At 49.2% G+C, this 71,696-nt stretch overlaps 1 protein-coding gene across 1 annotated transcript; it reads right to left on the bottom strand.

The window, feature by feature from the left end:
• Positions 1-12,222: 12,222 nt before the first annotated feature.
• Positions 12,223-65,161, bottom strand: LOC306815275 (nucleotide exchange factor SIL1-like). The gene is made up of 4 exons (XM_079331864.1): positions 65,055-65,161; positions 43,668-43,773; positions 39,321-39,456; positions 12,223-12,464 (listed from the first exon to the last, which is right to left on the bottom strand). Exons 2-4 carry the CDS (start codon positions 43,761-43,763, stop codon positions 12,238-12,240), a joined length of 459 nt encoding a protein of 152 aa, XP_079187990.1. The 5' UTR covers positions 43,764-43,773; positions 65,055-65,161; the 3' UTR covers positions 12,223-12,237.
• Between the last annotated feature and the right edge of the window lie 6,535 nt (positions 65,162-71,696).

The raw sequence follows: 71,696 nt of genomic DNA, 5'->3' as shown, positions 1-71,696 counted from the left end.
TGTGGGAAGAGCTTCTCACAGAGGTCTAACTTGACCCAACACCAACGTCGTCTCCACTAAGAGAAGCCCTGTGAGTGCCCCAGTGCGGGAAAAGCTTCGTGCTGGCTCCCGTGACCTGGATTTTTCTTTCCATTTTTCTTTGTCCTTCCCATGACACCCAGTACCAGGGTTAAAAATGAAGACATTGAACTAAGACATTCCTGCAGACACAGGGGGGATCTTTCCGAGAGGATTGGGGGAACCCTGTGTTCCAGGGACTTCAGGTTTCCCTTGGGGCTGTCAGGGCTTTGGGGCACCCCAGGCCCAGCGGGCTCTGGCTGCACTGGAGATCTGACGGAGGTCTGCTGGGCAGCTTGATCAAGGACCCCCTGCCCTGAACGACCCTCCCCCCGTTTCCCCCTGACCCGGCTCCCAGCTGTCCCCTGTCCAGGATCCTCCTCTCCCCACTGTCCACTGCCCTTGCCCCCGGCCCATTCTGTCTCACACCACTCCTGCCCCCTGCCCAGTTCAGATCCCATTCCCAGTATCATTCCCTGTCCTGTATCTCTGCCTGGTTACTGTTCACATATTCCAGTCCCATATGCCCTGTCCTGTTCCCCATCTAGTATTCCTGATCCCAGTCCCATTCCATATTCCATTTCTATATTATTTCCAGTCCCCTTCCCATATTCCCATTCCCAATCCTGTTGTCCTATCCCCACGTCTGTTCCCTGTCCCATATTCTAAATCCCCATCCCAGTTTCTTTCCAATTTCTATTTCCATATTTCCTGTTCTATTCCCATATTACCATTCCCTGTTCCTGTTTTCATTTGCCTTCCAATTTCCCTTTCCCAGTCCCCACTCTGTCCTGTCCCCATTCCTGGTTGCTGGAGAGTGGAACAGAGAAGCCTCTCTGACCTTCCCTTTGAGAGAGAACAGTATGCAAGAATTAATTAAAAATATTTGAGAAATTAAAATACAGGAAACCACACAGATATTAAGTAGAATTCTAAGTTTTAGTATAGGAATTAGAAATATTAAGTAGCATAGTATTTAAGTAGAAGTAAGAAACTTATGTGAAGTACATAGAAATATGTTTTAAATGCCTAAGAAATAAAAGCCATACGAATCCCATGTAAAATAAGCAAGCTGTCATTGAGAGCAAAAAACTTAGTTCTTGCAGAAAAATAAATAGAGTAGGATATTTTTTATATTCTTCACATAGAACAGATAGGCCATATGCACAGTTACTATGTAAACATTTCAGTAGTACAGAATTCTAATAGGTTTAGGAGAATGCAGGTTAATGATTTTGGTTTCATTGGGTTATTTCTCAATAAAAAATCCGTGTGTTTGGACCAGAGCTCTCTCTCCTCCTCTCCCATCCTCTCTCTCCTCCACCACCACTCACCACTACCAGCAAGTGAGAGGAGAAGAGGAAGATGAAGAAGAAAAGAACAGAAGAAGAAAGGCCAGGGAGCATCTGCCTCTGGAGACTCTGCACCAGCCGCAGCTTCGACCTCTTGCAGCAGAGAGCTGCTCCTGCTTCCATCGGGACTTTATGGCAGAGAGATTGAACAGGGACTGGAGAGCCTTGGGCTCTTTGCCTTTGGAGCCTGACGTGCCTTGACAAGAAACAACTTTACAGCAGCCAGCAGCTGCTCTGCTCTGGGAAGATCTAAAGCCACAACCAATCCCCACAGCCGGTGCCAGTCCCGGTGCCGTTCCTGAGGGCGCCTCTGCCACGGGGGCCTGAGGGCTCCACAGCTCGGGCTGCCTGTGCCACACGAACCCTTCAGCCCTGCTGCTGCCCTTGGCCAGCTGCAGAGAGCACAAGGCTTTGGGCATTGCTCAGGGCCCCCAGCTGGCCACAGCAGCCCATCCTGCCAGCAGCCCTGGGCTCAGAGCCCTCCCTCCTGCTGGGGCCGTGCAGGGGCCATGGGCCTGCCCCAGGCTCCTGTTCTGCCCCAGGAGCAAGGCTGCAGCTCCAGCCTTTGTGCCCTGGGCCGCAGCAGCCCAGGGCAGGCCCAGCTGCAGAGCTCCCAGCCCCGATGGGTTCCACTGCAGCACTGCTGAACACTGATCCCCATCCCAGATTTGCTCTCCGCTTGCTGCTTCCACATTCCCTCTCCTGTTCCCATATTTCCATCCCCAGTCCCATTTCCATCCCCAGTCCCATTTCCAGTCCCTGTCCCCATTCCCATTCCCTTTCCCCTCTCACTGGACGCTGTCGCCATCGCTCTCTTGCCCCTCACGGCTCTCACGTGACCGCAAAAACCCCGCGCTGCTCCTGCCCACCAATCCCAGCACGCGATCGCTCCTGGATTTGCATAACCACGCCCTCTGGCCACGCCCACAACTCTGGTCTCAGCTACCGCCGGCTGCAGCCGCCTCTGGGCGCTCTTTGCTCCCAGTTCCATCCCAGTGCTCCCAGTAAGAGCGGCACTGTCAGGGAAAGCGGTCCCAGTTCCTTCCCAGGGCTCTCAGCATCGCTGCCACTGCTCTCGCTGTCATTCCCAGTGCTCCCAGTATCACTCCCAGCGTCGCGTGGCCTTCACCCCCTCTAGCACCCCCCACGGCAGGGCACGGCTGCCTCTGGGTGTTGGCACCTGCCCGGGCCGGGCTGGGAGGGGTGCAGCAGAGGGAAGAGAAGCAAGAGAAGCAGCAGGAGGAAGAGGAGGAACACAAGAGGAGCAGCAGGAAGAGGAGGAGTGTTTTTGGAACCAGTCCCTTCTTCATCCCGACCACTCAGGCCGCAGCTCCCCCGAGTCTGGCCCCATCATCAGTGACCCCTGGTGGGCAGAGCCCCGCTGAGCCCTGTTGGGAATGGATCCCAGCTGGACACTGATCTGGATGGACACCAGACCATGGATCCCAACTGGACACTGGTCTGGATGGACACCAAGCCATGGATCCTAAATGGACACTGGTCTGGATGGACACTCTGCTGCCTCTGATCCGTGTTGGGAAGATCTGGCTGTGGTTCCACATCCTCCTGGCTCCTCTTGGGCACTTGGACACATCCACAGACCAACATCAGAAATCCATTGTGGAGTGCACATTTGTCGTCTTCTGACCCGAGAAAAATCTCACTTTTTGCATCTTGTCATGGCATCAAACAACGCTGAATAACTTTGGAGATCTTCTCCAGCCTAAATTCTCCATTTTAATTGTCTCTGGCCCACGGGCCTCTTCCACGACTGAATGGGGAGGGATTAGATGAAAACCCCATGATTCTGGAGACACTGGGTGGAAATCCCTTCACAAAAGGTTCTTCACATGGATGCTCTGCCTGCTGGGACATGTAAATCCTTTTGTTCTGATCTTGAAATGTCAAGGTATCTGTTTAAAAAACTTTGAAAGTTCTGAAAGTGTGGTAAAAATAAAGATGTTGAACTAAGGCATGGATCGGGACGTGTGGGGGGACAGTGACAATGGTGGGGACATGGGTGGGGACATGGGGGACATAGATGGAGACATGGGGGACATAGGGACATGGCTGGGGACATGGGGGACATAGGGACATGGATGGGGACATGGCATGCATGTGGATATGGTTGGACATGGGTGGGGACATGGCAGGACATGGATGGGCATGGATGGGGACATGAGGGAACATGGATGGGACATGAGGGACATGGGTGGGGACATGGCAGTACATGGATGAACATAGATGGGGACACGGGAGACATGGATGGGGACATGGATGGGGACATAGTAGGACATGGGGACATGGCCATGGATAGGGACATGAGAGACATGGATGGGGACATGGATGGACATGGATGGAACATGGGGGACATGGGTGGTGACATGGGGGACATGAATGGCAACATGGGGGAAATGGCCGTGGATGGGGACATGGCAGGACATGGATGGGGACATGGCAGGACATGAATTGGACATGGATGGGGATATGGGGGACATGGTGGGACATGGACATGGATGGGGACGTGGGCGTGTAAGAATCGGTCTGAAGTTTTCTCTGATCTGCCTCAGAAACCATCATCAGACACTGGGCCCTGAGATTGCACCACTTGCCCTGACCCGGAGCTCCGGCCTGGCCCAGGTGGATGCTGGTGGGCCAAGGGCTGTTTGTAGCTGTGCCTGGTGCTTGTCATGGTGCTGCAGGGTGCTGGTTATCACACCCTGTCCCCCCTGCATCATGGGGCTACGATCTCCACACACAATAGTCCATAAATCTCCCCACCTTTTGGCCAGAGGCCACTCGCTTTGGAAAAAGACTATAAAAAGTGACTTTCCCCGAACTGGCTTTGAGATCTCTTTCTCCCCAATGGATTGAAGATGCGTCTCGTCTCATCTTGTCTCATCGGAGGCCACGAGGATGCGTCCCGTCTGTTGGTAGCTATATCCCATCCTTTCTCCCTCTCTCTCCCCATTTTACTTCATCCCTCTCTATCTCCCTCTCTCAAAACTTGATTGTTAGCACACAATAAACTGCATTACTGCTTTCTGCTAAACAAACCTGAGTCTCTTGCTTTTGTCTTTTGCACCCTGGGGTTGAACGAACCATCACGACTCCCGCTCGGTTTGAGCGGATCGTGACACTCCTGGGCCAAGGCCCCCTGAGCTGGCCAGGAGCCCAGACCTGCACTCCCAATGACGGGGCTCTGCACAAAAGTGTCCATGCCAAACAGGTCAGCGAGTTTCCCTGGGAACAGAGGCACCCAGGCTGGGTGGCACTGTTGATATGCTGGGGGGTAGAAAGTGTCTGCAGAGATACCTGGACAGGCTGGACCATGGGCTTGATACCGAAATAATGAGAAAAAGAACTAATGTAGATATAGCAATAGCAGTAGTTATGCTAAGGCTTAGAAAGCAGCAGTTCACAAGCAGGCCCTGGGAAACAGGCCCGGGAATGTACTAAGAACTACAAACTAATAATTAAAGGATCTAGTAGAGCATGCAGAACACGATGAAATAATAAACGATAAAGGTTATGTATAATCAATGATAAAGGGTTCTGGTGGTGGGAAGACAAGCAAGGGGGATTAAAGGGGGGTAGCCTACAGTTTTGAGTAGACAAGCATGTAGAATTTATGACTTTTAGGAATAATATCTACAAGATTTATGTAGCTGTATTGTCTTGAAGAATGTGTACTTCTGTACTTAGAGCACTTTGTAAAAGGATATAAAAACCTGACGAAAAAGGGGAACTGCGGGCTCTGACTTTGGACGCTAGTCCTCAGACCCCAGGGCCCTCAATAAAGCACCGCACTAAACAACTCTGTTGTTTCGTGTCTCTTCTTCACTGTCGGGCAACAGGCTGAGGTCACCTGTACAAGGTTCAACAAGGTGAAGTGCCCCATGCTGCACTTCGGCCACAACAGCCATGGGAGGCTCCAGGCTGGGGGCAGAGTGGCTGGAAAGCCACCCAGCTGAAAAGGTCATGGGGTGCTGTTTGGCAGTGGATGAACATGAGCCAGCGAGTGCTCAGGTGGCCAAGAAGGCCAAGAGCATCCTGTTTTGGGATATGCTTTAGTGGTGGCCTTGGCTGTGTTAACGGCCTCAGGTTATTAGAGAGATTCTCTGGTCTTGAAAGGGTTTTCCAATGGAAACAGTTCTGCAGCTCTAAACCTCCATTCCTTGTTTTCAAGGATGCAGTCCTAAATAGACCTGCATTTGTGTTTTTAAGGAATTTAGCATCTCCCTTTCCTTGAAAGTAAAGGGAACCAGGCTTTAAATGCTCTTAAAATAATTTCATTCCTTGATCTTCAGCTGTGCATTTGAATTGAGGTGCTTTTGTGCAGAAAGTTTGGACCATGAGATAAATGCAGGAAATTTAGCTGCGATGGCACTTGTTCTATCTTATTTTCTGCTTCCTTTCCCCATGGGTAGCAAATTTGGGAGTATTTGTCTTGTGCTTTGAGTTCTGGCTCAGACTTGCTCACAGAAGTGTTGTAAAATCTTATCTGTTGATGCTTGGCTAGCAAGTAACAGACATGGCTCAGCTGAGGCCCTATTAGCAGGCCATGAAAATGGCTCGTCTGAGGATTCAGGGCAAGAATCTAGCTGCTAAACTGCACGTATTAGCAAGGTCAGACAATAGAAGCCTATTAATAAAGTTGATACTACTACAGCTAAAGGATGTGAGAGAAGGAAGAGATGGTTAGTTTGTTGCTATATAGAGAATAGATGCAGTTAGGCTTGCTGCTAAAAAGCACGTATACAGACTTAGCTAAAAATGCAGAAGGAGTGGTCATCTCACACTTAAAAGAGCCAATAGTAGGAGAGGCGTATGTACCTAAAACCAATGAAATTATGCCAAATATGCCTAAGTCATTATATTTTGGATTATAAATATAGATGGTGCCTTTAATAAATCGAACTATGCTTTATCAATCACACTGATTGGTTGTGTATTTCCCTCGCTGAACTTCCTCCACACTTATCTACTCCTTTCTCCAGAAAAAATCTTGCCGACTGGTAGGAACTGCTAGAGACAAGGCTTTCAAACCAGTTCCCCAGTACTGATTAACCCAATGTCCCTGCTTAAATCCATGTATGCTTGTATTAGAAGGAGTGAACTATTCTAACTCCCCTGCCCCCTCCCTTTTTTTTTTTTTTTTTTAGCTCTTTGGGCAAGTCCTGTATGCCATTCCAAGTCTTTGTTATCAAATGTGTGGAGTGATGTTGCTGCTGTAGCAGCACCCTGAGTTCAGTGGGAACAACTCCAGAGCACTGGGTGCCACAGCAGTGGGCACGGTGAGAGACTCGCCTCCACTGCCATGGCCATCCAGCCATGGGGAGAGCAGCTGCTGGGGCTGCCCCCATTCTGCCAACAGCAGTCTGCCCCCAACATGTGGACTGTGTGGCCATGATTTTGGCAGAATGTGGAAAATGCATTGTTTGAAGGTATTTTCATGTTTTCTAACATCACCTGACCTGGAGCAGCTTGGTAGGCAGGATGCCCTGTGGGCAGGGCCATGGCAGGGATGGGTGGCTGTCACTTGCACTGGCAGTGTCATTTTTCCAGGCAGGCTCCTGATACAGCTGTGAGGGAAGGCACCAGCTGCTGAATCAGGCCCAGGGAGGAGCAGCAGCAGCAGCAGCACATTGAGGAGACCCTCATCTGCAAAGAGCCCCTCACCCCCTTTGCTCCCCCATGGCAGCACAAGGTGATTCCACTGCAGGTGCAGGGCTGCAGCAGACTGGAGACTCCTTCAGGCAGGGCTTGCTGCAATCTCATTCCTGCAGCTGTGCTGGGAGGATGTTGGCTGCAGCAGGGGTGTCCATGCCCAGGAATGCTGCTCGGCTCAGGGAGGCAGAGTGTGCACAAAAGCTGCATTCAAAGCACTGATCGTGAGCCCCCTGAGCCACTGGCAAATGCAGCAGCTCTTCTTCAATCTGAGCAAGTGAGAGCTCAGCCTTGGAGCCTGTCCCTGGGAACAGGGAAACACTCTGAGTATTGTTCTGAATTTTCAGGGACAGTCAGAATGAGAATTGTTTTGAGCTGGTGTTGCAGTGTTGGGTTTGGGTGTGTCTGCAGGAAAGAAAGCAGGAATAAACCCCTGCCACAATGAAGGAGAACCTTTGAATGGCCAGTTTCCACCCTACAGATACACTGATTATATTTGCCCACTAAATACTGGGGGCAGTGAATGAAGAGTGAAAAGCTTCTTTGAGGAGGTAGGAGAGATGAGACTTGAAGAAATAATTTTGCTGATGCAGGAAAAGGGATCAGACCCACTGGTCCCTTGGCTCATGCTCAGTTCTACCAAATCAAGCATGATTCGTTTTAACCCCTCTGTTGGAGATTATTTCAGAAAAACCTGTTCCGTGCTATTTCCATTAAGAAAATTTTGAATTGTCAGGAAGCACTAAGATCAGAAATATTTTGAGGCAAATCCTGTTTATGTTGTGCTTCACTGTCTCTGCAATAAAGAAAGCAGGGAATAAACCCCTGAAGCAATGAAGCAGAGCAAAGGTGGAACATTTGGATGGTCAGTTTGTTTCCTAGTGATATTGGCCAACTAAATTCAGGGGTCATATCCTGGGGGGGGTGCAATGCTTCTTTTACTGCCAACACCTGGATGTGTCCCAGCACTTTATTTGTTGTGAAGAGAAATAAACAAAATCCCCAGCCAACAAGCTGCAGCCCAGAACTGTGTTACATAGTATAGGCTATGAAGATTGCTATAGTATAGGCTCTGAAGATTGTTATAGTATAGGCTCTGAAGATTGTTATAGTATAGGCTCTGAAGATTGTTTTAGTATAGGCTATGAAGATTGTTGTAGTATAGGCTATGAAGATTGTTGTAGTATAGGCTCTGAAGATTGTTATAGTATAGGTTATGAAGATTGTTATAGTATAGGCTATGAAGATTGTTATAGTATAGGCTCTGAAGATTGTTATAGTATAGACTTCGAAGATTGCTTTGGCATAGGCTCCAAAGATTGTTACTGTAAACACTCTGAAGATTGGAAGTGAATAGACTTCCATGTAAATACCTTCTATAGATTGTTTCATTATAAGGATTATTCTAAATAAACATGTTCTGAAAATGTTTTTATGGTCTTTATTAAATAAATACTATTTCTTTTTAAAACCCCACTTCTCTTTGCAATTTGCAATCTCTACACCATTTGTGCATCGTTTTCACATCCCATTTCCTTCCTGCTCAACATCAAGCCCAGGGACAGCAGCACTGCTCTTCTCTCTTTGCCTACAAGTAGATATTCTCAAAACCTGACTGCAAAAAGACCTGAGCCACCTCCCTGATCTCACAGCTGAGCCTCTCTGGAGTTGGAATATAAGGAGTATAAGGAATATAAGGAATATAAGGAATGTTTATCTGAACCACAATCACTTGCAGAGAAAGGAAGTGCAGCTGCTGAGGCACTGAGAAGCTGAGGAACATTTCTGTGCCCTGAGCAGGTTTTGGTGGCTTTGCTGCAGGGCCACTCCTGTCAGAGCCCCCTCTCTGCTGGTGACAGCTTTGCTCTTGGGGACACCAGCCCAGGAACATGAGCAGGGCCCAGTGCTGGGCCAGTGGGACCCCTCTGTGCACAGGGACCCCCAGCCCTGTGGCCATGCCAGAACCCCCAGAAACACCAACTTCTGGCAGCTGTTTGCTGCCTGCTCTTTCCAGAAACTGAACCATCCCCTTCCTTTCCCATCCCAGGAAAATTCCACCTCTACCTCAGCCATAGATCATTTCCTACACCTCAATGAAGAGAAATGTTCTTCTGGACTTCCTTCACCAAAAACACCCCCACAGCCCCAGAAGAGATCCCAGGGCTATTGTTAAACCTTCCTCAAACACTGCACAGCACCCAGGACCATCAGCCTCCCATCTCTGTGGTTTAGGCTCCCTGCACTGCTCCTGTTCATCTCCTCCTCCTCCCTCCACAACTTTGGGAAGCACAGAGCTCCCAGGCTTTGGTAATTCCCAAGGCCAGTGCTGTCCATGGGGTGTTGGACACCCCCAGAGCTGATGCCCCCTGTGGTCACAGTGAAGGTGTTGGCTGCCACAGGAAGCCACAAAGCTGCTGAGGGTACTAGAGCACCTCCCCAAGAGTAAAGCTGAGAAAGTTGGGGCTGTTGAGGCTGGAGAGGAGAAGCCTGTGTGGAAACCTCACTTTGCGCTAAGTAAAGAGGCTGCAGGGAAGCGGGAGGGAGACTCTTCCTCAGGAACTGTAGTGATGGGACAAGGGGGAACGGGATCAAACTGAGAGACAGTTGGAACAGATTTGATGATGGGAAGAAGTTCTTTACTGTGAGGGTGGCTGTCCCTGACACAGGGACCTGTGTGGAGAGGCTGTGGGTGCCCCATCCCCAAGGACATCCAAGGCCAGGTTGGACAGGGTCTGGAGCAGCCTGGTGTGGTGGGAGGCTGCTCAGGTTGGAACCAGATGATCTTCAGGGTCTCTTCCAAGACAAACCATTCAAGGGTTTGATCATTCCATGGTTCCACCTCCCAGTGTGGAGTGCCCCTGAAACTTCTGTGACATCACAGCTCGCAGAGGGTTCCAGGTGGAAGGTCCAGGAGCTGGTAACCAGCACAGCAGACACTTCACCTGCTGCCAGCAGTCTGTTCTCACTCGCTCTTCGCTCTCTCCGTCGGTGCTGAGCTGCTCCTGCTGCCTGGACTTTCCTGCTGCCTGGACTTTTCCTGCTGCCTGCATTGGAGCACCAACCCCAGCAGGATGAGCACTGCTGTTCCTGTGGAGGTACAGTGCCATCCCAGGGAGGGGACACCCCCACTGCCCGGGCAGGCTGCAGCCCTGTGGGCATGGATGCTGGGGGACAGGACCCCAGTCAGGTTGTGCTGCCTCATGCAGGCTGCCAGAGACACCAGGCAGAACGTGGAGCTGGAGATGGTGAAGGACAGAGAAGAAATGATGGAGGTGGACGTGGAGGAGGCTGATGAGAGCATGGAAGTCGACGAGAAGGACGACACCGAGGCCATGGAGGTCGATGAGAAGGATGACACCGAGGCCATGGAAGTCGATGAGAAGGACGACACCGAGGCCATGGAAGTCGACGAGAAGGATGAGGAAGAGCCCATGATCCTGGGATGAGGACAGAGCCCCAGGAGCTTGACCAGCAGATGCTCCCATGCCCTGCCCACAGGCAGTGCCCAGGCCGGGGCTGGGTGGCCCTGCTCAGGGACAAGGCTCTGCTGCTTTCTTTCTTCCGGGGCTGTCAGGAACTATGGGCACAGATATGACCCCTCTGTAAATATGTTCTACATGTTAGAGGTTGTTTTGTATGTACGTTTTGAGGACAGCTTTTGTATCGGCTTTGAAGATTTTTACTGCGTAGACTTTGAAGATTGTTATTGCATAGGCTACGAAGATTGTTACTGCATAGGCTCTGAAGACTTTATACTATAGACTACGAAGATTGTTTTTGCATAGGCTCTGAAGATTATTATAGCATAGACTTTGAAGACTGCTATAGTATAGACTTTGAAGATTGCTTTTGCATAAACTGCAAAGATTGTTATAGTATAGGCTCTGAAGATTGTTATAGTATAGGCTCTGAAGATTGTTATAGTATAGGCTATGAAGATTGTTATAGTATAGGCTCTGAAGATTGTTGTAGTATAGGCTATGAAGATTGTTGTAGTATAGGCTCTGAAGATTGTTATAGTATAGGCTTCGAAGATTGCTTTGGCATAGGCTCCAAAGATTGTTACTGTAAACACTCTGAAGATTGGAAGTGAATAGACTTCCATGTAAATACGTTCTATAGATCGTTTCATTATAAGGATTATTCTAAATAAACATGTTCTGAAAATGTTTTTTTGATCTTTATTAAATAAATACTACTTCTTTTTAAATCCCCACTTCTCTTTGCAATTCCTTTGGGCACAGGCAGTGTTTTCACATTTGTGGTTTCCACTTGCACTGGGTTCCTGGGGCTGAGGGTCCCTCTGCAGGGGGGGGTTCCACTGTCCCTGCATTTGTGTTCCTGGGCTGGTATCCCCAAGAGCAAAGCTTTCACCAGCAGGGAGGGGTCTGACAGCAGCAGTAGCAGCCCCTGCAGCAATGCCACCCAAGCAAAGGAAACCTTCTGCTCCCCCTCCTGCTGCTACAGGGACTCCTGGGCAAGAGCCAGCATCAGGCACAGGGATGCAAAATCCACCTCCATTCTCTGAAGGCCTTGACATCCTTGGGAACTGTGTGGCCTGGGGTGCTGCAGGGGTTGATGTTTAAGGCTTGGAGCCTCCAAAGGCTCTGGGCTTTGCTCCCCTCCTGCTTTGTGCAGGATCCCTGTGCCCGGGATCCTCACCCTGCCCACATTCCTGCAGCCCACAAATGCGCCCACGCCCCATTACAGGTGGCAGTGGCAAATCCCACAAACCACAGGAAATTCCCCCACAGTAACCACAGCAGTCATTGTTGGGAGGGCTACAAGGGGGAAGCCAGCACCAGCACATTTTTAAAAAGTGGGTTCAGGGAAGATGTGATGTCCAGAAGCTCTGGCAGTGCCTGGTGTGCAGGTGAGACTGTGGGGACACAGTACCTGGCTCAGGCCAGCCCTCAGCCCCTCAGAGCTGATCTCAAGGGCTCTGCTCAAAAAGCAGTTTCAGAGCAGTTGCTGCAGATATTTCAAAGGACTAAATGTCATTCAAAGGAGCCACATTGCCAATTTAGTTTCAGTGTCGTGGCATGAGAAGCCATGAAGGTGCCTCTGAATGTGCACTCAGTGCACTTCCACCTCCATCCCAAAGGGATCACAAAGGACAGAGCCTGCTCTCAGCACTGCTGAGCTCCTAACCCAGCAATTAAGTCTCAGGAAGAGGCAGTAATTGAGTGCACCAGGGAACCTGGCCTCTAATAAAAGGCACGAATCCCACAGCCCACCCAAGCCAATGCCTTGTGTGTCTGTACCTTCTCCTTCTTCTCTCTTCTCTCGAGTCTCTTTGCCCATTTTCTCTGTCTGGGAGCTTGGCTTCTCTCTCTCCTGTCTGCAGGTTCAGCCTCACGTGTGACCCTGCAGGAACAGCCTGACCTACAAACAAAAGGTCATGTTATTGCAGAGCTTTGGGAACAACTGGGAGCTGAAGGCACATGCTGCTCCCTGAGAGAAGGGGAGAAAAGCTCCATCCCACACAGTGAGGAGTGGGGACTCCACCACTGACCCCCTCCCATCCTGCAGCATCCCTAAAGTGCTGCTTTTCCCTCCCAGAAATGCCACCATAGGTGTCCCTGTGCTGCCAGGCTGGCTCTGATCCATGGTGGAGGTGAAACCCTGAGCCCAGTTCCTTCCTCCCTGCCAGCCCAGTCCTAGGACAGCACTAAAACTCCACACCAGGACTGGATTTGGAGGCTACATGGAGAAAGGGGAATTGCTGCTGATTGGGGCAGACAGAACAAAATGCAGCTGCCAAAGGGAAATCAAAGCATCCCACAGAGTCCAGCCAGGTATGCTGCACTTCAAGGCTGTGCTGCTGTGGAAATACTGTATTAAAAGGAATTTATGATCACTACTATCTGCCAACAAAAATACACAGAATACATTCAGCTTCGGTTTTAAATGCAGAAAAGAAGAAATTCAGAGTGTTTTTCACCACAAACACATCTCAGCCCAGCCCAGCACTGGGGTGAAGAACAGGCAATATTTGGTTGTGACTTCTTGATGGCATTTCTTCTTCTGTTAATACAGGAATTCTGCCTGCCCAGGCTGCAGCTGAACAGCCACAGAGCTGCTCACAGATGGACAGACAGACCACAGCTGCTCACCCTCCTCCCTCCTGAGGAGGATTCCCTATTCAGCCTTTCCTTTCTCTCTTCCTTTTACCTAAAAAGATACCTGGGAGAGTAACTGCTTGCAGGAGACAGGGAGCATGTCCTGCCAAAGGGAAGTGAAGACAAGGGTAATTGTTTTGTTCAATAAATACATGTACTCACAGACAAAAAGCTCTGGATTGATCCCTCCCTGTTCAAGACCAAAGAGACATCTCCCTGATCAAAGGACCTGGTGCTTCCTACATAAGACTGGGATGTTTGTCACAATTCAGACAGAAACATTTCAAACCCTGTAGTCATCCAGTAGCTATAAATGCATTTAGAAAAAGCAGGAAAATCCATCTGGGAGGATTTCCTACTAGAACAAGGTTTGCATTTCTGGTAGACTCTCCTTTTCTCCATCAGTCCTGTCCTCTGGAAGCTGCATATGAGAGGACAGGTGTGATTATCTCCCCATCTTAAACAATGGCAGGACAGGCTAGATGTGCCTCCTCCACACTTGGAATGCTTTCCATGCCCTCCTCCTGCTCCTTTAACTTGTGATACACAGGACCTTTCATCTCTGGCTATCCATGGGAGCATCCTCCCACGCTGAGGAGCTGGGCTCAGCAGGAGTTTGGTGCCATCACCAGCCTGTGCCCCTCGCTGGTGCTGGAGCTGGGTCATGCTGCTCAGGAAGGAGTCTGTGGAATCTCCATGAAAAGGGCAACAGCACATCTCCTGTCCCTGGCTCAGACAGGGCTCTGCCAGCAGGGAAAACACAGCAATGATGACCTGGTGCAGCAGGAGATGTCCCTGCCCAGGGCAGGGGGGTGGAAGGAGATGAGATCTAAGGTCCCTTCCATCCCCAGCTGCTGTAGGATCAGATGCCATTGTGTGCTGGGGGAGGACAACTCCCTCCTCCACAGCTATGAATGCACTCAGGGTGAAGTGAGGGCTGAGCAGGTGCCTCACCCCATAACCAGAGCCTTTCCTGATTGTTAAATAGTGCTGGGACAGCCAGCTGACAGTGACTCCCTTTTCTTCAGCTCTATAAACACACTCAGAGCACTGCTGAGCAGCTGCCTCACCCCATAACCAGAGCCTTTCCTGATTGTGTCACCAGCCCTGAGCCAGACAGGTTACAAGTGACTTCCTTTTCTTCAACTCTATAAACACACTCAGAACACTGCTGAGCAGGTGCCTCACCCCATAACCAGTGCCTTGGTTCTCATGGTGCTCATGAGCTCCTCACCCAGCACAGCCAAATTACAGAGGCTGCATCAGCCAAGACACAAACCCTTCCTGCTCCTGTTCTGCACACTAAATGAGATTTAACCAAGAGCATCCCAACCCCAGAGCAAAACGTGGATGAATTTAAGGAGCTCCAGGGATTTCTCCTTACTGCACAGCAGCCCAGGTTCATGGCACAGCAGGATAAACACACTGCTTTAATAAATAAACCATGGAAAACATCTTTGTTTTCAATAAAAAGATTGACATTGCCTCTTGAAAATGTTACAGCTGTTCAAGGAAGGTCTTCTGTCTTATTTAGTTTGGGGTATTTTGAAGTCAAAAGTGTGTTTGAGGGTGGGCTGACTTGAATAATGTGATTAAAATTGCTGATTTAGACGAGTAAGCTGGAAATCCTGAATTTTAAGCATGTTTCAGTGTGTAGCTTCTAGACATTTCCCTTTAAAATAGTTGATTCTCTTTGATTCGTATAATTTGATACTATTCAACAACTGGGAGCACACACTGGAGCAATACATATGTAAGCAATTACACAGCTTCACATGCTGCTAAAACAGAATCATTCTGTTAATAGCTTTTTCCCGAGAGAAATTAATTTTTTACTTATTGTTTGCATTAAGTTGCATTTGGGAAATGAAACTCAATTAAAAATATAGAAAAACATGCCTATATTTAAGCCACTTTGTACCATTTTTTTCTCCTGTCACATCAGACAAATAAAAGATGTGCATCCACAGGTAGGCACTGCATAGATGTGTTACTGAATGGTCCCTCTTCCCTGAGAGCTGCAAATCCTACAGCTGCCAGACCTCATCCCTTGCTCCTCATAAAGGGAGAGAAGAGTTTCCATTCTAATTAATTTCCCAGCTCTAAATCAACTACCCAGTGAGTAGAAATAGCTGTGAAATCCCCTCCATGAACCTGCCAGAAGGGCTCCAGCTGTGGAGGGGGAACAGCAAACTCCCGCCCCCACAATTGGTTTGGACTCCTTACCAGCTTTTTAACCACAACTACAATAAATTAAAACCAATTAAAAATAAGATCACAGAATCACAAAATTGTTTGGGTGGAAAGGAAACTTAAAAGCTCGTCAGTTCCACCCCATTCATGGCAGGGACACCTCCCCCTGTCCCAGGTGCTCCAACCCCAATGTCCAGCCTGGCCTTGGGCACTGCCAGGGATCCAGGGGCAGCCACAGCTGCTCTGGGCACTCCCCACCCTCCCAGGGAACAATTCCTCCCTAAAATCCCATCTGAAGCTGCTCCCAGTTTGAATAGGTGTTACTGCATGGCTTTGGGATGATGGATCAAGAGAAAGCCCCAGGGTTTAGCAGAGCTCCCAGTGCCTCTGTTGGGGATGTGCCACCCACCTGCCCTTCAATCACTCAGCTGCCTCACAGCCAAAAAGAGTGTCCAACAGATAAAGCACTCCCAGAGGATAAAACCCTTGTCACTGCACGAATGACAAGGTCTTTATTGGGAATAAATGTCAAAGCAGAGTGGCAGTGTTTATTTTCCAAGCAGGAGACACTGATCCTGTGGCAGCACTGCAGGGATGGTTTTACTCCTGTTCTCATTTAATCCTTTATCAGCTCTGAGCACCAGGCTTTGGTCTCCCATGCCAGCTCTGACTGATACTGGTGTCCCCACAAGCTGTCCCCACCCCTGGGTGCTGCCCCATGCTTCTGCAGCCCAAAGCACCTGGAGATCCCCCTGAGCATAGCACTCGTTTATTGGGATGTGCTCTGTCCATAAAGTTGCCTAAAGAGATGCTGAGGAAGACTTTAATTTATAGCCCCATTCTTTTAATCTTGGTCAGCCAGATTTTTTCAGACATCTGTTTATATCTCCTTATAATATATTGGCTAGAGCAGCAGCACCAGGCAGCAGCTCACTGGCAGGGGCTCTGCTGACATTTATAAACCAGAGAGATTTCTCTTGTGTGCTTTATGTTATCAGCTAAACCTGTCCACTTAAATTATTGCCTTGTAACCAAATCACAACTATCTGTTACTCCACTCCCTGCACGTTTCCCAGGCTCTATACCAATATCAAGCTTTGCAGAGGCTGAAAACAAGATGATAAATAAATAAACAAATGGAAAACAGGACATGCTTCCTCCAGGCTCACAACTGAGGGGGGATCAGGCACGTTGTGCACCACATTACTAAAGGCAGAGGGCTGCTGTGTGGAATATGCAGCATGCAGTGATATCCAAAAAACCCATCTCTCTTTTCCTAGACCAGCCAAACGACCAGTTGTGTTTCCTCACTAAAGGAGAAAGGTTTCATCCTGCCCAGCTCCTGTCCAGCACATCGTTCCACATGCTGCTGGCCACAGGTGAGTTTGTGTTCCAGCATGGGGACAGGGCTGAGCCCCTACTCTGCAAAGCTACAGGCAGGGAAGTTGGACATCATACACTAACCTGCAAACCTCCCCCCAAGGCTGTGCAATCACTCATTGAGCTCCTGGCAGTGGCATCCCATCCCATGGATCCCATCCCATGGATCCCATCCCATGGATCCCATCCCATCCCATCCCATCCCATCCCATCCCATCCCATCCCATCCCATCCCATCCCATCCCATCCCATCCCATCCCATCCCATCCCATCCCATCCCATCCCATCCCATCCCATCCATCCCATCCCATCCCATCCCATCCCATCCCATCCCATCCCATCCCATCCCATCCCATCCCATCCCATCCCATCCCATCCATCCCATCCCATCCCATCCCATCCCATCCCATCCCATCCCATCCCACCCCTTGGACAAAGACTGCCCAGCACGAGGAGCCCAGTAGGGAGAGGAGGCTCCCCCCTGCAGCACCCCTCTGTCCCCCCTGGCACAGGAATGTCCCCTGGGAAAGCTGCAGCAAGCAGAACAAAAGTGATCCAGCTTGCTGAGGCAGATTCCAGGCTTGTCCCCAAGTGAGCATCCTTGTTTGCCATTGTAAGAGAATTCCAAAATCTATCAAGGGTTTGAAAACAAGCCCCAGCTATGAGTCAGTAAGTGGCTCTGCAGCTCTCAAAAATTACCTCGCTGTGTGAGCAAGCCCCAGATAACATCCACCTTCCTTTACTCTTTGTTTCTCTCCACACAGGGAGTGAGGGAAAAGGGACTTTCTTTCTAGTGAAGGCAACAAAGGAATCTGGAATCAATATGTGAATGTTCCAGCAAAACACACCAGCAGTGCTGCAGTATGGAAATGATCACACTGGCAGAGCATCCACAATAAGTTATCTGTTGGCACCTTCTCTGTTAATGAAATAATGATTAAAAACTACCAGGATACAAACCCCTGGAGCAGCAGAGCTGCACCCCCAGCCCCAGGAGCCACCAGGAACTGGGAGCTGGCTGAGGCTGGTGGCACACAGGAGACACTGCCTGACCCCAGCTGTGCCTGGCTGGATGGGATGTCTCACACCAGGGGGCTCAGGAAAACAGGAGCCAGGCCCAGTCTGGGGGCTCAGCTCACACCCTGACCCCAGGCTCTGGTTAGAGCTGCTGAGCAAGGACTGCAAAGCCTGCCTCTGTTCTTTTGGGGTTTTTTTTCCTACAAAGGCAAGTCCTACCACTCTCCAGATTGTTTGTTACATCAAAGCAGAACATTTTGACATAGAGAAGGAAGATATGTAGCAGACACAGGTAAGGAAGAGATGGATTATTGATGGGAAGAAGAGCCCTGAGCCTGAATCTCATTTTATTTTTTTCTGTCCCTTTTTCACTCAGCCTTTTGCATTAGTTCACTGTCTGGCACTCACTGCTCCTCCCTATTAAGTGCCACTGGAAAATGTCATTAATATGCTCTATGTCACCTCCTAATAGCTGCTGGAGAGGTTTCACAGGCTGAAAGCTCCCCCAGCATTCCCCACCTTGGGCAGGGAGGCAGCTCAGACACCTGTGAGCACATTCCAAGTACAGACTCCTGTGATGCTGGAGGAAATGTTTTATAAATCCACTCCCTGTGCAGCTCTACTCCCACTGCACTGCTGGGCAGCCACAGCTGCCTGTTGAGCACAGCACCTCCTCAGAGAAGCACCAGCCTGGTCACTGCCCCTGGATGGCTCAGGTAACCAGTGACAGCAGCTACCTGTTACCTACTGTAGTCAATTATAGAGAAAAGTCTTTTATAAAATCACTGTATGCTGTCCATGCCCATGAGCTGTCCCTAAAGCATGAGCTCTGCAGGGGATGGGTGCAGGATGAAGCCTGGGGTGATGCACCATGCCCAGTGCTATCATGCTTCCTCTCCCTATTCATACAGGTGGAGATATCATAAAAGAAAGGCCTTATAAAACATGGTTTAACCCTGCTACTCCAGCTAAGCTAACAGTTAGCTTGTAATTTCCCAGGTAAAAAATCATAAGAATGAAAGTCAGTTAGCACAACAATCTATTCTGGTAACAACCATTCACACCTGCAAAAACAAGAAACATGTCCCATGAGAATCAGTGAAGGAAACATGGAAACATATCTAGGGAGAGAAAATCTGATAAACATACAATAACCCTTACCAACCAATGAACTGAATTTCACTGTATTGCTGACCAGTTGGGCTTAACACAGTGCCTTTAAATATTTCCTATAAATATGAGCTATGTGAATAAAGAATTGGCTTTTTCTGCATGAAGAAACTGAGTCCCATCTGCTCATTACTGCCACATGTCCCAGCACTGCCCAGCCCAGGCTGAAGGAGCTGTGCTGCCTCTGCCTGCACTGACCAGTCCTGGTGCTGCCAGCCTGGTTTCATCACCACTGTTCTGTCTGATCATTGCTATGGGGCTGACAGAGATTTCTTCTCCTCCTGGCATTGCAGAGGAAACCCTAAAAAGAGGAGTTTTGTCCTTATAGAATGAACAAACATTTCACCCTGCTACTTGTTTTGCCTCCGAGGGCACCCAGACACACAGGCCTGATGCCTAATCCACAGATGTCACAGAGGGTCTTCCAGAATGGTATGAATTGAGAGACTGAATGCAGAGTTGAAAACACCTCAAGGAAACCAAGGAAGTCTCATGTAAGACCCTTCAGTTGGCTAGTTTATCCAACAAGCCTTTCTGTGACATTCCAAGCTATATTAATAAACATCCTGACAGAATGGTGATGTCCAAGTGTGACATTTTCTCCAACACTGATTTTGTTCTGTGTTGCAGTGGAGCAGGGACAGAAGCCATCTGAAATGCCTTCAAGCTCCCAAGGGTGAATCTATGCCCTGTTCAACAGCCAGCACTACTCTGGCAGCAAAGGCATTGCTGGGAGAGCCCAAAGCCACCGTGCTCTGACACAACCCAACACCAAGTGAGCTCCTGCCCATGCTCCTCACAGGTCCCAAAACAGCAGCACTGCTTTCTGCTGGACTTGAATCCACCTAGAACAGGGCCAGGGAAAGAATTATGGAATGGTTTAGGTTTGAAGGGACCTTAAAGATTATCCAGTTCCAGCCCTCCTGCCATGGGCAGTGATGCCACCCCAGAAGGGCAGATCCCACTCCAGCTTCTCATTGAGCAGCAGAGAAGTGACCCAGTGGTACTTGCTGTGCTGCTGCTCTCCTGTGGCTGATGCCACAGTGGCCAGCAATGTGTGTTCTGTCCCCATCTGCTGAAGCTGGGTGGGGCAGTGCCCCTGATCTCCTGGCACATATTCTCTGCTAATGGGCCATCTTTAAACCAGCTGGGCAATCATCTTTATCTTCCCACAGCCCATCCTCCCTCCAGGAGATATCTCCTGTTCATGGCCACTGAGTCCCATTGCATGACTGATAAAATTCCATCATCCCACTGGGAGATGCTCCAGCCAGGGCAGGAGCCAAGCCTTTCCCACCCAGATAAAAACTGAGATTTTGGACACCAAGATACCTTCTTTCCACTGGATTCCAGAGGAAAACCAGACCTTTCCCCATTATCCCTGGACCTTCAGAGGAAAACTCCACCTTCTCCAGGAGCACTGCTCCAGCTGAACCACATCTGCCACAGCAGGAGGATGCAGCCACCATGGAATGGGACTGCTGCCACCACCCTGACTGACTGACGGGTGTCAGCTTGGATTCTGACTCTGGCAGGGTTGGGACTGTTCTTTGTATACTGTATTTCTATTTTAATTTTCCCAGTAAAGAACTGTTATTCCTAATTCCCCTATCTTTGCCTGAGAGCCCCTTAATTTCAAATTTATAATAATAATTTAGAGGGAGGGGGGTTTACATTCTCCATGTCAAAGAGAAGCTTCTGCCTTTATTGGCAGACACCTGTCCTTCAAACTAGGACATGGGTTGTTAAGGAATCCTAACCCTAGCCCAAATCCAAACCCTAACACCTAACATTCCTCACAACAAGGGTTACAGATACGCACATCCCCATAGGAACCCTTGGGAGAACTTTCTTGCACCCTGTGATTTTTAATGCCAACCTTGCTGCAATAACCACGTCTTTAAGCACCATCCATCAGGCCTTCAGCTCAAACACTTGTTTGGCTGAAAAGGGTTTTAGAGGCAATCTTTTGTCCCAGCACGGAAAGGTCTTCTCTGTAATTAGTCCCCCTCAGCAAATAGAGTGGAATCATTTTTAAAACTATGCCAGAATTCAACCCCTTCTCTTGTGATTCAATCCACAGCTAGCAGAGAACAAAGCCTCACAAGGAAGTCGCGCTCCAATAAGTAACCCTTGATTAGAGATGTGAAAGCATCAATCCATTTGGACATTGGGCTGGTCAGTGCTCACAGCCGCCCCTTTTCCCACAGCCAGGGCTGTCCTGTGGCACTGGGGTTGATGGGAAGAGGCAGGGCCATGTGGACAGACAGGACTATGGGGACAGGCAGGACTATGGGGACAGGCTAGACCATGGGGACAGGCAGGGACCATGGGGACAGGCAGGACTATGGGGACAGGTAGGGCTATGGGGACAGGGAGATCCATGGGCACAGGCAGAACCATGGGGACAGGCAGGGCAATGGGGACAGGCAGGGACCATGGGGACAGGCAGGGTTATGGGAAAAGACAGGGACTATGGGGACAGGCAGGGCCATGGGGACAGGCAGGACTATGGGGACAGGCAGGGCTATGGGACAGGCAGGGACCATGGGGACAGGCAGGACCATGGGGACTGGCAGGACTGTGGGGACAGGCAGGAAGATGGGAACAGGCAGGGCTATGGGACAGGCAGGACCATGGGGACAGGCACCGCTATGGGACAGGCAGGACCATGGGGACAGGCAGGGCCATGGGCACAGACAGGGCTATGGGAACAGTCAGGGACTATGGGGACAGGCAGGAAGATGGGAACAGGCAGGGCTATAGGACAGGCAGGACCATGGGGACAGGCAGAGCCATGTGGTCAGGCAGGGCTATGGAGACAGGCAGGGCTCTGGGGACAGGCAGGGACCATGGGGACAGACAGAGAAAAGGGGAAAGGCAGGGACCAGGAGGACAGGCAGAGCTATGGGGGCAGGCAGGGCTATGAGGACACGCAGGACCATGGGGACAGGCAGGGATATGGTGACAGGCAGAGCAATGAGGACAGGCAGGGCCATGGGGACAGGCAGGTCCATGGGGACAGGCAGAGCTATGGGAACAGGCAGGGACTATGGGGACAGGGAGAGCCATGGGCACAGGCCCTGCCATGGGGACAGGCAGGGCTATGGGGACAGGCACCACTATGGGACAGGCAGGGACCATGGGGACAGGCACCGCTATGGGACAGGCAGGACCATGGGGACAGGCAGGAAGATGGGAACAGGCAGGGCTATGGGACAGGCAGGACCATGGGGACAGGCAGAGCCATGTGGTCAGGCAGGGCTATGGAGACAGGAAGGGACTATGGAGACAGGCAGAGCCATGGGGACAGGCAGGAATATGGGGCCAGGTAGGGCTATGGGGACAGAGAGAGCCATGAGCACAGGCAGAACCATGGGGATAGGCAGGACCATGGGGACAGGCAGAGCCATGAGGACAGGCAGAGCTATGGGGACAGGCAGGGCTCTGGGGACAGGCAGGGCTATGGGGACAGGCAGGGACCTTGGGGACAGACAGAGCAATGGGGACAGGCAGGGATATGGGGACAGGCAGGGCCATGGGGACAGGCAGAACCATGAGGACACGCAGGACCATGGGGACAGGCAGGGATATGGTGACAGGCAGAGCAATGAGGACAGGCAGGGCCATGGGGACAGGCAGGTCCATGGGGACAGGCAGAGAACATGGGGACAGGAAGGGCTATGGGGACAAGCAGGGACTATGGGGACAGGCAGAGCTATGGGAACAGGCAGGGACTATGGGGACAGGGAGAGCCATGGGCACAGGCAGAACAATGGGGACAGGCAGGGCTATGGGGACAGGCACCGCTATGGGACAGGCAGGGACCATGGGGACAGGCAGGACCATGGGGACTGGCAGGACTGTGGGGACAGGCAGGACCATGGGACAGGAAGGACCATGGGCACAGGCAGAGCTATGGGGACAGGCAGGGCCATGGGGACAGGCAGGACTATGGGGACAGGCAGGGCTATGGGACAGGCAGGACCATGGGGACAGGCACCGCTATGGGACAGGCAGGACCATGGGGACAGGCAGGGCCATGGGCACAGACAGGGCTATGGGAACAGTCAGGGACTATGGGGACAGGCAGGAAGATGGGAACAGGCAGGGCTATGGGACAGGCAGGACCATGGGGACAGGCAGAGCCATGTGGTCAGGCAGGGCTATGGAGACAGGCAGGGCTCTGGGGACAGGCAGGGACTATGGGGACAGGCAGGGCCATGGGGACAGGCAGGACTATGGGGACAGGCTAGACCATGGGAACAGGCAGAGACCATGGGGACATACAGGACCATGGGGACAGGCAGGGCTATGGGGACAGGAAGGGCTATGGGGACAGGAAGGGCTATGGGGACAGGAAGGGACTATGGAGATAGGCAGAGCCATGGGGACAGGCAGGAATATGGGGCCAGGTAGGGCTATGGGGACAGAGAGAGCCATGAGCACAGGCAGAACCATGGGGATAGGCAGGACCATGGGGACAGGCAGAGCCATGAGGACAGGCAGAGCTATGGGGACAGGCAGGGCTCTGGGGATGTTGCCCGATGCCCCAAACAGAACACAAACTAACAGAGTTAGTTTATGCGGTGCTTTATTCAGGGCCCGAGGAACCTGCGGACTAGCGTCCAAAGTCAGGATCCCACAGTTCCCTTTTTCCATCAGGTTTTTATACCTTTTTTACAAAGTGGTCTACGTGCAGAAATACACATTCTTCAAAACAATACAGATACATAAATCTTGCAGGTATCATTCCTAAAAGTTATAAATTTTGCATGCTTGTCTACTCAGAACTATAGGCTACCCCCCTTAATCCCCCTTGCATGTTTGCCCATCACCAGAACCCTTTATTGATTATTATTATACTTTAGCCTTATCTTGAAAGTTTCTAGATGTCCTATATGCTCTACTAAATCCTTTGATTATTGTTTTTACAGTTCTAAATGTTCTATATGCTCTACTAATTCTTTTCACTATTGTTTCACAAGGTAGGTTCTCAGGGCCTGTCCGAAAACTGCAGTTTTCTAAGCCTTAGCATGACTACTACTATATCTACATTAGTCCTTTTTCTCATTATTTTGGTATCAGGGACAGGCAGGGCCATGGGGACAGGCAGACCCATGAGGACAGGCAGGACCACGGGGACAGGCAGAGCAATGGGGACAGGCAGGGCTATGGGGACAGGCAGGGATATGGTGACAGGCAGAGCAATGGGGACAGGCAGGGCCATGGGGACAGGCCCTGCCATGGGGACAGGCAGAACAATGGGGACAGGCAGGGCTATGGGGATAGGCAGAACAATGGGGACAGGCAGGGTTATGGGGACAGGCAGGACCATGGGTACAGGCAGAGCCATGGGGACAGGCAGGGACCGTGGGGACAGGCAGAGACTGTGGGGACAGGCAGAGCCATGGGGCCAGGCAGGGCTCTGGGGACAGGCAGAGCCATGTGGACAGGCACAACAGGTTTGTTTTCACCTTCTCAGCAAACCCTTCAGCTCCAAGGCAGGCATTGCAATGAGTTACCACAGCCCTGGCTGCAGCAGGAGCCACTGCTCAGGATTCACTACGAGGCACTTGATTTATTTTTTCTTCTGAAGTCTGTGAAGTGCAGCAGTTTAGAGAGTTTAATCCCACAAAGGTCCCAGCAGAAGAAACTGAGACCAAAGGTATCCAGCCACAGTCTGATATTTCATCTCTCAAACACCAGGCTGCAGAGACCCTGCAATGACCTCTGTCTCACCACATCCCCAAGCCAACATCCATGAGAAGCTTATTTTAAAAAGCCAGTTTTAATCCCTCTCCAACTCACTACATTATTTATCCCCAAGCTAATGCCACAATCCATTCAGTAATTGTCATCCCTCAGGTCTATTTGTTACTCCAGAAAGCCCATCTGGGATGCTGAGGGCTTGGCTACATTCAGAGAAGATCAATGCAGGACGTGGGCAGAGAAGGACAAGGCAGCTGACCAGGAGAATTGAGAACCTGACAAAAGGAACTGAGGATGATATTAATTATGTGGAATTTTAGGCATTTAATACCTTTTTGAGAGAGGCACCACTGGCTTCTTTACTATGATGGAGATTAGTAGCTCCAGAACATCATCAACCATCATGCCTCCCACATCTGTCACTCCCAGAGAGCCTCTCCTCTTCTCCCAGGGACTCATGAGATGGCCACCAAAGAACATGGCAATGTGGGGACACAGAAAGGACAGGCAGGGAGGGATAATCCATCAGACCAGCACCAGAGTGAGAATCAGGAGGTTTAAGATGGCCATGGTTAATCATGGCTGGAAACGAGGAGTAGAAGGCTGAAAGTGCACAACTTGAGGAGGGTAAAGGAGCAAAAAATGAAACTATTTTCCAGGAAGTCTGGGAAGCTCAAGTAGGGATGTTCATGACCAGTGTCTGTTCCTGTCCTCAGCCTCTGAGTCTGTAACTCAGAGCTGGAATTGCAGAGACAAGCCACGTAGGACACAAACTCCCTCCTGCCAGCTCCAGCTCTTGGTGGGAGCGTTTCAGGACATGCTGTGCTGCTGGCAGGGCCTGCAGCTGATTGCCTTGGATCCCATCTCTGCTCCACCTGTGTCAGCTGGCTCCCTCACCCCCATCCCAGCACCAGCATCCCCTGAGCCTGGAGCATCCCCTGGAGCCAGGGGGGCGCAGACCTTTGGCCAGCACTGCCCAGGTCAGCACTGCAAGGTGTCCAATCCCACCTGGCTGGCTGCCAGAGCAGAGGATGAATGGGAAGGAGGCAGAGTGAGAACAGATTTGGGTAATAAAAGCTGGAATAAGAAGATGCCTTGGAGAGTGAGTTGGAATAGCACTTTGAGAAGCTTCAATTTAAAGCCTTGTTTCCACAGCTAACGCAGTCGTAAGGGACATTAGCCTAATTTCTGTCAAGAGAACTTGTCAACACTGCAGTATTTAAGATAGACACTAAAGATGTGTTTTATCTCACAGATAGATCACTGGGAGAGGAAGGAGCTGTGCCACACTCAGTTCACAGGGAAATAAATTGATGTTCTCCCTGGGCCTAATTGGTGGATGCTGTTTTATACCACCACACACATGAGCAGCCTCACATTTTATCAGTGTGCAGCTGAGATTGGTGCCAAATCCACTGTGGGGCTGGATACAGGAACCCACAGGGACATGCTTCACCCAAGGACACAGAGCTGGGCATTTTCCAGCCACAGAGGAGTTGAAACTGAAATTTGAAATTTGGCCATGTCCTGAAGGGTCAGGTCCTTCTACTGATGGTGCTCACCAGTGTGGGGTGTGATTTCAGGGCCAAGGGGAGAAAACTGGTAGCAGAAGAGAACTGGCTTTGGTTCCTCAGGACCACCAGCAGGAACTTGCCTGGCCTGGTTTTTAGAGATGCTCCATGGGGAGTCAATAGAAAGGAAAGAAAAGAGAGGCTGGACCCTGCAGTTTTAGGAAAGAATTGTTAGTATGATCCTGATCCCAACATACCCCACTCTGAGGAACTAAAACATTCCCAGGAGCTGGCATGGCTCCACATGTCCCACATGCCAGCCTTGGAGCTGAGACATGCCCAAGATAATGCTGGTGCCAGGGCACAAAGGCTTGTCCCAGCCTTGCAGTGGAAAGTTGAAAATGCCCTTTTATTTGTAGTGGTCGCAGGGAAATAAGAGCCATGTAACCTTGTCCCAGCCTTGGAACAGAATCAGCTTGCAGAGGAAGCCTGAGGGAGGACGGGAGGGCAGCAGGGTGGCTCTGCTCTGCCACAGAGTCTGCACTTGCAGAAGAACTAAATCACTACAACAGCCAGAAATGTCCCTCGGGAAGGAAATCCTCTCAAAGATAAATCAATAACTCAGTGTAATTTTAGCATGCAGCCAGGAGAATTTACATTGCCAGGAAGGCTGAGAGCTCTGCCACAGAGACAGAGCCACAGCATCACCAAACAGCCCTGCAGCAAGAGCTTGGGCTCTGGGTGTTCACTGCAGAGCCACGAGTCTGGGCTCTGCATTTTGGGAGCCCACAGACCCAAATCAGAGTGACAGCAGCAGGGATGTGGTCCAGGCAAGCTCCCCTGAGACAAATCCACCCTTCATTTTTGTCCTCTGTGGTAGCAAAGCTGCTCCCTGTAATCATGGCAGGGCTGGCAAACACTCCAGATCCTGCAGGGTGAGACACACACAGCTAAAGCAGGCACAGGACAGAGGGGGACTGCTTGAGCCACAGCCTCCACCCGTGGCCAGGGGCTCCCCACCAGCCAAGCCACCCACAAAACAGCACGACAGGGATGTGCTGCAGCCCCCAGTGATTAATGAGACTGCAATTTACCTAATTATATTAATGCTAAGTACACTCAGACCAGTAAGTTCAAGGGAACTAATGACACTTTGGAGCACAGTTCAACACTGAGCAGTAACTTCAGCAAAAAGGAAAAAAAAAAAAAAAAAAAAAAAAAAACGGCCCCCTAATTATTCAGTAGCTCTTCTCCCAGATTCTCAGGGTCAGCTTGGAGGAGAAGGTGGCCTGAATTATATTTTCGTCTCCAGAACATCAACAGAATTGCTAAGTGAGTTGCAGCAGCAAGGTCAGAGCCTGTCCATTGTTCTGCATGCCAGAATATCCCTGTCCCTTCCCCAGCCAGGCCAGGCAGGGCTGGGCTGTGTCCCCTGCCAGGACTGCCACCACTGAGCCCTGCTGCTCCTGGGGACAGGGGAGTGGCTCCTCTGCCAGTGTCTGTCCTCATCCCCAGGACAGATGAGTCCTGGGACACAGGACCATCTCCTCTGTCAGTGTCTGTCCTGGTCCCCAAACTGAGCCCTGGGACACAGGACCAGCTCCTCTGCCAGTGTCTGTCCTGGTCCCCAGCACAGACAAACTGCAATAACCATTCCTTGGAAGCCAAGTGCAGCCCCCATGCCTGCAGGTCCAGGAGCCTGCTCAGGGTCAGCCTGAGGAGCAGCCCAATCCAGCAGCAGAGGTTCCTGTACACCAAACCACTCCAGGCTGCCTGCTGGCACAGCCCCTGGCAGGCATGGAGGGCTGGGAGGGGCTGTGCCCACACACACAGAGCTCTTCCCCTGGTACAGCCCACCCAGGGCCATGGAAGCAGTTTGGAGCACCTGCACTGGCCACAGTCATGTCACTCCTCACAGGCTGCTTTGGTGCCAACAAGCTCTCACACAGATTGTGCCACAAGTGCTGATGTGCTCCAAGAGCCTCTGTCTGCAAATCCAACTCTACAGCAGCCCCAAATGCAGTCTGTGCTTCTCTATCACTTCATGGAGATTTGGATTTCCACAAGGGATGGAGGGACAGGACACAGGGAATGGCTCCCATGGGCAGGAATTGTTCCCTGGGAGGGTGGGGAGGAGCTGGGATGGAATTCCCAGAGCAGCTGTGGCTGCCCCTGGGTCCCTGGCAGTGCCCAAGGCCAGGTTGGAGCAGCGTGGGCAGTGGGAGGTGTCCCTGCCATGGCAGGGGATGGAACTGGATGAGCTTTAAGGTCCCTTCCAACCCAAACCATTCTGGGATCCAGTGACTCTGCACCTCTGAAATGCTGAGCTCTGCCAGCAGAGCTGCCCCAAGGGACAAGGTCAGTGCTTAAAGCTGAAGGTGAATTGTGACCACCCCACACAAAGCAGGACAAGGACTTGTGACACTCCTCTAACACAGAACATGAGGCTGCTGAGAAGCCAGAGCAGAAGAACTCTGCAAAGTTCACAAAACACAAAAGAGGAGACTCCTCCAAGCCTCACTTGAACCCTGTGACTGACTGAAAACCAACCCAAATTCAGTGAACAAGTTTGGTGTCTCAGGATTGCACCCAGAGCTCTCCTGATGCCTTCCAGGCTCAGCAGCAGCATCCAGGGAACAGGCAGAAGGCAACTCAGTGATGATTAGGAAGACACATATGAAGTTATCTATCACAGAGCAACTTGTGTGCACTTAAATGTCCTGCAGTACAATCAGAAATCAATAGCAAGACAGAGAAACCCTCAACCACCCAGTAAAATATAAAAAACACTTGTAATATTGATTTTAAAAGCACCTCAGTGAAGACAGTTGAGAAGAAGCCTGAGAAAGCAAAGCAAAATGCCTGAATTGAAACCTCTTTTTTTATTTTTTTTTCCCTCAAAAAGACATTAATAATGGATTTTCAATGCAAGAAGAAAAACTGAAACCCACACCAGATTCTCCTGGTAATAACAGCTTTCTGCAAAGCCCAGCTATTAATGTAACAGGGACGTCCATCAATCAACCACACAGAAAGTACTTTGAGAGCTAAAAAAAGAGCATGCAAACATCTGCTTTTGGCAACTTAAATTTTGCCCTTAAGCACAAGGAACATAATAAATTATCAGGAGGTTGGGCTTGAACTTGTTTTCCTCCATCCTGGACCTAAATGCTGAGGATAAGGATGAAGCTCCACAAACATGCTGCTGCTGGGATTTGTCTTGACAAAAAAAAAAAAAAAAAGAGAGAAAGAAGCAGAGTTTCATTTGTGTTTTCATTTGAAAGTGCTGCTGCAAGGGGACACCAAACAGGGGTGTAGCATCTCCTTGTCTGCAGTTTAGGGAGCTCCTGTAAACCCTTTTCCATCTCCAGCATCCTCAGCACACCCAAGGCTGCTGGAGTGGTCCCACAGTGGAATGACAAATGTGCCAGTGTGCTCCAAGGTGCCTCCTCACTCAGCTCCTTCCCTGTTCCCCCAGAAACTGTGGTGATTTTGGTAGGTCCTCAGTCCCCCAAATGACACTTAGGGTCCATCCCCACAGCCCAGCACTGCCTGGGGTGTCCCAGCAAACCCCAGATAAGCTGGATTTGCTTTTTGTGTCCCCATGCCTGCAGTGTCTCCTCCCTTGTAAAACACAGCAGGTCAGAGCAAGTGCTGGAGATAATGAACACAATTTACTGATTCCAGCACAGGAGGCTGCAGGCATGGCTGCAGCTAAGTCCTAATAAATTCTGAAGAGTGACACCATGGAATGGCATTATGGAAGGCTGTATTTATTGTCTCCCCATGCTTCCATCTCCCAGGTGCCACGTTACACTTAATAACAGTTTTCTCCCCAGCTGCCAGTGCTGCAAACCCTGACAAGCTAATGGTGAGGCCAGCCCTCCCCCAAACACACATCTCCAGCCAGCACACAGCTTTGGTGGCAGAACTGGCCATTATAAATTAATAATACTACTAAACATTCATAAATTATGAAACCAGTGCTGTCCAGGTGCTGCCCCCTCTGTGCTGGCTCTGCAGGGCAGGAGTTTTGTCTCTGGAAGTGATGCAGAGGAGGAGCAGCTGCTCTAAGGTGGTACCTGTGTGCCCTGTGACCTGCTGGGACAGGAACATCCCTGCCCTGCCCTCCTGGGAGAACCACAGCCCTGGAGCAGAGCAGCCACCAGAAAGTTCTGCCTGCTGTGACAGCAAGCTCTGGGCAAGGCATCAGCACATCCTTGGGGAAAGCATGGAGACACAGAGATCATCAAGGACAACCAAAGGTCTTCAGGGAGAGCCAGAGGTCCTCAGGGAGAGCCAGAGATCCTCAGGGAGAGCCATGGAGAACCAGAGATCCTTATGGAGAATCAGAGATCCTCAGGGAGAACCAGAGTTCCTCGTGCCAGAGCAGCAGGAAACCTCCCCACTCAGCATTCCTAGTTCTGCCACTACTGCATGTGCACCTCCATGGCTCCATATTTAGCATTTGGACCATGGACCAGGTTTTCTGCAGCATAATCTGCACTGAGTTCTTGTTCTCCCTGCTGGTGTTATGTTCTAAGCCTGCAAGAAAATCACCTTTGAGTCTCAGGCAGCGCCTTGGGTGTGGATGGAGACTTGACAAGTACAAAGGTGCTGTTGTTCCATCCCTGCCTGCACCACCTGCACTGCAGAAGGCACAGAAGAAATCCTGTGAACCATTTTTAGGCCTCTCCAGAATAAAAAAAAGGCAACAAAGGCCACCATGAGCTCTTCTGTCCTAAGAAAGGCACTGCCACAGTCCCTGATAGCTGAGGCTGGAAACAGCTCTGGGATCACCCCTGCTCAACCTTCAGCCCTGTGTTCAGGAGACTCTGGGATGTCCCAGGACTCCACCAGCCCTCTTGTGGAACTGGCCTGCCCCAGTCCCCCTGCAGTAACCAGATTTTTCTGTGTTTCAGCAGTGTTTTCTGTGTGTTTTGCTGTGGAAGTGTCTTGGAATGGCAGCACAGCCAAGGGGACAGCAGCCACTCCTCCAGCTTCCCCTCAGCCAGGCTATAAATACAATATAAATACCTTCACTCCACCTGTAAAACCCATCACCCTGTGCCACCTCCTTACAGCTCCAGCTAATCCAGATACAGGGAGGGATAACAATTTCTGTGTATTATCTGGTGAAGAACAGGTAGATAAGTGTAATTAGCAGCACCTTGGTTAGCAGGTGAAATGATAGTGTAATTAATGAAGATCAGGTGGGCTTTGTTTCAGATAAGAAAAGCAGCAGATTCTATCAAAATGTAAATGCAGCTTAAAATCCAGCCTGGGTGATCACTCAGAGCTGCTTTTAGAAACACCACCAGCCCCAGATGCAGAGGTTTCTCTCAGGCTGAATGACACATCCTAAAAATAACACCTGGTCTGGGGCTAACATGTAAATTGTTGATTAGATCTATTTATTCACACCCTGCAGTGATGGGAGAGGCTCACAGCTCCGTGTTCCTCCTTTGGCTTTGCAGGATCACAGGTACATTCCTGTTATTGCCTCTTGCAAGGACTCTGCAACCCTGGGAGCTCTCCAGCAGCAGAGCAGCAGCAATTCCAAGTGACAGGCTGCATACATTCACTCTGTATTCACATAACATCCTTTTGCAAGTGAATGACCCAAGCAAAACTTCCTGCAGTCTTAAGGAGCAGGCAGAAAAATCAGGAGAGAGGAAAATGAATCTCTGGACTGAAGAAAGATCTTTGGAATCAGAAATGTTGTCCCTCATTAGAATTTCCACCACCACCCTTACTCCTTCCAAAATGTAAACACATAATAAAAAATTAAACGTGAATCTGGCGTGGAAGACTTCTTCCAATAAATGGGAATTAGTTCTACAAAGCATCAGGACAGACCCAAGGAGATTACATTTTGCTTTGTAAAAACAGAGCCACATTTATTTTTTAACTCAGAAGCTTCCTGAGGATGCTAAAGGAAGCAGCTTCAGGAAAGCAGAGCCATTTGTCTCAGAGTGCGTTCAAGTAAGAACAAATGCAAAACCAGCTTCTAGACCTCAAGGAACATCAAATAGCTTTTTAATTTATGTCCCAAATTCCCTGCAGATTCTGAAATGAACAGAGGGCAGGGTTCAGAGAAAATGCCTCGCTCAGTCAAGACAGCTGGATGGATATTCTGAGTTTTCCTCAGAGGAGCAAGGTGCTTTTACACCAGAATGGAGCAGGCACAGCACGTGGCTCTGGAAGGATCTGTGGAAAAAGCAGAACCTGTTGCTTGTGTGACCCTATAAATAAATGTATGGAAAATTGAATAACCTAGGAAAGAAAGGGGAAAAAAAAAAAAAGCTGGAACCCCATCTGAGCAAGAGCACAATTTGCAGGCAAGAACTGTGAAGGAGCAAGTGAAATATTCCTCACAGGAGCCATCTGACTGTGCTGACTGCCTGGAAAGCTTCTGACCTTGTCCTTGCCCACCCAGAATCAGTTCTGGGGAAGTTTCAGAAAGTCAGGCCTTAGCCCATGGGGGAAATTGCAAGGAGAAAGGGCCTGAGCAAAGCCATGCAAAATACTCCCTAATTATGGAAAAAGATAATGCTGCAAAACTGTGGTTTAGGGATGTACATGATCCAGCAAATGACAACAAACACAGAGAACACAATGTCTGCAAAATATCTATAGATCAGGGTTTAATTTATGAAATTACAGAATAAAGTTGACAAATTTGGGGGGAGAAAAAAATAAATTTCTGCAGCAATGCCTGAGCCCCAGAGCTGCCAGCCTCTCCCAGAGCCCGTGGTCAATCACATCCTGCAGCAAACACTGCAATGCCTGCAGAGCTTGTCCCACACAAGATCACACATTGGAAGCCTGAGGGAGTTGCTGTGATTATGTTTGATCAAACCACCAGAACTGTTTCAGGGACCTTGGGACCCAAGTCCCACGTTTTTAAACCATGTTCCCATAATACCCAAGGAAAATGGAGACTGGTGAGCCTTGCTGGCTTTGGAAGGAGGAGGGATGACAGCCAAAGTGGAAATTCAAGATAACCCAGGCTGGAGGCACTGCCAAAACATTTTAGAGAAGGGAAAACATTTTTCCTCCAAAGCACTGTTACAAGCTTGAAATAAATGTGCAGACTGTTAGATAAAGACAGAGATAAAAATAGGCCTGTTATTAAATACCTCTTCTTTAATGAGGTTCATCCTTCTAAACAGCCACGAGAAGGTTATTAGAGTTATTGCAGAAAATACAGCCTGCTTGCACATAAAAACCACAGCAAGGTATTCCTCATCACCCAGCACTCATTTAAGCACCTCTCAGCAGCTCACACACTCACAGCACCCCCAGCTTGGCAGGGAGGAGATAAAAGAAAGGAATGAGAGATGTCTTCTCTGGGAAACAGTCTCTCTGCTTTCAAAGCACTTTCCCCCACCAAACAATGTAAATTTAACCAAGGGAATGATTCCCACTGCTGATGTCTACTGCTATTACACCACCAGCAGCCTGAGCATCATTAAAACGAAGATTGAAATTATTCTAAAAGCTGCAGCTTAGCCTCCTCCTGTTGCACTAAAACCACTGTTTGACTCTCAGCACCTCATCCCCTGATTTATGACCACTCCAGATCACCTGGAATACCCTGCAGGGCTCAGAGTTCCACAAACCACTAGCAGGGGCCATGGCTTGGCTTGTGAAAACACAGCACTGCTCCCTTGTTTTGGCAGTGCCCCACAGCCCAGCCCATGGCTGCATGTCAGAGAAGCTGCAGAATTTATTCTGGTGGCTCAGAAGCACAGATAGTTTTTGGCAGAAGGAGCATCACTGCAAAAGCCTTCTGTAACCAGTTTGTTTAATGAAACCAGTAACATCAGGCCAGAAAGGGACAGGACTGACCTGGCACACAAAAACCCACCCCAAGCCCACTTTGCTCCTAAATCTGAGCAATCCACATGTAGGGTTTCTTCCACCACACCAGTGCCATTTCTACTTCTGGAAATGACAGAGGAGAAGTTTGACCTGCATTTGCGGGGGCAAAAACTGGCTCCCAATTCATTACAGAAATGCTAAAACCAAGCTGCAGGGAGGGACACTTGTACTGTGTCCCCCTGTCCAGAGCTGGCATCCTCCAAACACTCCCTGTCCCAGCATCTCCTGAGCCCCAGTCCTGTCCTTTCCCCAAGGGAAACACCACCACCCTCTTCCCCAGAGCAGGAGCAGGCATGGAGGACGTGCTTGGTGTGCCTGGCACTGCCCCACCCCAAGGCAGGAGCAGCACTGCAGCTTCAGCCCTGGCACTTCTGCCAAGGATGTAGAATTAGGCACAAGCATCCTGGGATGTGAAGGTGACAGGCAAGGGAAAGCCCCTGAGGCAGGAAGCTGAGAGAAGAGCCCTTGAAGGCAGCTGGCAATAAAAAGGACAGGCACAAGATACACTTAGGAGATGAAAAGCCTCCTATGCAAGAGGTCAGATTGAGAACAGGCAGAGCTACCAGGGACCATAACTCAGCTTCCAAGCACTGAACATTTGCTCTCGAGTCAGCCTGGCCTTTCCCAGCTGCTGGAATCATCCTCCAGCTCTCCTGTTGCTGCTCAGACAAGATTATAACAACTCCAGAGTCGAGGTTTCCCCCTCTGCACATCACTAACAAGTCATTCTATGAAGAAACCCAGAGAAGAAGCATTTCATCTAGTATAGATGAGGTTTTAAAAATTCCATTTGCCTTCCCTCTATATGCAAATCTGTGCTGATCTGATGAGGCTGCTATTTCCTGGATTAGACATGTCAAACTTTGCAAAAACGAGCAGACCCTGGTGGTTTCACTCTGTATTTCACAGCCCTCCCTTGACTGTGCTGCCATAAATATTTCAGAGACCTGCCCACCACTGGCAGAATTAGGTCCAGGTCAGTGCAAAGCCAATGGTTTGGACAGTGATTAGTTCAGCAAAGCAATTAGAAGGGGTGCTGAGCTCAGGACATCCCAGAGAGCAGCAGGACACACAGACCAGGTGTAAGGGACCCTCAGCAGCCACCACAGGCTGTGGGACAGGACTCCTGAGCCCAAGGAGTCCCTCCTGCCTCCTTCCTCCCCCAGCTTTAAGAACCTTTTCTCAGCTTAAAGCAGTGCTGGCTCATCTGGTCAGCAAAATCTCCTGGGCAATGGAACTGGACTGAGCCATTCCCCATCCTCAGTGCTGTTCTCTCCACAGCAAGTCCTCCAAAGCAGCCTTGAAAACACCTCCCCAGTGTGGCTGCCTTGAGATCTGTGTTCCCACAGGTGAAAAACCTTGTTTGAGCAGCAAATGAGACAGGAGAAGACCTGTGACAAGCAGGAGCAGCAAAGATAGCCTGAGGATGCTTGGAAGCTGCAGCCATGGATATTTAAATGCCAAGCAATGTATCACTGGCTCCCTGCTGAACATAAGATGGTTTCATCTTTGCAGAAGCAGCACCAACAGCATGTTCACATCAGCTTCACTCTGGCAGCCTGAGCAGCAGCAGCAGCTATGGCTCCTTGGTTTTTAACTGTGATGGAATCAGGCACTTCAGGAAATTATTCTGGGCAGCACAAACACTGGGGAGTCACTGCAGGTTCAGCTCTGCAAGGCAGAGCTTTAACCACAGCTGAAGGTGCAGCCAAGCTCCCAGCTCTGCCCTGAGACATCCATGCAAACCCCAGAGATCCATGGCAGTCCCAGTGCCAGGCTCTGCTCCATCCCTCCAGTCTGCAGGCAGCTGCTCTGCCCCACTGCAGAGCAATCTGTAAATATTTGGATATTTTTGGGCAGAGCAGGTTCTCACTTGTCCATCTGGATTGGAAACTGGACTCATTAACTCCCAACTGTCAGCTGGAAAACTTGCCAGAGGGTTTCTGCTACATCAGGGAGCAGCAAAGTGCTGCTGCCCACAGGGGTGGGCAGAGCAGAGCCCTGTGCAGCCCCAGCTCTCTACTCATCACTGTTGGGGGTGATTAACACCCTTTTCCTTTCCCAATTCAACTCCTGCCTCTTATATCCTTTTTCTGAATCTTCACAGCAAAGTCTTCCCAGAGGAGCCACTGCTGGGTGGAAAATGTCCCACCCTAATGCAGGACGGGAAATTTGCTGCTCAGTGGTACAACTAGAGCAGCTCAAATTTCAGTCATCATCAGGAATGCTTAAAAAAATATTGGGAAATTTGGTGTTCAAATAACAAAAGTAAAAAGAGGTTCACTCACTAAAACTCACAACCCCCAAAAAACCTGCAGGTTCCTGTGGAGTCCAACCACAGACAGAGGGAAAAGCCCCACAGGTGATGCCAAAAGTCTAAGAGCAGAGGTGCTGGGAGCCTTTCAGAGGCACCTTCCAGCCTGAGCCCTGCACCTGGTGCATTATTTAGTGCCAAGTGAGAAAGAAGCAATGCCTAACCAAGTGTTAAAGGGCTTTGGGAAGTTTCACCAACCTTCCCAGAGCCGTCAGCTCTGGCTGTCTGGCAGAAGAGACAACTGATCTTGCTTCCAGATTACAGGCAGCACAGCTCTTAGGGCAACTGTCTCTCTGTGTTTGCATCCAGCCACCTCCAGCAGCTTGAAGTGTGCTCCAAGTGCAAGGAAGCACTTGATCAAAACCCAGCTCACCCTGTAGACAGCGAGGAACAGGTGCCCAAAGCGTTGCAGATACAGTAACAATTGAATTTGGGGGGGATTTGACAGGTTACAGGTTGATGACACTGCTGCAGCCTCGGTGGAAATGTGGATTGATGCAATTAGCAATGGGGAACTAGAAACTCAGCAGAGGAAAACTGGAAATACATCTATAAAAGATGAGCTGCTGCACCATTGTAGAGAAGCACAAAAGTCCTGTGTGAGCTCAGAACAAGTTGAAACAGGAGTGAGATGGGGGAAACACAGCTCCAAGCTCCCTCCCAGTGCTGAGAACTGCAGATCCAGATTTTAAATTCAGACATTTCCTTCCCCCAGAGAGGCTGGCCCAGTTTGCCACGGGGATACAACAGGAGTGGGGTGTCCTGGAGAGATGGGCAGCAGAAGGCAAACTCCTGAGCCAGCCTAGCCAGGCTCTGCTCAGCTGCCAGGGAGTAAAACCTCATGGAGAGCATGGCAAGAAGCAGAACCAGTGGGTGAGACACTGCCAAGGTGCATGGCTCTGCTGCAAGGACCAAAAGGAGCATCCTTGTGCAGGGCAGCTCCTGCCCAGCACAGAGCTGGGAAAGCCTCAGGGCCAGGGCTGGGGATGGGCTCATGCTGGCACCAGGGTCCCCAGCCTGACACATGCTGAAGGTGAGAGGAATGAGGGATTTGTCTTTACAAACAAGCTGTGGTTCTGCTGGTGGGTAAGACTAGCACTGAGAGATAAAAAACAATGGGATGGATTCCACTAATTGATGAATGGAAAAAGATATTTGCCTTTACAAATTGTAGGCTTGCTGGTAAATGAAATTGGATATTGAAAGATGAAAGAAGTAATGGGGAAAACCCATGAATTCTATAAGAATTAAAAATTAAAAGGGGGCATTATACATTAGAGGGGAATCTTAGATATCAGGTGTTCTGGGAAGTCTGTGTCTCTCAAGTACCTCAGCCAATGGGGAAAGAGAGAGGGAAATGCAGCCAGGAAAATGGGATAAAAAGGAGGCTGCATCCTCCAAAAATCTGAGAGACCCCAGGGGAATGCCCCATGGCCTCTCCCTTTATTTGAATAAAGTAAAATGACTCATCTGTCTCCTTTTTGGGCATAAACCTCTAGTGTTTGTGGATTCATTTTCCTGACAAAGGTGTGAGTGCCAATCCTCACTGAGATTTCACTCCAGAGGAACCCCAGGAGACAGAGACCCAGGCTGGCAGCAGGAGAAAAAGGCAGGCTCCTCTCTGTGCCACATACCCAGTGCTGGGATCTGCAGCAGCCAGAGCATGAGGCAGGACACCATTTAAGTCTTTACAAGAGTAACCAAAATGACTCTCCTCTGTGAATACTGACAAGCTCCCCACTTCCACTGCATGTGCCCAACATGGAATAACTACAAAAACAAAGTGGAATAAGGCACCTGAGCAGTGAAGATGCTTGTGAACAAACCCTGCAATGAGGTTTCTAATGATTGCAAGTGTGTACATGTTCTGCTCCAACAAAGCTGGTGGGGATCTGCCAGGCTGAATAATGAGCAGGGACACCACATGCCTTCCATACATAATGGTACAGAAATGGAATATAAGTGTACACTGCAGCTCTGTGCAACACAGGGGCTTTTGGAGCCATTCACGTTATACAAAGATTTACATTTGGAAAAGTCATTCTGCTATATCTGGCAGAAATTTCAAGACAAATGGAACCCATACTTATTCATTCAATGATAATACCAAGCACAGGATAAAGCTCTTAAATTCAGAACACTTTATAAAAATTAATTACTACTTAGTTCACCCTTGTGAGGTGGGAAGGTATTACACCTGCATATGCATGAGGACACCAAGGCACAAGTGGGTTAAACAGCTCATTCAGGACCCCAAAGCCAGGCTAATTGTTGAAATATGTATGCACATGTGCATCAGGGTGTGTTTGAATGGGTTTGGCTCTTCCAGAGCCTTCCCAGCACACGGAGGCCAAGCTGCTCTGCTGGGCTCCTCTCACCACAGAGTCCCAGGCACGTCTAATGAAAGACACCAACCCAAAGAAAGAGAAGAGGTTTTTGTGGTTTGCACGGATGGAAATAAAAGCTATAGCTTTCAAACAGCTGAGGAACAGAAAAGCCATTGTTAAAAAGCTGTGCAGTGCTCCAGTGACAGCTCCTAATCAGCTTCCACTGAGCAGCTCCACACTGGGACACAGCAGACCTGGGAATCCACGTGCCAGCAAATGTTATAAAACCTGGCCCTGGACAAACGAAGAGAGAAGGGGCTGGGGAGGCAGTGACAGACACTGGGGGTTGTCACAAGGGGCTGGCATCCCACTCCTCCTGCCCTAAAAGCCCCAGAGCCACAACTCCCCTCGCTGGATGTTTCCCCACAGCCTCCATCCCCTGCACCAGGTCACCGAGCCCTTCTCTGTGAGTGAACACCAGCAAACCAGCAAAAACCAAGTGAACACCACACATTGTCATGGGAACAAACAGCTTGGAGTGGCTGCAAGGCTCTGTCAGTGCTGCCAGGTGGCTTCCAGAGGGATCTAAAATTAGCCAGAGCAGTTACCTGCACGCAGGGTTTGCCACTGATCCGTGGGGTGAAACACTTCCAGGTCCTCGGGATCAGCGTCATCCTCTGTCACCGGCTCCTTCCCACTGGCATCTTTTATGTCGCTCTCTTCTATTTTTGTAAGGGCAAACTCCTTTTGGAGAGAAGAGATTCAGCTCATTAGCAATTGCATCTGGGTAATTTAGTGCTGGCTGAGAATACAAAATTTTTTCCCTCGCCAGCAGATTTTTTTTTTTTTTTTGACATCCGAGATTCTTTCCACATGGTTAAATTTAGATTTAAAGTATATTAAAGGTTAAACATGCATAACTAGCATGACATTTGTGCTGAACAAAGCAACGCAGCTTATTTCCTATTCCAGAGCAGGTTGCAGGCTTCAAACCAGCTCTCACAGAGCCTCACCTGTATTCAGTCAGAGGCAGGAGCCCTGGCTATTATTAGGGTTGTGTAACATTGTAAGACCCCATTTTACCTTGCCTAAAAATATGTCAAACTTTTAACTTTTTCAGCTGAAATTTTGCACACGAGTGGAATGCCTCAAGGCTTGTTGGTTGGTTTGGGGTTTTTTTTGTTGGGTTTTTTCTTTTTTTTTTCCTTTTTTTTTTTTTTTCTTAAATGCACTTATTTCAGGCTTGGAGAAGATTTCAGCTAAAATAGTTCAGCTATTTCCAAAATAGGACACGGGGAAAAAACACACCGAGTTGCCCACATGATATAAATGTGAGGATCCTCTTCTCCACCCTCTCCCAGTGTTCTCCAAGTCTTTTAAAACAATGATTAGGGATTTATTCACCACCTCCATGGCAAGTGCAGCACGAGGCTGGCAGAGCTGTGGGATAGAGCAGCCAGCACAAGGGGTTTGATGTTCCACCAAGGGAAGAAAAGGAGAGAACAGCAGGGAAAAAAAAATAAAAAATATCCTTGCTGTGAGGAAAACCTTGCTGTTCAATGGAAATCCTCCCCAGGGAGCTGGTGGGATAAAAGAACTCTGGAGAGTGCACAGTAATGACCTGAACTGTCACACCAGGCTCTGACTCCTGGCTCTGGGCTGCTTTGCTTCCAGCAGGAACAGAGGAACTGGTCCAGGCTCACAATCCCCACAGCTCAGTGTCTGCTGAAGGGAATATTTTCAGCTTCTCAGATCACCAATTCAGTCACCACTGAAGAATTTGAGATAACCACCCTACAGGGAATGATTAGTCCTAATTGTTGGCAATTAGAATAGAGTTACAGCTCACTTCATGAAGTGTTTGGATATTAATCCTTAGGATGTTTTCACAGGGAAAAACGTGAATAAATTCAGAGGTGAACTGGAAATTCTGGGACATGTTCTGCCTTCAGTTCTTCCACTCTTTGGAAAAAAAAAATCATGCACATTTTCTGTCAGAATTTGGATGCTCTGCATATAAATATCTATTTCCAGACTTGAAGAGTCTTTATGAAAATTAAAAAACCTGCTCAAAAAATTCAATTCCTAAAAGTAAAATAGCAAAATAAACAACGTCAAATTCCTACTAATATTATTAACAAAATTACAGCTATATCCCCACCTACTAACAAAAAAAAACCACAAGCTTTTCTAAGTGCCATCAGTTTTTAAAAAATGCACATTCCTAAGTACAGCCAAATTGTAAGCCCTCTTTACCTTATTACCCGCAAAAAAAATAATTTCCACTAAAGCCCTAAACAGCAGCAAACCTTTGCTCAAATTAAACAAAAAATTGCCCATGCAGTAGCCCTTAGCCCGGTCAAAAAAAAACCAAATGTAAAAAACATACTTTACTCAGCAGCTAAAAACCATAGTTTGTCTTAAAGCCTGTAGCAAAAAGTACCTAATAAAACCTAAAGCCAACCCCTAAAATTCTAAAGCAAAAGCTACAAAAAGTCCAAAGCCAACTACACTCCCACAAAAAAAAAAATCTTAGCTGCCTATAAAAAAGTTCAAGCTGCCTCAAAAGTAATTAGCACAAAAGCACAGCTTCTCCTAGCACCCCAACTACCAGTGCTAAAGTAAATGTTCAATAAAAAAGTTCCCTCTACTCACCACGCCACCAACGCCACATAAAGCAAATAAATTGCCCTCATCACGCAGCACGCCCATATTAATAACCCAAATCGCCCTAAAATTTTAAAAATAATTACAAACTAGCCAAAAAGTAAAAATTTTAGTCTCTCTAATAAAAAAAAGCAAAACCAAGTAACCCAAGCTAAAAAAGCTCCACCATACAACCAACTGCCAGCAAATAAAACACGCTGCGCCCTTTTCACCAACAGTTCCTGCCACATTGTAAAAATAAACCAAAAGTAAAAAGCTGCCGTATAAAGCCCCACACAACAAGTTGCACAAGCTACCAAAAAAAAAGTAAATCAAATCAACTTACAAAACTCAAAGCTGTTCAGCTAGCCTTAAACATTGCTAAAAAAAAAAATAACCAAAGCTCTACCTTTACACTAATTCGTAAATAGTAGCCAATGCTCTGTAAAGTTAGCTAAAAAAGTAAAAAAAAGCTAACTAACAACGTAAAAAAAACCAATCTAAACTGCTAATAAGTAAAAAAACATTGCCACTCAAATAAAAAAGCTCCCCATAAAAGTCCGTCATGTAAATACCCATGTTCCCAAAAATCAAACTAATAAAAAACACAAGCACAACAAGCAAGTAAATCAAGCTGCACAAATAAAAGTCTCAAAAATAAACTTAAATTAAAAACATAAAAAAAGTTATTCCTAGCTCAATAAACCCATAATGCCTCAAGCCATCAAAGTAAAAATGCCACCTATAAATAAGCACAAAACCAAAAAATAAATCTTACCATAAACAGCATTACCCAAATCATTCATAACTGTAACACTTGCGCTGCCATCAAGCAAACCAAGCAAATAAAACCCCTCTAATATAGTAAACAGTAGTCCAAATACAAGTATAAAAAAACCTAGCAAATTAACTACATCACACGGAAAAAAAATATCCTTGCTGTGAGGAAAACCTTGCTGTTCAATGGAAATCCTCCCCAGGGAGCTGGTGGGATAAAAGAACTCTGGAGAGGAGTGCACAGTTAATGACCTGAACTGTCCACACCGGCTCTGACTCCTGGCTCTGGCTGCTTTGCTTCCAGCAGGAACAGAGGAACTGGTCCAGGCTCACAATCCCCACAGCTCAGTGTCTGCTGAAGGGAATATTTTCAGCTTCTCAGATCACCAATTCAGTCACCACTGAAGAATTTGAGATAACCACCCTACAGGGAATGATTAGTCCTAATTGTTGGCAATTAGAATAGAGTTACAGCTCACTTCATGAAGTGTTTGGATATTAATCCTTAGGATGTTTTCACAGGGAAAAAACGTGAATAAATTCAGAGGTGAACTGGAAATTCTGGGACATGTTCTGCCTTCAGTTCTTCCACTCTTTGGAAAAAAATTCATGCACATTTTCTGTCAGAATTTGGATGCTTTATGAGCAGCAGAAAATGTCAACCTGAGCAAAACAGGCACAGTAGCAACGGCAGTGTGGATGTGGCACTTGGGGACATGGGCTGGTGGTGGCCCTGGCAGGGCTGGGGTAAAGGTTGTACTCAGTGATCATAAAGGTCTCTCCCAGCCTAAAAAATTCCACAATTCCACACTTGTGGTGACACACAAAGATGGCTGACAAACCTACAGAATGTTTTTATTTCAGCTGTGGAAAGGGACTGCAATTTCAGAAAATGCACGAGAAGCCAGATCTTAACTCCTGCTTTTGCTGAGTGCAACAGGGGCTTGGAATTGTTCAAATTGTAACAAATGGTTAAAGCTCAGGAACAATCACAGCCATAAAAGCCCAGGTTCTGCAGATGAAAATCAATGTTAACATTTTCCCAGCCAAGACTCAACAGGACTAAAGAGGAGTGAGTGGAGCAGTTATTACTTAGCTGATTTCCAGGGCTCTGTGATTATCCAAGAGGGAGTTAGTGATACAGGCTATTGTAAATTTACCACCAGGCCTCCCAGTGCTGGGTCTGTTCAAACATATAATGGAGACAGCTGATGTTTACCAGCTCTGCTCAGGAAAAGAGCTGGGGTTTAAATGCTCAGTAAGGATAAAAGGATGTGACTTGGTTCATTTAAGTGTTGCTGTCACTGCCTGGCCACAATTGCTTTGCAATGCCCCATTTTCATTAACATTTCTAGCACCACACAAGTGATTCTTCATTCACACAAAAATCAGCAGAACCTTTTTGGTTTGTTTTCTTCACTCAAGCAGGAGAAAGAGGTTTCCTAAAGAGCAATGGGCATTTCTTTAAAGGCAAAAAACATGTATGTTTTTAATAAATTTATGTTTATTAAGTAGGATCAGCCAAAACTTACAGGCACTCTGTGGCTTAGGCTGGAGCAGGAGAAGAGCAGGGAACCCAGCAGCACCAGCAGGCTGACCCTGGCTGTGGTGGAGAGGAGCCCAGGCATTGCCACCAGCCTGAAAAGCAAAGCAGAACAAACCCAACAGTACTTTTCTATCCATTTTCACAGGTTTCAGGACTCTTTGCACAACACTTTGCCACTTTGCAGGATGGGCTCAGGGGTGTGACACGGCAGGCACAACACCTCGAGATGTGACACGGGCTGGTGGGGGACAGCCAGGCTCACTGCTAATGGGCTTTGTGACAGGTAATGCCAAGCACCTGATTCTGACCCCACAGGGGATAATATCTCTCCTGGAAAATATGAGGAGACCTGCAAGACTTGTTTAAAATCACCGTGTCGGTGCCATGGATGACAACTAGAGGGGAAAATAAGAAGCAGTGGAATCCCGTGAAGGCTTTTTCTGCCTGTGCCTCGTTCTGAACGTTAATTCAAATTAAACAAAACTACCAGCTGGCCAAGGATCAGGGGTTTACCTAATCCATATGTAGGTTTTTCTTGAGGAAAACAACATTTTGCAGAGGTCAGCAAGGTCTCCTTGGTGGTTCCTACAGCACAAGGCTTTCCCTGCTGCTCAGAGGAAAGCTGTGGGGCCAGGAGCTGGGAGCAGAGGCATGGCACAGAGCCACCCTGACCTGCTGGACCAAAGAGGGGTCACACAAAGGGCTCTGCTGCCGTGGGTGCCCACCCTGGGTGTGTGACCAGGCACACATGTGCCCCCAGTGCCACACGAGGTTTGGGATCCACCTACAGCCCCCAGCTCGCTGCTGGGCTCAGGAGAGCAGAGCCTGCCAGCACACAGGCTGCACAAGTGTTTCCTTTGATTGGCTCTAAATTTACACTGCTGCTAAATTAAACTAAATGAGGTCTTTTGAAAGAAGATGGGACTGATTAGTTCCGTTCAAACACTCCTTCATTACTCATCCCTCCATCAAGTCTGCTCCTACTCCTATCCAGGTTTTGAAGAATTTCCTCCCCTACACACAGTCCGAAATATCTTGCCTTGCTGTCCATCAGAGAGCAGAGCTTTCCCTCCTTGAAGCAACCACTCTGTGCCACAAAGCAGAAAACCTGCTCACAGCAGCTCCTGCCACCACGGAGCCTCTGTTCCCAGAAGCCTTCAGGGACATGGAGGGAAGCCTCCCCTACTTCCACCCTTTCACTGGTGCCTTGTCTCTCCACTCCATTTTGTTATTTCTTCCTCTCCCTGCTTGGTTTTTGCTAGAAAAATAAAAAGGAACCCACCACATCCCCCTGGGCAGGATGGACAGGAGAGGGACAGAACAGGGAGCAGAGGTAACAGCACATCTGATATACATCTGTATCTTCCAAAAAACTCCTGAGCCAGGGCCTTCCTGAACAGCCTACCTCTGAGCCACCTCCACCACATGAATGGATTTTTTCCATTAATTGGTTTTGGAACAGATCTGGGATTCTGCCACCCACAGTATCCCTGAGCAGTGAGTTCCCCTGCTCAACTCACACAGTGTAGGAAAGCATCACCTCCCCTTTCCTCCTTCAGCGTCTCCTTGTTTCTAAAGGGTCAAAGAACCACCCCAAGGACCCACAGGCCCTTATTAAACCACAGCTGGAGTAGAAGAAAAGCTCCCTATTTTTAAAAGCCAACCTGTGGCCAAAGCCTCCATCTCTCTCCTGGGACATGGCCAAGCAAAACCAGGCTATAACCAACACCCAGAGCACAGTGCACAGCTCAGACTCCTCTGCTCCCAGATCTTCATCTTCACATCCTTCTGGACAGTGCCACAGACATGACCTCAGTGCAGTGACCACAACACACAGTTCCCTCTCATCTCAGAACAAACTGCTGCTTTTTACACAGGGAACAGGTTTTCAGGTTTGGTCGAGTGGGTTTTTTTTCAGTTATAAAACAAGCAGCAAAACTGGAATAATGAAAAATAGATGTATCCCTCAAACTTTATCTGCAAGCCTGGAAATAAAAAGAAAAGAAAAAAAAGAAAAAGAAATTCAACAAAGCAGTGGATGAAAGCAAACGCACACTCCCAATAAAAATAGAGCTCACGTGTAAGAGGAGGCTGGTAGCAAATGACAGCACAGCCTCTTTCAAGCCTCCAGCCTCCTGCCTGCCTGGCAGATGACATCTGCACAACAATTAGCACTTTTCCTCGGTCCCAGGTAGGCAGGAGGAGCCAACATGTGCAGCAGGGGCCCTGGAGCTCCTGGAGAGCACAGAATGACATCTCACAGCCAGCACACAGAGGGCAGCGGAGGATTTCCACACGGAATTTCTGGACACAATGGATTTTCAGAAATAAAACCTTGCAGCCTGCAAAGCAGAAAGGGTGCTCCTGGTGACCCCACCTGCACAGGGAATTTTGCTTGGATTTGAGGGTATCTTTGGGGGCAGCACCCACATACAGCAGCAAAACCCTGGATTGGGAAAGGCACAGATTCCCCTTGCACAGAGACAAAGGGCTGATTTTTTCCTTCATAATATTTTTTTGTCAAACAAAATGAGACACTAGGGAAAGAGCAAAGGGTCGGGCTCTGAGAAGTCCCCACTGCTGGCAGTAACCCTCCTGTCAGAGGAGGAGATGTTGCTGGCTGGGAGGTTCTGCTCCACAGCTCCTGAAATCCTGGTTGGAAACAGCCCAGAGTTGTGCTCCCCATTAGCAGGGACATTTCCAGTGATGGCAGAGCTGAGCACCAGGGAGCTGCACAGTCACAGGTGACAGCTCAGAGGGAGCCAGAGAGAGCAGCACATTTCATGAATGCCTCCTGCTGCTGGCAGGGCTCTGTGCTTTCATGTCCCGGCACTGAGCCCACGCTGCCTGTCCTGTGCCACTCCAGCACATCCTCTGGAGCCTCATCTGAATTCTGAGCTGCTGCTCCAGGACAGCACACAGACATCCCAGGGCTCCTCAGCTCAGCATCAGCCTCTGGCTTTGCAGCCAGCTGGAAACAGAATGACTGAATCACTGAGGTTGGAAGAGAGTCCAAGCTGTGCCTGATCCCCACCTTGTCCCTAGCCCAGAGCACTCAGTGCCACTTCCAGGAATTCCATGGACACCTCCAGGATGGGGGCAGTTCCAACCCCTGAGCTCCCTTTCCATGGGGAAATTCCTGCTCTGCCCACCCTGACCCTCTTGTGAGCCATTTTCTCTTGTCTTGTCCCCTGTTCCCTGGGAGCAGAGCCTGACTCCTGGCTCTATCCTCCTGGAGAAGTCCCCCCTGAACCTCCTTTTCTCCAGGCTGAGCCTTCTCCCAGCTGCTCCTGACAGCACTGACTCTCCAGCCCCTTCCCAGCTCCTTCCCTGGACATGCTCCAGCCCCTCCATGACTTCCTTGCCATGAGAGCTCAGAACTGGACACAGGATTGGAGGTCCCTCAGCAGTGCCAGCACAGGGACAGTCCTGTCACTGTCCTGGTCCTGCTGCCACCCCAGTGCTGATACAAAAATACCAATTATCTCTAAGAATAAACAACAATAAGCTTGTTTTCATCTAGCCATGACCTGAGGGAGCAGGATCAGCATTGCAGCCTTGCTAAACTACCTTTAATTCAAAAGATGAATTAATTCAGGCCAGGTTTCCATGCAGCCACCCCTCACTGAGATGGCAATGGGAGCACCAGCAGCACAGCATGAGGGCAGGGCAGGGATGGGAACCCTCGAGGGGCACAGCCCTGGCACCTCCAGCTGATCCATGGCCCAAACCATGGCATCACCCACAGCCTCTGCGGCTGAAGGGGAAGTTTCCTGGGCAACAGCAGCTCAGGGAGTGATCTCCAGCCAGCTGTGCACAGGGCTGAGGGATTGCAGAGGCTCTCAGGACCATCACAGTGAGCTGAGATCCCCTTCACACTCAATGTCCTTCTGATGGTGGCATCCAGGGTGACAGGCTGAGTGAGTGATGTGCAGTGCCACGGAGAAAGAGAAGGAAATTTAGCTGGCCTGACCTGCAACTTCCCTCCTCTGAGCAAGAGGGTGCCCAGGTCTGTGAGGAGCACTCCTGTTTGCTGGTGTGCTGCAGACACCTTGGGAGACCCTGTCAGCTGTCCCTGCCCCATGGCTGTACAGCTGCACCAACAGCAGAAAGGAGGTTTGGAGCTGAAATCCAGCCTTGCCTAGGAGAAACAGCTAGTGGGCAAAGAGAGGATAATTGGGAGGCCACAGATCAATGTCCTTGCCCAGTCCCTAACTGGGTCTGCTCAGTCCTGTGCTTTCAAGCAGGACAACCTGCACACATCACCTGAGGTCAATGCCTAGGATGATCTCAGCAGCTCTGCTCCTCCAGGTGATGCTTTAAGTTTTAGCTTCCATATTTCCCAGATTCTGTACTGCTTTAGTGTGTAACTCTGAATTAGGATGTAACTCTGAACTTCATAAAGTGCCAGCAAGTTCTCCTCCCAGCTCAGTCACACAGAACAATCCTTTTCCAACCCCAGAACCAAGGACACCACTACAGCTTCAGCCACAAAAAGTGAAAAAAACAGCAAATTGAGGAGAGCAATGTGTGAGGATGGGACTGCAGAAGCTGGAGCTGGAATTGGACAATGAATCCCAAGATGGAAATGGACCCAAACATAAAAGTGTGAAAACTCATGACCTGGGGTCCATCTTGGGTCCATCCTGAGTGTAACCACAGCCAGGTCTTGCACTGCCCAAGATAAATCCTTTGAAGGGCATTTAATAAATCCTTATTTTATTCCTTTAACTCTGCCCAGCCTCTGTTCCAGAGAGCCTCTCAAGGCATCATTTTCCTGTCCTCAGGAAAGCACCCCATGGGTATCCCCAGCCCTACACAGGAGCCCACTACAGTGAGAGCCCCAAGCCCTGCCAGAGGGTCCCACCTGGGCACCAGGCCCCAGCCAGGTAAGGCAGCTCAAGGAGTTTTTGTTGTTTGCAAGCACCCTTCCACCTCCAGGATATCAGTGGAGAGGGTTCAGCTGCCATACAGATCATTCCATTCATGTCTCTTATGAAATGGCTTTTAGAAAAACATTTATTCTTCTCGCTTGCTCCTCACCATTTACTCCTACTAGGACCCTGCTCTGGCATGTTAAAAACACTCCCACCCAAAGGGAAAAGTTGTGGGCACACCTTGCTGCCTACAGAGAGCCCACACAGTGAGGAAGACAGGCTTTGAGGTGTCCAGGAATAAACTGGGCTGGCTGCAGGAATTGCAGGAATAAACGGGGCAGAAGCTCCTGCAGAAGCAGCCCTGTTCCAAACTGAAACCAGCCCACAGGAGGGAATTGTGACAGGGCACAGGGTGGAGGGACAGGATAACCATGGCACAAACACGTGTTTACAGAGCTTGGCATCCACCAAACACCCATGCAACCTTTGTAACTGCTGCTAACAAATAATAATAATAAATATTAATAACCCCTGCAGGCTACCTGTGCAGCCATCAGCTCACATCAGCCCCTGGAGCTGCAGCTTGGCCATGACACCACCCAGGTGGCAGGAGCAGGACAGGGATGATCCAGCAGCAGGAGAGAGCCCAGCAGCACCAGGGCACAGCTCCTGGCACCAGCAGCTTCAGCAGCACTGCCACAGCTCCCCCAAGAGCAGAGGAGTTGTGTCCATCACTTGCACAAAGCCAGAATCTCTCCCTCTACCCGGCCATAGCAACCCTGACCATGCTCTTATACTGAGAATCATTCAGTCTATCATTTAAATTGACTTAATTAATTCCTTCAGCAGGCTGCATTCCCACAGAATGCTGCTCTCCAGAGGGCAGGAGCACAGCTTTGTGCCTGGGTGGTTGGAAGGCTGAGCAGGGCTGCCCTCGTTAGCAGCCCCGGCACAAGGGGCCATGCTCATTAGTGCTGCTGGCACAAGGGGCCACGCTCCAGCAGGGCTCAGCACGGCCCCAATTCCACCAGCTGCCTCCCCAGCATCCCTCTCACCCTCCATGAGACAGCACAGGGTGGGGGATCTTCTCTGCCAGCACAGTGTGCAGAAGCAGAGTGTGCCTTGGAGATCAGAGGCTGAATTTATCATTTATTATTTATAAGCAGCACATCTATCTGAATTTCTGGCAGCTGCTCTCAAAGGGCTCTGCTCTGCCTGCACACCACATGACACTCCTGCTCCTCAGAGCTCTGGGGTTGGCAGGGACCTCTGAGCCCACACCAGAGTGCTGGTGCTGATTTAAACCCATTTAGGGCTTTAGGAGTTGCCTGGAAATGAGATAGGTGCAGAGACCCTCAGGACAAACATCTTGGTAAAAGCTGTCACAGTGCCTGACCTTAAACTGCTTCCCCCTTCCTCCTCACCTCCCCACCACCCCAAATCCTGCCCATACCTATTCCCTTCTCCCACTTCTGGCTGCCATTTCCCATGCACAGCACATACAATAAGTGATGTTTTCTGCCCCCACTCAGATCTGTCCTTTCCAGCAGCTCCTATTTGCAAGGTGACACTTTGCCTCACACTATCCCAGGAGTCTGCCAGCATTCCATGTGTTTTTATCCCCTCTGCTTTCCCAAGCCTGGAGAATCTAACAGGCAAGAAAGCACAGGCTGCACTAACAAGGTCCCAGAGAGCCCTGATGTCCCACTGCAGCTGGGCCCAGGAACTGCCAAAGATTTAACTGGCTTATTCCCAGCCTCTCTGGAAACAGCTTTTTGTATTTTCCAAGTTCCTGCTGTTCACCCGTGGCACTCACAGGGAATAACAACCTCCTTCCCCTGTCAGATGCTGGCTTCCCTGTAAAGAAACTCAATTAAGAGGTTAAGAAACCATGCAAAATTCCTGCTCAGTGTTACAGAAATCCAGCAGAGATGGATCCAGCACACGAGTCCCACAGCAGCACTCACACCACTCTGCCTGCTCAGTAAAACCATCCCTCCCTGTGGCTGCATCTCCCAGCCCCAGCTCAGCCTGGAGGTTTCCCATGGGGATACCCAAGCCAAGGAACCCCTGCACTCCCTGCAGAGCACCTGGCACAGATGTACCCCAACAGTGGGCACACAAAGGGCTCCTCCAGCTGCCCAGCTGATCCACCAGGAGCCATGAGCTGTGAGCTTTATGAAAAATGCATTTTCTCACCTCTCCACAGAGCACCAGGTGGTGGTAACAGCTCTGAGTCCCTGTGACAACCCAGGGACAGGGAGCAGCAGGGAGCAGGATGGCACACGGGCAGCAAAGGTGGGGCTCTGGACATGTGGTCAGGAATAACAGGGCATAGCAGCTGGTGGATTGATTGCATGGGCTGGTGGATGTCCAGCCCTGGCTTAGCTCCCACATGCTTCCAGTCTTGTGGCAAGCTCCCAGTTGAAAAGGCAGAGAGGCCACTAGGATGCACCTTGTGGGTAAAACCCAGTAAAGAGCTGCCAAATCCTGGAATAAAGCCCTAGCAAGCCAATCTCAAATATCCCCTGAAGGGGAATAAGGAGCTTTCTGGGGATGAACACAACCTGCTGCCACACAGGTTCCCTCAGGACCAGTCCTGGCTTTGTCCCCAGTCCCTGCATCAATCCAGACACATCAATGCCCATGCTGGGGCTCAGCTGCTCCACTCCCAACACAGACACCACAGTTACAACCAAGGCTGCTCCCACTGAGGTCAGCAGCAACATCTTCCTGTGCTTGGATGAAAGGCTTGATGCAAGTTTGGTTTTTTTACCTCCCTGCACTGGTCCTTTCTCAGTGGTTGCAAAGGATGACTTGGTTAAGCAATTAAATAAGCCCTGGGACAGGAATGAGCACAAAGGGAGAGCTGAGAGACTGCCAGTCCCATCATCCAGAAGTGACTCTTGGGTGGTTGCCATTCCTCTATCCAGGCATTTTCCACCAAGACTGAAAAGCAACTCCTGCTCCCCAAGCATCAAAGCTTCTCTAGGACAAAGCCAAAGCAGAACAGCCAGCCACTGCAGGCAGCATTTCTTCAGCAGGGCTTTTCCTAAGGAAATTTAAATTAAAACCAGCCCCAAGGGCTGCAAATGAAAAAAAAAAGAGAACATAATTCCTTCCCTCTCCTGTTCTTCATCTGCTACCCCTGCTTTGGGGAATGGTTTGTTGCCTTTTAGAGCTATTTTAGATGTTACTTGCAGCAATGTATGGAGAAAAACAGTTGAAATGTGATGGTGCAGCATTCTTTTTAATTAAACAATCCCTCAGGCACAACAGAATGGCTCCAGTCAAGCCCAGAACACTGCAGGTCTGTCTCCTCAAGGGGAGGTGCTGGCCCCACTCCTCCAGCAGAGCAGAAGGTCTCCCAGGCCCCTCTGCAGGTCTATTACCAGATGGCCCAGATCTTCTGCAGGCTTTGTGTCCTTCCTGCTGCCATCCTGGCTTTTTGCCTCATCAGCCTCTGCCAAGCAGAGCTTTGATCCCCCAGCCACTCCTGGATCAGGAACCTTCTTTCCTTGTGCTGCCCCAACACGAAGGACATGGAGCTGGAGCTCCCCAGCTTCAGAGGGGAGGCACTGATGTGGCACTGAGTGCCTGGATCTGAGATCCCTCTGGTCTCTTCAAACAGCAGCAGAGTCACAGCTTGTGATCCGTGCAAAAGAGCCTTTTCCTTGGGGAATGGAAGCCACGCCAGCGCTCATCTCCACCTTGTCATGGCAGAACAAACTGAGCAGTGCTTCAAAGAGCTCCTCAGCCTTAAATCCTGATAAAATGCTGGCTGAGTGGAGAACCTGTCTGTGAATGTCTCGTGAATCCCAGCAGAGGCTCTGAAAAAGCTTTCTATGAATGCCTGCACCACCACAGAGCCCCTCTCACAGGAACCCCCTACTGCCCCATAGACATCTGAACTGCTGTGTTATGGACACAGAACTGAAGAGGGAGGAAAGCTCCCAGCCCACAGGTCCCTCCATGACCAGACTCCCTGCTCCTCAGAGCTGTGGGCTCACTCAGGAGCAGTACTTTAGCTCCATCCCAGTGCCCCTCAACCACAGCACTCCAAAACCTGCGCTGGGGAAGGACAAGAACAGAGACGTGACCAGGACTGAGTGGGTTTCCTCCACAGTGATCCCTTCCAAGGGACAATCACTCTGTTTGTAACCTCAGTACCTTCAGTCAATGCACTGACTCTCTTCTGGAGCTCAGACCAACAGCAGGAGATCCAGACACTCAAAAGGAAAATCCTTTTTGGGAGACACCCTACAAAGAGCCATTTCATGGATTGGCATGTCTCAATAGCTGAGCAGCACTGGTCCACGGAGGGTTCTTCCTTTGACAGTCCTGGCTGTCACTGCACCTCCTGGCTCTGCAGACACCCAAAGACACAGAGACTTTCACTCTCCAGGTCCTGGTGTTTGCTGTAAGGTGATTGGCAAAGCCAAGAGCTCAAAATCTGCTGTCAGAGTGAGCAGCAGGCTGTTCCCACACACAGCTCTGATCCAAGCTGCACCTGCAGCACCTTCCCCTCTGCTGGGAGACACCAGAACATCCTGAGCAGCTGCCTGAGCATCCTGGCAGTGCCACAGCAGGTGAGGACGTGGCACATCCACCACAGCACTGCCAGACCATGTCTGTGAGTGCCTGAGCTTCTGCCAGGATGGCCACAGAACTCAGCTGTCTCCTCCTGCACACAGATTTCATCCCCAGCCATTCTCCATCCATCAGCTGCCAGCTAAATGAAGCTGCTCTGTGAATCCAGGCTGTTCCAGTGACTTCCAGTGACCACACACGTCACATGTCAAGACAAGTTTTGGCAGCGACCCCAGCGAGGGAGTGAGAAATCTCCACACACCCAGAGGCAGGCAGGGCAGTTCCTCACATGTCAAAGGGAGCAGCAGTGGGAACAGGCTGCATATGTTTTCTGAGGCAAGGACCCTGTCATTTATGGAACAAACGGTACATTTATTGTGCTATTCAGGAAGAAATAATAATTACACTGGCCTCCAGTCTCCAGCTCTTTTAAGTCTCTACTTAAAGAAAGAGCAAAAAAAAGACCAAAGCAAACAAGGCTTCCACAAACCCTCTGAACTGGCTTTTAGCTGCTGGACAAAAGCATGGCAGCAGGAACTGCTCTGCATTGTCTCCTTCCTGTTTCATAACAGCCCTGCAGGCACAGCACGGCAGGAGCAAAGCCCTGCTCGTGTGCTGCAGCTGCCCTGACCTCCCCACTGTGCTCCAGGTGTGCTCCAGGTGTGCCTGCCTGCCCTGGCACGTGCTTGTTCATCCCAGGCCAAGGAGCAGGGAGCCAGCCCAGGCACCTGTGATGCCATGATGATTTTTTGCCTTTTCTTTTATATATCTTTTATGTATTCTCAGTGGCCTTAACATGCATACTTGTAATTCCTTAAGTCTGATAATTTAGCATAAACCTGGCATTCTGTTAGGCCAGAAAACCAAACATCCTAAAGGCCTTGCAAGCTGGAAAGCCCTACGCTGTCCTGAGAAACCAAGGTCCTCTAAAATACATCCTGCAAACTAGAATTAAAATTAGGCCCATCTAGACAGGAATACTTGGAAACAGAAAGATATTATACTATTAATTCAAGCCTCTCATTGAGGTATCTTTGTTAAATATGCTAATTTGCAAGGTCTATCAATTGTATATGTGATTTACCATGTGTGTGCATTTTGGGGCATTCCACTTTGGTGAAGTGCTGCACCATAAAGATCCTTATTAAATACCCAGATAAAAACCCTTTATCCTCTAATGTGTCTGGCTCTTAATTTTAAAACCAAGGAAAAGGCATCACTTGGGCACCCCAGCAGCAACACCCACAGCTCCAGGGTGATCTCCCAGGAACACCCCCTGCAGCACACATCATTCTGTCTCATCAGGCACTCAGCCCTGCTTTGGTGGAGATTTACAGAGAGGTTTTTTTTCTCTTGGAAGCAATAATAGATGGACAGCAGGAAAGGGAAGAAATTAATGAACAAGTAATCATTCCCAAAGTTGCAAATAGGAGCGATTCCTCACTCTGAGACAACCCTGGAAAACAAGATTAAAATGCTTAGGGGACATATTCTGAAAACTGCAGGTAATAGAACAGATAAAATGTATTTACACTATCTCACAAGGGACATGTACTTTTTATTCTGCTGAGGAATGGAATATTCTGCTCCTCATTGCAGAGCTAAAAGGGTGTCCTAAAAAAAGGAACTTAACAAAGCGTTTTTAATGGCAGCTGGGGCTGGTTCCAGAACACAGGCTCTCCTCTGCCCACAGAACCACAACCAGCACCTGCAGACACACCCAGCACACAAACATCATTAATAATCCAGCAAACAGCACCATTATCAGCCAGCAGAAGGGAGGCTGGGGTGGCAGGGGGGCCAAAGCTACACTCCCTGTGCTGATGTTTGCCAAGAGGAGGAGGAGGAGGCACATCCTTCTGCCTTCCTCCCCATGGCAGCCCGCAGAGCCAGGGCTGCCAGCAAACAGCCTGTGCCTCCAGTAGCCTCCAGCAGAAACAATTTGTCATGTGTCAGATCAAATCAACTCTTCTGAGGCCACGGTGCTCCCTGAAGCAGACAGCTGCCAAACTCTAGAGCAGGAATCCAAGGAAAGAGAGTGTCCACTGTCAGCCCCCAGTGCTGGGGGAGCCCAGCACAGTTTTTTGGTGAGACATCAGCAACCCCAGCCAGGCAGCCACCAGCAGCTCCTGCTAGGAGCAAGGATTTGGTGTTTCAATTATCACTCCATGTAGTCCAGAACCTGCACACTCATGCTGTGGCACAGCACCTCGCTGATGCCAGGGAGGCCTGAGGAAGGCTGGTATCTGTCAAGTGTCTGGAATGGCTGCAATGGATTATCACTTGTCTGAGCAAGGGCTTCTTCCCTCCCAGACAGCACATGCTCTCCTGCTACAAGAACTCCCTCAAACTGAACTACAGATTACTATTTTTTCCTTTTAAATAGTCCTAGAGGCTTTTTCTTTTTTTTTTTTTTTTTTTTTTTTTTTTTTTGTTCACTCCCAAGCACCACTGCACTTTCCATGATTGGGTTTGTGCCCTTGCCTTGAGGCCCCTTGCAGATCCCGTTTGCTGCACAGTCCTGCAAGAACCACTGAAGCACAGGGCCTGGGCATGTCCCTGTCTGTGATCCTGCTGGGCACAACAAACCCCTAAAACTGCTGTGGGCTGTATATCATGCCAGCAGTACTGTGAGGATCCCAAATTGCTCACCTGCTCCTGCAAAGACCAGGCTCAAGCACTCCCTGGTCTGCACAGAGGGCACATCCCTCAGCCCAGGGCCCAGCTGCTGCTCCAGATGTTCCAGATGTGGGCTCCATCTCCACCTGAGCCCTGCCATAGCCAGGAAAGCCACTCCTTCTACAGATGAAGAATAATGGCCCCATAAAAGTGAGTCTGCAAGAGTTCCTGGCTGGACAGAGATTAGTTCATGGCAAAGAGAAAGGCAGAAGGTGCAAAGGAAGCACAGGAGAAGTTGGAGGTGTTGCTTCAAGTTACCAGAAAGCAACAGAACCTCATCACTGCCTATCAACAAAAAGAAGTGAACAAATGGGAAATGTGGCAGCCTAAACCAGGGAACAAGGGAAAAACAAGCAATCAGGCACAGGGCATTCCCCTGGCATTAGCAGGGCCAGTACAAACATCAGCTGTGTGGGGCTTTTCCAGTTCATTTAAAGAGTCAGGCACCACTCATCTGGTGCCTGATGACAAGCTATATTTAGACCCCTTTTATCTGTACCAGGACTCCTCTCCAGCCACAGGGACTGGCTCCTGGACCATCCATTGTTCCAGGAGCCTCTCACCCAGCTCAGAACACAAGACTCAGCCAGCCCAGGCACCAGGAGAGCTGTGAAGGACTCCTAGCACTGCTCCAGCAAGGAGCAAACCCAGGCTGTGCCTGGAACACGGGCAGTGTTACACAGAGATCCTGGCAAGGAGGAGGAGGGTACAGACTCCAGTCTGTCATGTACAGAGATGCTTTCCAGGCACTTACAGCTGCACAGACATCAGCAGCCAGGCTCCCACAGAATCCAGCCTTTGCATGCTCCAGTTTCCAGCCAGCACTCTCTGCACTGTGATCCAGCCCAGCTCAGTGGTGGCAAGCAGAGCCAGCTCCAGGCACAGCCCTTGCCCTCAGCCTTTGAAGGCAGGTTAAGCAGAGAAGGCTTTAGGTATCAACCCAGGACATGGCTTGAACTCACATCTCTGAATGGAGACTCTTCCTCTGAAAAATTAATGCTTTTTTTCAGCTCTCTGCCTTTGAGAGAATCAAAGTGCAGTGGGAGTCACACTCACATCAGGTTCCTCAGCAAACTCTGGTTCTGTTCCTGAACAGTGGTCAATTCTCCAGACACCTGCAGGAAACCAAACCTGCCTCAGCCACCCCATCTCAGCCTGCTCCTCAAATCTGAACAAAGGAGCCCATTCACAGCAGCACTGACAAATTTCTTTACCCAGGAACAGGTGTCCAAGTGCCATGCTGTGAGTAAGAGGATGGTTCCCAGAAGCCTCCTATTGACATGGAACACTTCCCCACACACTCTGTACTTGATTACCCCACGCTTGCTGGGAGAAAAGGAACAAAATGCACTGCAGAGCCACTTGCTAATTCCTGATTGGAGTACAAGCATGGCAGAAACACCATTTTCCCCTCCCTTTCCAAGGCTGACATGTGCCATGTCCAGTTGCCAGAGACAGACACCTCACACCCAGCCCTTCTGTTCTGCCACCCTGAGGAGGGCCCATGTGGAGGAGCCATCACACACTGGGTACCAACACAGCATTCAAAACTATGTCCAGAACTTGCTGAAGCACTTGGATCACCCACGGCTCCTGCTGGAAGTTTTCCACAGTGTAACAGTTTATTCTGTGGGCAGGAAGAGAGCAAGAAAATTAATTAAGGCAAAGTCAGAAGCAAATACTCCTCCTGAAGTGAGTTAACTACACTAAAGCAGAGTTGTGAGCAGGCCAAGTCCATTTTAAGGGCTATACATTTTCTCTTCCACAGTCTTGAAAAGGAAAATGAAGAGACTTTGTTCTGTATGCATATTGTCCACCATTTGTTATTGTCTGTCTATTGATGCTTACTTGAAAAACAAAATTTAATTAAACCCCACAGTACTGCATAGCCTGCCTTTGAAATATGCCTGCATTAGTGGATCATTACAGTAAATGAAATACAGCTTCATATTGGATTTTTCAAATAATGGCCTAAAACTGTTACAAATTAAATAATACTCCTGCAGAGGGAAATTAGCAATTAGCGTTTTTAGCAAGGGCAAAGAGATGTTTACAGATGAAGTCTGAAATGAGACATGGAGGCAATGAGGCAGAGAGGTGCCACAGGGCTCCTCCAGACCTGGTTGGGAGGGTTCTGTGTAGAAATTAGACAAGGAAAGAGTGTGCCATGGCCAGGCACATGGAAAGGGCAGTGTCCCCAATGTCCCAAGAATGCCAGCATGACCAGAGTTTTGGGGTGTGCTGGCACAACCTAGAGACAGGTGTTTGTGCATGGGGGAGAGCTCACTGCAGCCTTTGCATGTCCTTTGCAAACCTGGCCAAAGCAGCAGCAGCCATGGAAGTGAAGCCTCGTAACCACTGGAAGCACTGAAAGCCTGGACACCCAGTGGCCAAGGAAAGGGATGCAGGAAGGTGCTGTTATGACAGGATGAGAAACAGGAAAAAGGAGAAAAGCAACAGGAGCTTTGTTATCTCGGGGTAAGTAAAAGCACAAGTGGGTCAGTGAGTCAGAGTTGGGCACAACAGCAATGCCTGATGTGGAGCACAGCAAAGTAAGTGAATATTGCATGAGCCTCACAGCTCTGGCTCCAAGAGATCTTCTCCTTAATAGCACCTGGGCTGATGCCAAGTGCTCTTTGACGATTTATTTACTCCAAGAAATCATTTTCCCTAAATAGGAGGAGCCCGTTAGTGCATCCTCCTTCACGTGAGCCTGGAGAAGGCTGAACCTGCAGCTCCTGGGGCCTCATCTCCATGGTGATGCACCAACACACACACACACTACTCCTGCAAGAAGGCAAACTTCCCCAAAGGAGAGGCTGAACATCCCCAAAGGAAAGGCAGAACCTCCCCAAAGCAGAGGCTGAACATCCCCAAGGGAGAGGCTGAACATCCCCAAGGGAGAGGCAGAGCTGTCTCCTGACAGCCCTGGCACAAAGTCTGCTGCAGGTGTTGGCAGGCAGGGCTTTCCTGAGCAGCAGAGCACATCAGCCTAGGAGCAGCTGGAAACAAAGAAAACCTTGCAAGGGCACCTCTGGATCCATTTTATAGGAAAACAGCAGATTTCCAGCTGCTTCCCATGCCAGGAAGCAGCGACTGAGAGACAAGTTCCTGTAGTTCTCATCAGCTTGTGAATCAATTATTTATAGGAAGAAGGTTCAGCATAGAATCATGGAAAGCTGTCAACTTGCAGCCCACGCAGAGCTTGCTGCTCTGTGAACCAGGGACTCCTCACCCCTGCATGGCACAGGACTAAAATCAGCAGCTGTGGCACGAGGGGATCCATCACACCACAGCAACACGAGCACTGGGACCCCAAGGCACTAACAGCACACAGCAACAACCACAGGGATCCAGGCAATGCAGCCCAGGATGCTTCCTAAAGGAAAAATCTGGTGGTAAAAGGGCACTGGGAGTCATGTGAAAGAGCACTGGGAGTGATGTAACAGAGCTGGCACGTGGAGCAGTTGGGGAAGGAGACTCTGACAAGGCTCTGTGGGGCCAGACTATCGAAGGCAAAACAAGCACAGCACTCAGGCACCAGCCCATTGCTCTCCTACCCCCACACCAAAGCCTCTGTAGGGATCCACAACACCTAGCCCCTCATCTGCACACCCCCAAATCTCTCCCATCAGGAGATTCTGGCTCTGTGCTTCTCAGGCTGGGGCAAAGCCTCCCCTGACACTTAAGAGCAGCACAAGCATCTTGCACAGAGATTGCTGAGAGGGGGGAGCAATCTGTGCCACAAGCTCCAGGCAGTGGGAGCATGCCAAGAGCAGGGCAGGCAGAGGTTAAAAACGAGCAGGCTTCACACTCCCAGGCATTGCAGGAAAGGTGCTCATCCCCAGCTCTCCAGCACTCCTGAGAACACAGCCAGGATGAGCTCTGAGCATTTCAAACACACCAGAGTGCTACTCCTCGTTTGCTGGAGCAAATAAAGGGACTGGGATGTCCCAAAGGGAGGAGGGGGAGCAGCACAGGCACCCCTGGAAGTGCCCTGCTTCTGCAGTTCAAGGTTAAACACTTGCACTCATTCCTGAATCTGCCTCTCTCTAAAGCTGCACCAGGTAATTAGAATCATTATAACTATTATTAGACCATTATATTATTATAGCATTTTTGCTACACTTGACATCTGTTGGCTGATAGATTTAACTGGTACATAAGAAATAACTGTGCAGAGATTTCTTGCAAATGAGCAGCAACAGGGAAGACATTAAAGCATTCTGCATTCAAAAAGTTAATTTTATGGAAGTACGCTCAAAATAAAAATTCCAAAATTAAGTTAAACCTTTAAAACCTCTCATTCAAGGAATTATTTAGGCTTAAAGTAGGCAACCATTACAAGATCCTGACTTTATTTAGATCTCTAAAGGCATATATGTAGCTTGGTATCTCCTTCAGATGAACATATACATCTTCTTCCCATCTGCTCCAGAGATTTCTAAATCATCCTTCCATCTTCCTTTCCCTCTCTCTGCAGCAGGCACTTGAATTATTTGGGCAGAGTCTGACTGCACAGGGAACCAGTATAATCAGGGCTCTTACAACCTGCTGTCTGCAAATCCTATAGAATTATCAGCAAACACACATCTAGAATAAAATACAGCTTCCTGCAGCCCATGAAGCCCAAAGGGCTTTGCAAACTAGACTTGGGATGCAATTTATCCACCAGTGAGATTCAGCTGTAATCCAGAGTGGAACACAACCTTTCCATCCATATTTAACTACAGCACACAGGGCCCTGGACAGCAGCAAGGAAGAATCCAACAGAAGCCATAGGAATGTTTTAGGGAGACTGAGTTTTTCCCCTGGAACTGAAATTAGGTCAGGGCACCTGCAGAGTTGGACTCAGTGATGCTTGTGGGTGCCTTCCAACTCGGAATATTCCATGATTCTGTGACTCTACCATCAGCCATGGACCAGTACAGGAGAACAAGGAGGGCCCAGAGTCTCCATGCTGTTGATGGTGCCCCTGAAGCACAGCTAGAGTGAACAGCTGGGTACCACAAGTTACCAGCCTGGGGAAGAGCAAGACATGAACACCACAGGGGAATCCTGTGTTGCCCTTAAATTTGGTTGGGCTCAAATTTCACCCCACAGTTACACCCATGTGCAAACACAAATGGAAAGCAGGTGGAGGACTTCCATTCTTAAACTTCAGGCAGCTGAGCCCAGCAGCTCAGTACTCACAGAACTCAGGGAAGGCAGAGCTGGTCCTGCTTGGGCAGTGAAATCTGTTTCAGCTCAAATAATTCCTCTTCCTGAAGCATCACTGAGGTGACAGCAGAGCCCTGGTGCAGTGAGGCATCCTGCAACCACTCCCACTGTGACACACACTAGTTAGGAATAAAAATGAGTGTCATTAATTTCTCCAGAGCAAGTAGTTTTATCTTGTCCAGAGGAGCAACCACACAAGGAACTTGGAATTGCTTGAGGAGAAAAATGTGTTTTTGCTACCTTTGTCACATGCAGACATGCTCAGCTCTCACTGAGGAGAGACTTATGGAGAAACAAAGGGGAGCAGGAGGTGCAGGACACAACTTCCCCCATGCACAGCCCACTGCTGTGGCAGCTCTGAGTGGGAAGCAGGCTGAGGATTGCCAGAGCTGTTTCAGTGCCAGCCCCAGCAAGAAGCCTCAGGTAAATGAAGTTCATGAAAGCTCTTAAATGACCTAAGTCTTCAGAAGGAGAGCACAATCCCCCACTACAGAGACCTGCCCATCACACCTCTGACCAGCACAGAGCAGCTTTTCTCTCTATCCATCTGATGCTTTCAAAAGCCAGAGGAGCTGGGGCTGGGTAAGCTCACCTTAATGAGGCCCAGTGCTCATTATTAACTAAGAAAAAAAAGACCAACCAAAGCAACTCCACCCCAAGCACCTGAGGGGTGGCATCAGCAATTCCCTGTCACCACAGGAGCAATCCCTGTGTATGGGCCCTGGGAGCTCAGCCCAAGTCTGCTTCTGTTCATCCTTTCCATTAATGGTTTGAACAACCAAAGAGAAGGCACTTTTATAAAACCTGAAAGGATGTCCAGGAGTTAAGAGCTGGAAGCACTCTGGAGGTCATGATCAGAATTGATAAACAGAAGTTCCCAAAACACCCACAAATCAATAGAAAGAAAATCAAGGAAAACAATGCAAAGAAATGCACTTGGAAACAGCACAGAGATCAAGCACACAAACAGTCCAGGGGAAAACTCTCCAGACAGAGGGAACCTGGGGAAAACTGGGGACCAAACTAAATGTGCCAGCACTGTGTAAGATCCAGAACATAAAATACCCAGTTCTGGGCTCTGTGCTGGGTGTCACCTCTGAGTCCCAGACTAACCAGAGGGTTTGGGCAGCCAGCAGAGCAGTCAGCAGTACAGAACATGCTGCCCCACAGCAGCTGGGGAGGGGTTTCTCCATCCCTGCTGCCTCCAGGGCTGGAACCAGCTCCCAGGTTTTAACAACCTGCCATGGGGCTCCCTGTTCTATGAAGGCAAGAGACAAACTGGCTGCTCAGTTTGCTGCACGGGCAAGTTAGATGAGCTCAGGCTCTCTGAGGACATTTCATCATCTTGGGATTCCATCAAGGCCCAGAGGGAGCTGGGTCCTGTCCAGATGTGCACCACCATCCACCACTGCCCAGCCTGGAGCTGAGGATCTCTCACCTGGCTCAGAACAGGGCTATAGACAAGGAGGCTGTTCCAGCCCTGAATTTCATTTTGGCATCCTCCATCTGGCTATTCCTACAGCAGTGACAAAGGCAAATGAACTAATTCCCCTCCCCAAAATACAAGAGAGCTTCTCATCCTGCTGAGGGGCACCCACACAACCACAGACCCAGCACCACTGTGACCATTTCCATTATCCCTCACTAAGGAAGTCATCAGGCTCCATTTGCAGCTCAGAAGCCAGCAGGGAATAGGATGCTGCCCTGTGGAAAGCCATGGCTGCCCAGTTTTCCTCCTCTCCACCTATCCCACAGGGTTCCACCGACCTCTGCAACTCTCTGAAGCCCACAAGGGCCATCACCCAGCCCTGCCTACCCCAGACACCTCAATTTGAGTTGTTGAAAGCCACTGAAGCCATTGCCACAAGGTGTTACAAAGCAGGTGACACCAGAGCACAGCTGCACCAAGCCCAACCAGCAGCTTGGCAGAAATCCAGCAAGGGGGCCAAAGCTACAAATCTCATGCAAAAGCAGGGCCTAGCTCTCAGGAGCATTTGAGATTTCCCACAGACTAGGAGGGATTTGGGGTTTTGCTGAGCTGCCTCATGAACCGCAGCCAGAATGGATTTGACAAAGCCTCGGTGAGCAGGAGCCTTTTCCCTTGGCAGGGCTGCTTCCCAGAGATCCCCAGCCTTGTGTCACTTCCCACTGCAGGTGCTAAGAATATCTGCCTGTTCATAAAAAAAGTAGCAACCAGCTATTGAGAACGTATCAACAAAGCTCTCAACAAATCTTAATTAAAGCTGATTCACCTCCCTCACGAGCAGAGCGTGGTTTCTCAGAACGCTGACTGGAAGAGCTGAGGTGGGTTAGAAAAGCCATGGAGGGAGTCAGTAGCACAGAGGATTAGCACACAGAGAGGATGACTATTATCCCTAAATTTATCCCAATAATCCAACACCTCACAAATTCTCAAGGTATGGATGCTGCTTTCAACCCCACCTGTCAAGCAGAAGCAGACAGGTTTGGGGATGCTGGAGTTTACCATGTGTTTTATTGCTCAGGCTAAAGGAATTCTGATGTAAAAATGAAGGAGGTGGTGACAGTAGCACCAGTCCTGCTCTTGTGCTGCTTCAGGACACTGAAAGGACAAGACTGGTTTCAAAGGCTGTTCTGACAGTTCACCAGGAATTGTTTCCAGCTGATTTCTTCCAAAGAATTGTATTTGTATCCCTTCAATATACTAAGTACACGGTCACAAAGACAGCAGCCTCCAGGAACTCACAACACTGCTCTCTCACCTCTGGTAGCTGGACTCCTACACTGTAGTTTCTGGGACAATATTTTGGATACTTCCACCATAGAAATGCCCTAGAGGCTGCTGGAAAACAAAGTGGACCAGACTGGATCATTTTAAGGCAGAAAAGAGAGAAAAAGAGACGTCCATCCCTTAACAATGCTACTCCCAGAGAACAAATGAATTCGAACAATCACAGAACACTGCGGCAGCACGCTCGGTAAATGACAGGGTGTGTCATCGTCTTGGAACATCCTCTGGAGACTTATCTGCACTTAAAAGGTTCCTGCTGGGCTGTGCACGGAGCAGCCTCTTGCACAGACAGCTCCACCACAGAAATGCCCCTGCAGATTATCCTCCTTTGGCAGGCAAACTGAGCAGCACCGGTGCAGGCAGCTCTGCCTCTGCACCGCACTAGGACTGGGTTAGTTCCAGCAGAAAAACACTGCAGAATAAGTAACTTGGCCCTAAGAAATTGTGTCTGCACAACTTGGTGTCGACTCTGACCCTGCTGAAGGTGGGCGGCATCAGAGCTCTGCCAAAGATCTCTCCTAATGCGAGTGTTAGCCAACCACTGCGCTTAAGCATTTTAAGGCAACATTCCAAAGTGTTTATATACAAAAGCCCCTTTGCTCAGCGTTCCCTTCCTAGCCTTGTGCAACGCATCGTTTTACCAGTTCTCCAGTCAGAGCACCATATGCAGCCTTGTACCGAAACAATTAAACCAGCTTTAAAATTCAGACCTCGTGTTACAGAGCACACTCATTTTAATATCCCAGAGTTACTCCAGCATGTTTTTATTCCACAGCAGCCTGGGCACACATCAGCCCAGAGGTCGCCCAGCCTCGTGCTGCAGGCAGGACCAAACTGCGCCCTTTGGAGGAAACTTACATGTAATATTATGTTAAATAAATGTTTAAATATGTTTAAAACGCGTCGGTGTAAGGGATCCCTGTCCTATGCGAAGCACCCGTCACAGGCCCGCGTTTGCGGTCCCTGCACCAACACTCCGGCAGGGACCGGTCCTGCCAGCCCTGTCCTAACGGCCCGGCCGCTCTGAGGGGAACCGGGCCTGCGGGCCGCCCCAGCCCGGCCAGGCCTCACCGCCGGCTCCGCTGGCACAGGGCAGCGCAGGGAAGACAGCGGCCGGTGCCCACAGGGCCGGGAGCAGCACTGCGTCCCGGACCGCGGGTGCCTGGCCCGGAGCTCCGGTCCGGCCCTCACGGGGCGCCAGCACCGCCCCCCCTGCGACCCCCCCACCCCGACTCACCGCTCCGCACTGCGCACGCTCTGCCCGGCCCCGCCCCCGGCCCCGCCCCGGCCAATCAGCGCCCTCCTTGGCCCTGCTCCTGCCCTTGGCCCCGCCCCGCTCAGCAGCACAGCCCCTTGGCCACACCCCCGGCCCGGCCGTTCGGTCACACCGCCCTTGGCTCCGCCCCCTGGCCCTGGCCCCTCCCGTGCCCTATGAGGCGGCGGCACTGGCCCGGCTCGGCCGTGAGCTGGCTGGGTTTGCCTTTGTTCCTTTGACCCGGCCTGATATGAGCCGTGTCTCTTGTCCCGGGTCGGGCCCCGGCCTCGCTGGGCGGACAGGAGCCTCCCTGGCTGTAGGAACGGGCTGTCCCGGGCAGCAGCCCCAGCCTGGAGCATCGCTCCCTCAGGAAAGCACTGACGGGACTGCCCGGCTGAGGGCACCTCTCTGCATCGTGTTAGGACAAATTCTGGAGAATTTTCTCCATGGAAAGGGTGGTCAGGCACTGGAACTGCCCAGGGAGGTTTGGGTCCCCATCCCTGAATGTGTCCAAGGAATTCCTGGATGTGGCACTCAGTGCTCTGGGCGACAAGGTGGGGATATCTGGGATGGGTCCTGGGGATCAGGAGGGAATATTCACAATGATCTGGAGATGTGGCTTTACACATCATATCATCCCTGCCACAGGCTACTTCACCACCTCGTTTATTTTTCACAGGTTTTGAGGAAAGTAGTGAGGTTTCAGGTAGGTACAAGGGTGTAAATTCTCAGCCTTGGCACCCCTGGCTGATGCTGAAATGAGGTGAGAAAGTCAGAGAAGGCACAGGGAGCTCACTGTTCCCCTCACCTCATTCACTCAAAGCCCTCTGCTGATTAAAATCATACCAAAGCATTTCCCACCCCTCTCCGACTGTGATTGTGTGATGGCATTGCAGAAACGATGGAAAATCGACAGCCACGAGCTGTGCAAGGGCTGGGCTGTGGCTGAGGAACAGGCCATGGGATCCACTGCACAGCAGCCAAAACCAACCTGCCAGCCCCAAAATTAAACCTGCAATGCTTAATTATCCAGTGAAAGATGCTCAGCGACATCAGGGGACCTGTCCCTGGGCCACTGTCCCCACGGCTCTGCTCACCCATGCTGTGTTTCACTGCTGGCACCCACAGAGATCCTGGAGGCAGGAGATTGACTGTAAGCAAATCTCAGCTCCCCTTGCCAGTAATTGAATATTTTCAGTCTTTCCAGGTTGGTTGTAAACATCTCAAAAACATAATCTGGAATCAAATCCCTCAAAGCCTGTCAGGAGTGCACCAGAGCTTTATTGATGCTTATGATTTTTGTTGGGGTTTATGGTTTCTCAGGCAGCTACATGATTGCTGCCTGGGTTTAATGCTGGCTGTTAGATAGGTGAAAGCACTGCTGTACTCCAGCCTCCTCCTTCTCCTTTTGGGCTCCACACACCAGGCAGGACTGGCTACTTGCAGCCCAGGAGCCAAGTGTCAGCTGGGGGCACTAAGAAGAGGATTTTCTCCCTGCTTGTTTCAGGGCACAGCAGCCACCAGGCAGTTTGGGAAGCTTCACTGAGATGCTCAGTCCATCCAGAGAGGAGCACTGCTGCATCCCTGGACAATCCCAACCAAATCCCACATCTGAAACCATATCAAAGAGATAAGAAAATAAACTCTGCATGTATTACCTTCTGCATCTCAAGTTCCTCTGGTCTGATGGGGTGTGTTATAAATGAGCACAAAGGGCCATACTCAAAACCAATTTGAAAAATTTATTGAGTACAGACGGCAAAAGCAAATTGCAGCGCTGGGTGGCAGGGAGACTCCGCTCCACAAAACTGCCACACCTGATCGAGTCGCAAGTCCGCCTTTTAAGTTCTTCCCTTCTTGCTGATTCATCTTTCCAGCTCATTCTGCTTGCTCCTTTTTCCTAAAAAAATTACTAAGACGTTTGGTTATTGTGCTAGCCTAAGTAATCAGTAATCACATACCCACAGACCAGCCCGCATCCCCGGGCTTCAAGATTACTTATCTTAAGTCTGCATGTCCGGGTTTCAAGATAACCTATCTTACAACGAACAAAAAGGTCACCATTCCCTCACAATCCCCCCTTTTTTCCTATTTACCTATTTTTGTTCGTTGTATCTCTGGAGCTCTTTTCTGCTAAGTTCTAAGCAATCCTCAGTTTTGACACCATCTAGAGGCTCATATTTCGCCTGTATCAGCATAAGGTGGGCAGCTTCTAATCTCCCCTTTACGATATTAATTAGTTTGTTAAAAATACAGGGGCCGAATGTCAATCCGATTACCAGTAAAACTATAGGTCCTGCTATAGTAGATAAAAGGGTGGTTAGCCAAGGGGAATGATTGAACCATGATTCATACCAACTTTGTTGAGCCTCTCATTCCCTTTTTCGTTGCTCTAGTTGTTTTCGGAGCTCAGCCATAGTGTCTATGACTATGCCAGTATGATCTGCATACGTGCAGCACTCTTCCCGTAAGGCTACACATAATCCCCCTTGTTGTAAGAACAACAGGTCCAACCCTCTACGATTTTGCAACACTACTTCTGATAAAGACCTTACTGATTTTACCAAGCCATCAATAGCCTTTTCAATTCTACTTAGGTCTTCATCCACTGACATTCTCAGATCCCTCATCCCTTGCTGCTGGTTTACTAGGGACGCTACTCCGGTACCGATCCCGGCCCCCCCATCACTCAGCAACACTGCCACTGTGAGTGCTGTAAATGGTTCTCTTTTCATTAAGTGATATTCAGGGGTCACCTGATGTTCAGACACATAATCCTTTGGGTGATATGATATTCGGGGGATGATGAGAACCTGTATGCAATATTCCAATGTTTCATTAAAGTTTTTAGTATCGAAGCCATGAGCCACTGTCTCACATCCCCAATATCCACAATAATACTCCCCTGGGTAATTACAATAACTCCTTCCTGGGTTGGATGCAGGACAAAAATAAAATCCTATCTTGTTTAGGCAGGGTTTTGTTGGCATAAGGTCGCAGAGCTGACAACCAAATGAAGGACTTCCCGAGGTTATTACCGTAGAGAGAATTTTCTGATCCTCGAACCTTATTAGCGACCATTTGAAGGGTTCGTGACTAGCTGCTGCTGGTCCCATAACAAGTCCCAGAAGTCCCCCCATCACACACAATTTTAGAGTTAGGGGGTGTTCACTGCCAAAGTTAGTTCGTTGTTTACCAATTCTTTCCATTTCATCCCTCTTACCACTTCCCTCCCGGCCTTGGGTTCTTGAACGGATAAGTGCCTTATTGGTGATTATATTTGGGAGCCCTTTTTCCCCACTATTTATCCTTCTGCCTCGCCTGCCAACTAGGTTGCTGCTAGTTGCGGGGTAACCCATCTTCACGGCAGCAAGGATATTCTTCAGGGGTGGAATTTGCTCCTCTCTCCCACTTCCTTCCTTTAGAATGCCAATTCTTTTCTTTCAATGGTGGAGTATCACTCCTGAGTTTCTTTACCTGTTTCCGGCACTTCACTTTTACAATATCCGTATTGAATGGTCCCAAAGGCTCATTGGGGTGGTAACAATAAAGCTCAGGGTTAATACCTTTGGAAAATATTTGCCACCAAGATGGGGATCCCACTTTTAGCTCTCGAGCTGCTACCTTTTGACTTAAAACCAAGGTAGTCAGCTCGCGCTGTCCCTCCCAACAAGGCTGGCACACGCTTTTAGGAGCCCTCCCTCTTTGGCAATGAACCCACCACGACTCTCTGCAAATTTTGCAACAAAAGCATACAAATGGGTAGCAATCACAGTCTAACCAGCTGCATGCCACCCTTATATCTTTATGATTTACATTCCCCTCCCCATTATACAATTTCCCTTTATTTGTTAACCTAATGTCTCGATAGTAAGGTTGTTGTTCAAGTTCCTCTAAATATCTGCAATATCCAGGTGACTCTGAGGTTCCGATTAATTCTTTTTGCAATATCCAGTTATCTCCTACCCAAATATCCCCCGAGTCCATTTATGGAGGCGTTTTCTTTTTCAAAGTCAATTTTAAGTCACCCGTTGTTCTTTTCACCTCCCATTCAGAGTTATTAGTGTCCTTTGTGAACTTTGATGGATCCACTGGTCCCTTTATTCGGCTGGCATGAGTCCACCCTTTCTCTGCCGTCCAGATGGCCGTGTCTGTGGTGAGGAGTACTAAATATGGTCCTTCCCACTTCAGGGTTATGGGATTTTCTTTCCGACTCCGGATCAATATCCAGTTCTCAGGCTGTACCTGGTGTTAGAGCTACCAGGTACTTATTGATATAAATTTCATAACATTTCAAATGGGGAAAGCCCCACATCCACTCGGGGTTGTGTTCGGATGTTCAGCAAGGCTAGTGGAATACATTTTCCATCCTCTAGCATCCATTTTCCTGACTTCTCCTTAACCCCCATTTTCCTTAATTTTTCCTTTTCCTCATTAGTAAAAATTATGTTAGTACTTTCCTCATTATGTACTTCTTGGTTTTCTTGCCCCCTTTTTCTTTTAGGACCATCTCTCTTAAGGCTGCCTACTTAGCTTCTTGGTCCGCTGCATTATTTCCTCTGCTTTTGAAATCTATCCCCCGTTGGTTGTCCTTTTAAATGGACCACGGCCACTCTCCTAGGTCCCCTCAAAACCTGCAATACTTCAACTATTAGCTTCTGGTGCACTAGGTCTTTCCCCTGGGAATTGATCAAACCCCTTTCTTCCCATAATTTTCCAAAGGTATGTACCACCCCAAATCCATATCTGGAGTCAGTATATATTGTCCCTTCTTTTCCCTTGAGGAGTTTTAGAGCTCTTAATATGACATACAACTCGCATGCTTGTGCAGACCAAGATTTATTTAAAGTACTTGACTCTATCACTTGCAGGTCGGAACCCCCCACAACTGCATATCCCGATCTCCTTCTTCCTTCAATCACCCTAGAGGATCCATCCACAAATAATCTTTCACCATCTTCTAACTCCTCTTCCTCCAAATCAGGCCTAATCTTTGTTTGCTCTTCAATGGTTACTATGCAATCGTGGGTTAGGGGTTGATGTTCCAGTTCCCCATATAAAAATGCAGCTGGGTTCTGTAAGGTGGTAGTTTCTAGTGTTAAATTGGGGGCTTCTACTAGAATGCCCTCATACTTTAAAAGTCTCGCATCAGAGATCCATTTGTCTGCCTTTTGTTGCATCACACTCCGGATATTATGAGGAGACATCACCTTTAGGCTACTATTATAGGTAATTTTTCTAGCTTCTTCAACCAATAGAGTGCATCTCGCTACAATTTGCAAGCATGTGGGCCACCCCCTCCTCACTGGATCTAAAATTTTTGACAAATATGCCACTGGCTTCTTCCTCCCCGCCCAGTCCTGAGTAAGCACCCCAAAAGCAATACCTTCTTCTATGTTCACAAATAAAAAGAATGGCCTCCTTAGATCGGGGAGGCTTAGGACTGGGGCATGGACCAGGCTCTCTTTTAACTCCTGGAGTTTGTCTGTGTCCTCTTGGCTCAATTTTAACAACCCTTCTTGTGTTAATTTGTAATACAAAAATCTGGCCTTGCTGCTATAGTTTTCAATCCATTGTCTACAATACCCAGTAAGTCCTAAAATTTGGCGAATTTGTCTTTTATTCTTTGGTATTGGCAATGCCACAATTGCTTGGATCCTTTCGGGATCTATTCTCTTTTCTCCCCTTCTCAAGTAATGTCCCAAATACTTGACTTCCTCCTCCACAAATTGAAGTTTGGCTTTGGAAACTTTCAGCCCTTTAAGTCCCAGAAAATTCAATAGCCGGATACTTTCTTCTCTTACGTCCTCCTCCAATTTCCCTGCCAGCAATAGGTCATCCACATATTGTATCAGGGTCACCCCTGGCCTAGTTTGATAATCTTGTAAGATCTGTTCCAGTGCCTGTCCAAACAAGTTTGGAGATTCCGTAAACCCCTGGGGTAACACTGTCCATCTAAGCTGTTGTCTTCTTCCTGTATCAGGGTTTTCCCATTCGAAAGCAAAGTAATCCCGGCTTGCTTCATCGAGGGGACAGGCCCAAAAGGCATCCTTTAAGTCCACTACACTATACCATAAATTATCAGGTCCTAGCTTGCTCAAAAGGGTGTAGGGGTTTGCTACTACAGGAAACCTTGCTATGGTCCGTTTGTTTATCTCCCTCAAATCATGTACTAGACAGTACGACCCATCCGTCTTTTTGACAGGAAGTATAGGTGTACTGTAGGGAGACATACAAGGCTCCAGCAGCCCCCTATTTAGTAGTCTTTCATTCTCAGGTTTTAGTCCCCTCCTTCCTTCTAGGGAAATGGGGTATTGTTTTATTCTCACGGGGACCTCAGGGTTCTTAATTTTTACCGTGAATGGGGCTATTTTCAGTTGTCCAACGCTTCCTGGGTTGTACCACACATCAGGACTTATTCTGTCCTCATCCTCTTGTCTAAGGGGGCAAAGCCTAATTTGTAATTCCTTTTCCACTACTTCTATTTGAATTCCTAATTCTATGATCATGTCTCTTCCTAATAGGTTATAATCAGATTCTGGTACTAGTAAAAAGTCCCCTATTCCTATCTTTGATTCTGATTCCACCATCACCCTTTTTATCACCCTTACTTCAAAAGGTTCT

Source organism: Erithacus rubecula, assembly GCF_903797595.1.
Source record: "Erithacus rubecula genome assembly, contig: scaffold_112_arrow_ctg1, whole genome shotgun sequence".
NCBI lineage: Eukaryota > Metazoa > Chordata > Aves > Passeriformes > Muscicapidae > Erithacus > Erithacus rubecula.
The sequence above is the reverse complement of the archived record's forward strand: the minus strand, read 5'-3'. Positions and strand labels throughout refer to the sequence as shown.

Excerpts from the sequence above, each read along its gene's own strand:
- LOC306815275 (XM_079331864.1), bottom strand. The coding sequence starts at position 43,763 with ATGCCTGGGCTCCTCTCCACCACAGCCAGGGTCAGCCTGCTGGTGCTG. Across the intron at positions 39,457-43,667 it reads GCCTAAGCCACAGAGTGCCT|GAGTTTGCCCTTACAAAAAT; the intron begins GTAAGTTTTGGC and ends TCTCTCCAAAAG. Across the intron at positions 12,465-39,320 it reads GTGGCAAACCCTGCGTGCAG|GTCAGGCTGTTCCTGCAGGG; the intron begins GTAACTGCTCTG and ends TTTTGTTTGTAG.